General features: G+C 39.7%; 1 protein-coding gene across 1 annotated transcript; it reads left to right on the forward strand.

The window, feature by feature from the left end:
- Positions 1-24,877: 24,877 nt before the first annotated feature.
- On the forward strand, positions 24,878-36,743 carry LOC121952323 (ADP-ribosylation factor-like protein 8B). Its single transcript, XM_042498917.2, has 7 exons — positions 24,878-25,150; positions 29,683-29,763; positions 29,989-30,062; positions 32,338-32,431; positions 32,947-33,014; positions 33,969-34,039; positions 34,864-36,743. The coding sequence occupies exons 1-7, from the start codon at positions 25,028-25,030 to the stop codon at positions 34,911-34,913; spliced, it is 561 nt and encodes a 186-aa protein (XP_042354851.1). The 5' UTR covers positions 24,878-25,027; the 3' UTR covers positions 34,914-36,743.
- Positions 36,744-72,089: the final 35,346 nt, after the last annotated feature.

The raw sequence follows: 72,089 nt of genomic DNA on the forward strand, positions 1-72,089 counted from the left end.
AGTGGGTGATCGCCCTGGGTGGTTTCCGTCGCTGGAGACAGATCTGTTGGCACGAGGGACTCCATGCCACAATCGAGCCGGTGGACCAGTCAATATGAGGGTTGTGACGACGGAGCCAGGGGTATCCAAGGATCAAAGGCAGTTCAGGGGACCTCAGGATATGGAACTGGATGGTCTCGTGGTGTTCACCGGAACAGGAGCATGGAGACGGGGGTGGTCTGATGAGTCACAGTACCCAGGAGATGACCATCCAGAGCGTTGGCTGGGACGGGACGTGGTAATGGGACCTGCTTTATTCCCAGCTGACGAGCGAGTTCCTCGTCAATCAAATTCACGTCAGCCCCAGAGTCTATGAATGTGGCGAGAGTGTGAGATTTCTCACCCAACAGGAACTGCACATGGAACAGGGGACGAAGGCTGGGGACAGAGTTCTGGGAACGGCTCAGCAGGATGCCCCTCTCTACTGCTGAGCCTGCCCTTTTACTGGACAACAGGAGACGAAGTGTCCAGCCTGTCCACAGTAGAGACAGAGCCGTCCCCAACGCCGTCTCTCACGCTCCTCTGATGTCAGCCTGGTGCGTCCCAACTGCATGGGCTCCGTCCCTCCCTGGATCGGAGCCACTGGAAGTGCAGTGGTGGGTGGAGAACCCCGCTGATGACCAGGAAGCCGGTGAGGACCTCCCTCCAGGCGCTGCTCCCTCCTCCTCGCTTGAATCCGCCTGTCCAGTCTCGTGGTCAGTTCGATGAGACCGTCGAGAGAATGAGGGAGGTCAAAAGAAACCAGCTCATCTTTGATGTATGGTGCTAGCCCATTGAGAAAGGCGTCGCACTGGGCGGCCGAATTCCAGTCACTCTGTCGAGCGTGAGTTCTGAAATCAATAGCGAAGTCGGCGACCGTCCGACTTCCTTGTCGCTGATTCAGTAGCCCCCCGGAGGCGTCAGGACCCAAAGACACGGGACCAAACACCTTCCGTAGCTCATCAGCGAAGGCTTGAAACGAGACACAGGCTGGTGTACCTCTCTCCCACTCTGCTGTTCCCCATAGTCGTGCTCGGCCAGTGAGATGATTAATAGCGAAGGCCACTTTGGCTCCCTCTGTGGCGAATGTGTGCGGCTACAGAGCAAACAGGATGGAGCAGTTGGTTATGAACGGATTGCAGCCCTCTGGATCTCCAGCGTACTGTTCGGGTGCCCCAACCCGGGGTTCAGGAGCGGAAACGGGGGATAACGCCGGACTGGGAGCCGGCTGGACAGGACTCGAACCAGGAACGGCATGCTGGGTTTAGCATTAACCCTGCTGGTTCGCCAGCAGGGTTAATGCTCGCTCCAACGCCGAAGCAGAATGACGAGCCTCCGCTGCGTTGGAGGAGAGCTGAGCCTCGTGTTGCTGGAGCAATCCCTCAACACGGGCTAGACGAGACTGTAGAGTGTTGGAGTCTGCTGGGTCCATGTTTGGCCAGATTGTACTGAAACGGGCTGTGTTTGAACCCAGATGCAGTACGCCAAAACTCAAAGTTAGTTGGTAATGACTTTTATTGAAACCAACACAAACGAAGATCAGCTCACAGATATTCAGTTCGTTCTTCTGGCGGTTAGCCCAAACAATGTCTCTGGGAATCCCACAAAGCGAAGACACGAAGCTTGAACCTACTGTGGCTGGAGAACAGGAAACCCCGTAGCTCGACGAGCCGACAACACGTGTGGGAATGTTGTCGGGGATAATGCTGAATCGTGGTCGGGGACAGGCAGAGGATCCGTAGCCGGGAAAACAGTCCGAAAGAACAACGGTACCGTCGAGGAGCAGGCAGGAGGATCGTCGTGGTCGAGCGGTGAGGTCTTTGCCAGAGAAGCCGTCAGATTTCCGGAACGCCGGAGCGAAGCACGTGGTCGGGGACAGAAGGCAGGTAGGTACACGGGGAGTCAGGCACAGAGAGCTGGTTGGGAACAGGCTGGGTCGGCAATGGGAAATCTGGCAGGAAAACGCTGGAGAGTCGTGCATAATGCAGAGGAACAATCTGGCAGTGAGTGAACGTGTTGGAGTGTCTTAAATACTGGACTGATTGATGATGAGCTGCAGCTGAGGGAGAGCGGGCTGCAGCAGTGGGCGTGGCTGGCAGGTAGAGCAGGTCAGAGTGAGGTGAATGGAAAAACACTGGCAGTGAGGGGGAGGAGGAGAATGCAGGAACCATGACAACATCAACACAAACACAAAGTTCAAACCTTCTTAGAAAAATAAGTCCAGTATTATAGAATGAAACCAAAGATCAAAACCTGTTTTCAGGCCCAAACATTTGTTTGAGAAATAAAAATATAAACGTTTTCCTATAAATAGTTATGATGGCTTTTAGAACTAACAAATTTAATTTTAATGATCAACCTACGAGGTTGGACACATAAGAAATTATTAATAGCGACTCACGAGTATTTCACAGTTCCTCCGACCATGCCTAGTGATCGAAGATTTATGTAAATATTGCAAGCTGAACGCATTCTGCACTGTACAGGAGACACAGCACGGAGGAGATTGATTTACAATGGTCTACAGTCCCTTAGCCAATCAGGACGCAGAACACAATGCGCTGTAAAAAAAAAAAAAAGCATGCAAAATTGTACTTAAAAAAATCCGCAAAACTGCGAGGCCGCGAAAGGTGAACCGTGTTATAGCGAGGGACCACTGTATTTAAAAATACATCAGGTTAAAATGAGACAAATGCAACTGTTTCAACGTTCATTAAAAATATGTGAATTTTTCCATAAATCCTCAAAGCACCGGGCCTTACTGTTGACACCTTTTTGCTTTGGCATTGTTTGCTACCTAGCAGGAAATGTCTACTGTTACAACACGTCCTCATCCTGACTTGTCACATGTTGTGGCTTTGTTGGTGGACTTTCGCATCTACCTTTTAGGAGTTAGTTATCCTTCTGCATCTGTTGTGTACACTCAGAGATGCTGCTGCCATGATGTCAACAAATGTTCAACAACAGTACAGATGGTTAGGAGTAAGGCTGAGAGGCACATGCTAAGGTGTAGAAAAAAACATCACATTCAATTAGGAAGAGAACACAGGACTCCCGCATCAAAGTCTAAGTTTGTGGGACCCATAGACGCCCTCATGCTCCTTATATTATGTCATTACCAGCAGCGTTACAACCTGATACTGTCCTGACACATTTCCATGGTGGAAAACCCATACAGGAGCCAGGGTTAGGATGATTTGACCCTGGTATTATGTTGCTCCAAATGCACATACACAAACGAGACAGAAAAAGTACATCAGACTACTATGTAAAGGTATTTACTACGCTTGGGTTGTATATAATATTTCATACCTTTCTGAAATTTCAGATTCAGAAAACTATTGTACAGTGTAAAACAAACTCGGACAATAAACATACAGCATGTGTTCCCAAAAAAAATGAAAAAAAAAATAGAATAAATACCTAATACAATAATTTCCAGAATAAAAATCACAATATACTACTGTGTGCAAAGTGGCAAAGTAGCGTAGTGTTTATGTTGATGTATGGATCATTACTTTTTATTTAAGATGTTTATCGCAGTAGGAATGAAGGAGTTTTTATAAGTGCTTACACTGAATTTGACAGTATAAGTATGCAGCACTACACTTATACTGTCATAGCATTTTAGCACCCGTGATACCCTTGTCTCAAAGTCAATGGGTTTTTTGAATGTTTTTATGGGTAGAAGTCTGAAATAAGGTCTGTGGTTAACATAAGTTTAACATTTCACATTTTGTTTTGTTTTGTTTTGTTTTAACTAAATACCCTACCGAACTTTGAAACTTTTGTGTCTTAAAAAGGCAGGTGCTAACAAATGGCTACACAAGACTACCAAATGTCATTATATCAAGCTGCGCCGAACGCACCTCTACAGCCTCTTTGTGGTGGTGACGGTAAGTTGTGCATCAGTAGTGTAGTTCATTCATAGCCTAACATTAGCTTTTTGCTTCTAGCATTTGTGGAGATTTGTCTCGCTGGACACCATGTTTTTCTTTTTTTTTGCCACAGAGGTTATTTTCTGCCATAATCTAAAACCCAATGGAAAAATCTCATAGGCTTTTAGACAAGGGAATCAGGAGGACACTAACTTTTGTGTTAGCCTATAGAAAAATATTAGCCCTGTATACCACCTGTTATCAAAATCACCCACAGGATTTAAAAAAAATAAACCATGACACCAGACAGCATGTTTCAGATTGTACCTGCTACCAACTGTCAAAATTACATCCTAACATTTTGTGGCGGTGAAATATCAAACTACTTTGTATTAAGATGGACTTGAAAAAGATCCAATATTTTAATGGACATTGGGACTGCCCCAACTCTGATTTTCTGCAACAAAAGGATCCATATACTGTGGATGAAAGATGAGAATGAGAAAGAACCATTTCACAGAGACTTTGCCCTCCAGGTGAAACTTACAGTCCAGATTTACATCAGGCAATAATCACGCTGACCTCAGTGATAATTACAATTAGCAGAACTCCCATGACAGAGTTCTCTGCCTGTGCAAAAGGCCTGTGATCTAAAGCCTGCATAGCATTATGCAGATGTCCTTCACATCCGAGCAAAAATAGAGAACATAATTGGCTTTGAAGCAAGATGCTTCGATTTCCGACAATCTACTCGTGACCTGTGGGGATAGAACGCATTACAGGAGAATACTAATAGTCGAGAAAATCTGCAAATTCCCACTAATATAGACGTGTGATAGAATCTTCATCTCTTGCTGTTTTTTTTTAAAATCTTTTTTCCATCTTTTGGACACTTTTTGGCTATATAATCAATCGGTACGGTGTTTGATGACTTTTCTTCAAACGATTTTCCATTTGACAACATTAGCTCCATAAACAAAATGCCCTTACAGGCTGCATTTGTTTGCTCTCTTCTAAGAGACAACTGCAAAAACAAAGACTTTTCTTCTCTGCATTCCCTTTAACAACTGATATCGGTGCCTTTTTTAACAGCGCTTTTTGTCTTTGTATACCCCGGCGAAACCTCCATAAATAACAACCATACAGCACTCACACACACACACACACACACACACACACGCACAAAGACAAAATCACAATCTCTCCGAGGCAATACTACACAAGATTACAAGCCAAAGAGAAGTGAGCCTGCACTGAGCCTCTCATCCCGGTGTGGCACATAAAAAATGATGTCTGTCCCTAATGACGGCTTCACTGCCCTAATCAAGTGCCCATAAACGCTGCCTGAAACATTACCGCAGAGCTGTCAAACCACATTCTCTTCAATATTGCACATGCGCGGTCAAATCAAAAATGTTTGCATTGTCTTTCTTTATTAAGAGTCAGCTAATTGTGTTTGAGAGCGCAGCTTCTGTGATACTTCATGCCCGGCCTCATCTGTTAGGTTGTGATGTCACCGATCAGAAGAATGCATTCGCTGGAGTCTTTGGAGTGGAGTGTCACTGATGCTATTTTACCAGTACCGAAATCCATTGGTGTAATGTGAACTGGATTATCTGATGTTGTCCCAGTATAAAAGCACTGTGGAAGAATGGATTTATTGACGTAGGTATGTCCAATTCGTCATGGCATATGTGGCGATATGCCGTCTTTAAGCTAGTTGCTGGTTGTTGAACCTTGGCAAGCAGCAAACAGGTTGCATGTCAAATGGTGAAAACATGGATAACTTTTCAGCGCTGTACGTTTCGTATGTACTCTTCAATTTACTTGGTACTTCATCTTTTTTTGTTCTTTTACACTCTTCTTCTTCTTTTGTTTTTCCCATTTTTTCTACAAATGTTAGCTGTTTAACTTCCAAGCATGCTCAAAATGCCTTGGCCAGTTCCGGTTTAGGTTATACATAACAGAGTGAATTGACCCCTATTTGCATCTCTGGGTGTGTTAGTCCGACTTTGAGAAATTCCACCTAGTAAGATTTCAGTCAGACAAACATGTTTAAATGTATTTTGAAACTTCAGTTTTAGTTGGACTGGCACAATAACTCAGCTTTGTCTAAAATAATATTAGATGGTCCCTATAGTGACACTTAAAAATGTAATCAATGTCTAAAAATTTGACTTTAGTGGACAGCATTAGTGAAAAGCATATGTGATTACTTTCAGAGATTTATGAGTTAATATGAAACTGTGTGTGTGGGATAACTTTTCTTGCGAGTTTAATTTGAATTCATCCTTTCTCACACACAGCTCATGGAAACCATGTTAAGTGATAAAGATGTTGTTTGAAACTCATTGCAAATTCATAAACAGCTGCTTTGCGATATCACATCAAAATTATATTTAGTCAAACATCACATTTGTAAGATTAATTAAAATAAGGTAAACTACACATTCTCAACAAGGACCTGAGCCGAACAAATGAATATATTATTCAGCTGTAAGAATTTCATTAGACTGCATATGAAAGTGAGAAGCACTGAAGTGTAAAATGATTCAGCTTGCACCTTCCCATTAGAACACTCTGAATACAGTCGGCTCATGGCTGTACTCCACCGTTGGTGACGACTGAGCCTTTTGAAATACAGCATTCCTGAGACACAATGTGATCTGTACCATTGATAAAAGTGCTCATTTCACACTATTCACAGGAAAATCTCATTATATGCGAGTAATTAGATATTTTTTCTGAAATGATTCACACTCAAACTTTGCCTTTTTTTTTGCCCCGAAAGATATCAAAGTGCATGAAAGATCAGAAACCTTTCCTGTTGTGTGCTGTACAGCTAAAAAAAAATCTGATTGAAAAATCCAGGGAAATCTATTAAAGAACTTTCACAGAGGAGCTCATCGGGCTTCCATGTTATATTTCACTTTTGTTAGGCAGGATTAAAAAAGCAACTTTGAGTTGGATGGCATGGCTCTGAACTTTATCTCTTAACTTTATATGTTGAGTAATTTGAGGTCCATGTTAAATAAAGGTGGTTGTCAATGGGGGCGCTTGCAGTAGGGTGCTATTCCAAAGGGACACCCTAAAATTATGCCCAGAAAAAAAGACAAATCTAATTACATTTTCGTGTCCCCAGTTAAACATTATCAGCCACGCCGTTACATCTGGCATCTAATATCCACAGTGACCGCCTGTCTCCGGTGAAGCACATTAATACAACACTGCATCATCATTACATATCCCAGGTGTAAAAATGTAATTCATCACTTTCCAGGGGATTCCTAAAGGAAATCAATCTCAAGATGTGTTTCTGCATTTAATAAAAGCCTTTATTTGACAGATGTAATGTTTGTCATTTCTGCTTCTTATCCCTGCAGATTCGTGTCTCTGTTGCCTCCAAGGCTCCCACAAGAGATGCAATTCACAAAATGTCAGCACGTTGTCTGGGTAATGTAGGTCGAACGTTATGGAACGCCTGATGAACAAAAAAATGTCCTACTTCCATGCAAAGTCCAGGTTTATACTGTAGCACTCTGAACATGTGAGTTTAATGAAAGTGTTACAGCTTCAACACATGTTCATCCTACTATTTAAAACATTAGATCAGTGAAATAATGTATAACTCCTGACTAACTTAACATTCTGGAAATGGCTCTCCGGAAGTATAAACTAAGAACCAAGTGCCATCAGAAATCAAAAGTGAGAGTTCCTTCTGTTTCACTGACTCCAGCTCTTCGGCTGAAATGTATTGACCCCACTCAGCTCTGCCATGTAAGGAGAAGGAAAAAAAACCCACAGCAGTCTCAAACCAACCACTCAATTCTTCGAAGTATTTCAAGGGAACTTCACATTTTTAACCTCATTTCAATTCGGTGACCTTTTTGCTGGAGCGGTCACAGATTGGATCCACTCCTGGAAGAGATTGCTTCCTGAATCGAAATGGGCGACCATGTCAGAGCAAAGGCTTTGTTCCCCCTCTGTGTTCTCATGAAAGAAGGTCAGTTTGCTTTCATTGTATGTTCTTGCTCCTCAGCACTTAACTTTATCACCGTCATATTCATATTGCCTATTTTGCATTGGAAAAAAAATGCAAATGCAGGACCTCACACTTGGGCGGCCCTGTGAGGCAAACAAGACTTCACTACTGATCCCAGATTATCTAGCCCATTGCCATTCTGAACTAATTAAAAGCTTTATAGTAAAATAGTAAAATAAATTCAATAAGTCACAGTTGATTTATATACAGGTTTTAATGACAACATAAACTGGATTAGAGAAGTTCTTGGCACAGCATGATTATGGACGAAGACCAACCTGGTCTCACTCCGAACTCGTCAAATAGTGCCATTCTGTCAGTCCTGTTGACGCACAATCGTGATGCCACAAGCGACCATCCGCATTCAACTGAAACGCGGCCGGATGATGTCAGGTGTGGACTGAACCGGTATTGTTATGATATGTCGGTGCATGGCTGGATGGTACCAAGTGCATCAATATGATGATAGCACGTGCATGAAATCCGGAAGGACAGAATCAAGCAATAATGCTGCCAGTAATGACATAATATAAGAAGAATGTGAGTTTTATGCAGGAGTCCAGTGTTCGCTTCCCGTGTGAATGTGGGGTTTTTTTTCCAAACCTTACCATGTGCCTCTTTTGCCTAAACCTAACCATTGTGACAGTGAATACCATGTGCTAATGTTGTTTAAATATAACGTCACCCCACCCTTTGTATTTGTTGACATCATGGTAACGGCACCTCTGAGCATGAACAGCTGAAGTAGAAAGATACCTAAAACGTCATAAGTAGATGCAGAGGTCACTAACAAAATGGCACAATGTGACAAATTGGCATGAGAATGTGACGAATAATCACATAAGACAGCTTTAAAGCAATCAAATCTGTGATCTCCACAACTCGGGACGAAGCACCGAACCTGGATTAACAGAGCCTTCTCTATAGCTGCTACCTCCCTCTGGAACGTTCTTTTCCACAACACATGCGTGACTGCACCGACCTCAAAACATCCATCAAAATGCACCTGTTCAAAACTGCTTTTAATGTTTTAATAACCTAAAATAAACTTTAATGTTGAGTGTATTTTGATTGTAAGTTTTGGTGTATTCTATTGTAAAGTGTCTTTGAGTACATTGAAAAATGCTCTTACAGATAGATAGATAGATAGATAGATAGAAACTTTATTAATCCCAAAAGGGAAATTCAGTTTTCCAACAACAGCTCAGTACCTTTTTGTTCAGACATTAAAAAACAGAAGAGAAAAGGAGACACAACAAACGATAAAAGAAGTATAAAAATGTAAGAGGCGTTTAATATATATATATATATATATATATATATATATATATATATATATGTGTATATATATATATATATATACACACATATACACACATAAAAACCCAAAATAAATAAATAAATGAATAAAATGTATTCTAATAGTAATTATTATTATTATTATTATAAAATTCCAGACAGAGAGGCAGCTCTCTCTGCTGTTGTCAAAGACGTTTTAAGCACCTCCTTCCCAGCCAGATGAAGTGTACCTCATTAGGTGCCGCACTTCACCCGGCAGATAAGGGAAAAGGGACAGCAGCACAGAACACATGGAGCTTTAATACCCCACCCTTAAAACAATAAATAAATAGTCTGTCACAAATAAGTACTACAGTGATTAAAACTTTGCAGGGTACTACTGTAACCCACCAGAGGTCACTGTGACAAATTACCACTATATTATTTATTAGTTGAATTAAAGTGCACTTGGATCTTAAATGAGAAAATGAGAGGTATTCATACCAAGGTTGTGTGTTAAAAGACCACTCATTACACAAATCAGATGCATTCATAGTGGACTAAAGCCTATGGCAGACTGTGAGATTTTTGCAATATTATTAATGCAAGCTACACTGTGCAACATGGATCTTAATAAACTTGGGTACAAGATCAGATTTGATGTATGCAGACTGTATGATCACAACGGCTATTAAACAGCAGGTTACGATGTACGTACATTGACGTATGCAAACAGCAAAGCGTTGTCAGTGTGCGTTACCCATCCACACTCCTGTAGTGGTAAGAGAAAAATGAAAACAAACATGGAGCAACTGGAGCAACTTTCGAAGCTGTTGTTGCCGAAACCCAACCAGGCGTCATGTCATTCCGCTATGTGCATTCATTGGCATCACAGTAATAATAATAATAATAATAATAATAATAATAATAATAATAATAATAGTCTTTATTTGTATAGCACCTTTCGTACAAGAAATGCAGCCCTATGTGCTTTACAAGAAAGAAATTACATACATCAAGTGCTTCACATCAAAACACATAGAAGACAAAAAGGTATAATAAAGCCTGCATGTAAATAGTATAAATTCTTAAAAAATAATGATAAAATAAAAATAATAATAAATTGATAAAACCCACTTGATAATGCTAGTGAGATAAAAATAAGGAGAAAAATTTAATCCACAGAATGCATAACATAATATGGAAATAAAATAAATAAAATAAAACCCACTGACATTATTAACTTTTAGAAAAAAAAATATAGAGTATATAAAATGCATAAAATTAAAGGAAAATACAATATCTTAAAGATGTGCAGCAGTATGCCAGTGCAAAGCAGAATGCAAAGCAGCTAAGTTAGGGCAAGAAGAAGGTTAAATTGAAAAGATACATTTTTAGTTTGTCAGTAGCAGTCAATAGTGGCACCTTGGAGCGTAAACAACAGATGCAGAAGGATACCTAACTTGTAAAATGTATGTGGAAGTTCACTGACAAGGCTGCAACATGAAAAAAACATCAAATCTGTGGGATTTATTAGCAAAATCATGCAATCCAGACAATACAAATCCCAGGCAGAGAGGTAGCAAGAATAGCAGTCCCAACAAGAGAAATCTCTCCTCCGCTGTTGGAACAGGAATTTTAAGCCAGCTGCACCTCGCCAAACAATGCGCCTCATTAGGTGATGCAGCACACCTGTGTAGATCTCCAGAGGGGACATGGACAACAGCATAGAACACATACAGCTGTAACAGAGGGCATCGTAATGCTTTCCAAATGACATTTTCCCCTTACTATTTATAATAAGTCATAATGTTGAAAAAATCACACAAGCATAACCTCAGCTGTGCCACCAGCCTCACTACATGCAGGCTGGTTTAGAGAATCTGAGAGCAAACAGATTTTCTGTAGGTCGATGTGGAGGTTGGCCTCACCCAGATTCCCTCATCAAAAGGCCTATGGGATTTTTCCATTTTGGATTAATGTAGAAAATAAACTCTGTGGCAAACACAAGTTTATGATACATATATTTTTTGTTAAATAAGATAATCTTCACAAATGAACAAATTTCATAATATAAGTCCAAGTGTAAGCGCTAGCAGTAAAAAGCTAATGTTAGGCTATAAATGAACTAGACAACGGTCACATGATTTGACATCGATACCCCATTGAGGTTGTAAAGCTGTGTTTGGCGTGATGACATTCTGTTGTCTCACTTGCCACTTGTTAGTAACTGCCTTTTTAAAGACGCGTAAAAAGTATCATCACCTGAGAACTGAGATGAATGGGGGAGAAGGGGTTAGACACACCTATATACGTCACAGCAGGTGACTGAATTAATGAGGAACATGTGGTTAACTTAATTTGGTGCAGGTGATTTCATTTAAAACTGAACCTTATTAATGATAACTACATAATTGATTTTTTTTGACAACCTTATTTGTGTGTTTGGTGTCACTAAACAGAGCACTTACACAGACTGATCCCGTCTTCCCTGTGTGCAGTGTGGAGTGTGTAACAGACTCTGCTGCAGCTGTGGAATTCATGTGGTCTATACACAGTACTTACTGTCGGCATACAGCAGCTGTATATACACATTCGTGAGTATACAGATTTAGTTAGGAAAAAATTTGCCTTGATTTCGTCTTCATTCCATTTCCCATGCAGTCAGAATCCCTGCATTCCAAATTCTGAAGTATTCCCACTTCTGTATCACCATCATGACACCCAGGATGTCAAGGGAGACTGAAGTGAGTTTCCTTCATTCACCTGTCAGCTTTTGATATCCAACAGACTGCGAGATTTTTGCAATCTTATACGTTTAGTGCAAGCTACAGCATGTGGCGTTGATCTAACAAACTTGGGTGCGATATAATGTTTGATGCATGTTTACTGTATGATGACAACTTCTACTGAATTGCATGCAATAATGTACCACATCAACATCAATACACAAGAACAGAACAACACTGTTATGGTGGGAGAAAAATGTAAACAAATGCGAATTGTGTGTCAAAAGAAGTCTGAAGAAGAGGCCAACTTGGCATGCCAATATTGCAATGAAGACTCCAGTAAAGTTTTAATTTTCTACTTTTCTACTTCTTTTCTACTAGTCTTTATCTATTTTCTTTTATTCATTAATTATTGTCATTAATTCTTTATTATTTATTTTTTGTTTTGGTACTTTATTTAATCTATTTTATCTATTATACAATTGAATTTTTTTATGATGAAATATTGTTATACAAACTCTACTTTGAACATACTGAATATATATATGTATTGAATGTGTCGATAAAGTTTGAAGAATTGAAAAAAAAAAACTCTTATTTAGCACTGGTGTTGCGCTCGTCATTCCATGCTGCATTTCTATTGGTTGGTCAGAGGACATAGGTGGTGACATGAGTCACACAGTGGGACGATGATCCCAAAATTCTGTCACTGTCAGAATTTTATGCCAGCCTGCCGACCATCACCATCCTTCTCTCATTGTGCAACATAGAACCACCATTTTAGAGCCACGCGCAAAGATATTGCTACGTTTCTTTTGTGATCATCTTTCCTCAGGGACAGTCTATAATCGTGCAGTGTATACCGGGCTTTACTACACCACAGCATCTAGACTTTGGGGAATCCCATCCTATCCTTCAGCTTCATGTGGGCCTGCTCCTAATGTTCAATCACAAAAGTCTCTCTGCACATGCACACATCTCACGTGCTGTAATCTGAAAAACGAATAGGTAGACGTTAGATATTCAGTAAGTGTAAAAGCAACCACTATAAACTTTCCTACTTTTCTATAAAACTACTCAGAAAGAAAGCAGGTCAATCCTTACTCATGCATTTCATAGGCAAGAAGCCACTGTTGCACTTCGTTTTATGGATTATGTATAATTGTTTTATGACTTTCTCCTCATTTCTACAACGTCTATGTATTTATGTCTTTCTCACAGCATGTGCAATACTTATATATCTTCTGCTCTTATTTTCATCGAATGTAATTTTTTGTGTCCATGGTGTTCCACTGTACTATCAGGTTGACTGTTTTGTTTTAAGTTGATTGCAGCTGGATGTTGTGCTATTGCCCAAGCTAAATTTGGTTTTGGGGACAATAAAGTCTATCTTATCTAATCCTTATACTTAGAAATCATGAAAAAAAATGTTTTAAAAGCTTATTTTAAAACAACAACCCATCCACCTGACAGGTTTGGCATATCAAGATGCTGATGAACAGCAGCATTATTATACACAGGTGTGCCTTAGGATAGTCACAATACAAGGCCACTCTAAAATGTGCTGTTTTATTTTGAAGACATTTATTGGGATTTCACATTTTGCTTTTTTTGGGATCACAGGTTAATTGGTTAATTTAAACTGGTGAAACAAGAGAGCAAAAACAAAAGTGTTGCGCTTATATTTTTCTTCAGTGTATTTCCACACAATGTAGTGCAAACCTCCATTTTATTTTCAGTCGGTTGAAACATGTTTCGAGAAAAAAGGATCCACTGTTATATTCTTCAATTAACAAACAGGTGGAGGCAAAAAAACAAAAGACAAAATTATTCATGGCGGAACATAAATCTGCATCCCATCTAGTCTCTCTCTCTCTCTCACACACACACACACACACACAAATGCACAGGCACAAATACAATGGTATGATGAGCATTCTGCAGTCTCATTGGCCGAGCCTTTAACTGCTATGAAGGAAAACAAAGACAAACATCCAAACAATAAGCGTGTACTTTTCAGCGTGTCATATATCTGACCATCATGAACCCCAAAGAATGAACAAGCACCCAGCAATCCCTGCCTGCTGTCTTCACTTTGAGCCTGATAAACACGTTAAGCTGCCATCCGTCAGCGAGGGGCCAGCATGAGGGCCTCCTGCTGGCTCTCAGTGTGCCTGTGTGACATGGAGCAACACTGTCCCCTTGTGGAGAAAGATAATAAAAACACAAAAGGCAGAAATCACCACTACTTATGATTATTGTATGTCATAAGCTCATCAGACTTTTGTTGTTGACATATATATGCAATAGCATGGTAAAAACTGAGACCATGAGCATTTATATATTACTAAATGTAATTACCAAGTGTTAACTGTATATACTATGTATTTGCAACATGAAGTAGGTCACCCAGATCATGTCTTCATTTTACATTGTGTCTACAACTCTGGTTTGTCAAAATATGATTAAAGTTTTAAGGTTATATAGAGGCAATTCACAGATCTTGATTAGAGTAAATGGAAATATAATCCTTTTGGTAAAATGAAAATGGTTAAGGCAATAAGTTCACTTTATCGATATTTAACCAAAACAATGATCCTTCCATTATCTTTCCATATTCTTGCTATTTGAATATAATTTATTTAATATTCATTTAAAAGGGACATAGCATATTAATGAACACCAGTATAAAATACAGATGTAAATAGGCCACAGTTAGCAGGACTGCTAATTTACATCCATAGTCCTTTTGCAGGTAACAGATAATACAAATAAATAAATAAAAGAAAACAACAATTCATACAGAGGACAAAAGTGCATTAGCAGTAGCAATGCAAACCGTATGGCATAAAGTGCATGGTATAAAGTGCATGATGCAAAGTGCTTTATCTATGTGCAGAATGTAAAATTCAACATGTGTTTGATGTGCACATGCATAATGGATCACTGGATAAAAAAAAAGGAGCTATACTGGAGATACATTATATAAGAAGAATCAAGAAGTACTGATCCAATCCACATACACGATTTCGTACACTTGCTCTGCAGTGTCAAAGATCTGCATGCTCAATGTTAAACCACCCTGACATTATGATTGATACTGAAAAAAAAATAAATACATTCTGTCAGTAAACATAATCTACATTGCAATTTTGTTTCCTTTCATAAACCTTATGATACTCAAGCATGTTTCCCTTCCTAAACCTAACCAAATTAACTTTTACTGCCTAAACTTAACTGAACCTCTGTAACTGTACCTTCATTATGTAACAGTGTTGGGGGGGGGGGGTATCAAATGATATCATACAAACTGTTGAATTTTTGCAGGATACCATACAACCCATTCTATTGAAAGACGTTGGTATACTGGTCGGATGGGGAGCCGTCCATGCGGGAAGATGCATCAGCAGCCAGTAACTGAAGTTGGAAGTCATAAAATACGGCGCCTTCTGCAGTGCAGCCAGACAGCACCTGCTGCAGCAGTATGGTACACAAACAGGTTGAAATGTTGCCAGTAACCGTGTAATGTAAGAAGCACAGAGGTCCGTATAGGGTGGTGGGTGGATCCAACAAACCCCAGATTTTCATGCGGCAGTCCAGTGTTCGCTTCCCATCTGAATGTGATGGGGTTTTTTCTACACCTCACCAAGTGCCCTTGTTGGCCAGTCCTAACCATCTGTGTCAGCATGTACTTTTGTTGACGTCTCAGCACTGGTTGTCATTTGCTTTTGTTGCCTAAACATAACCACATGCCCCATGTGCTTGTGTTGACAACACAGAAGCGGCATCCCATAGACTTGGATCCACTGAAATTTGCAACAACTTGGGATGAGAACCTGATGGTTTTGCAGGCTATTTATCTACCTCTTCTGCATGTCCTACCAGAGCTGAGGAGCCACCATGTGCTGTGAGAACAGACAGTACAGTGAGAGTAGCATATACAAACAGGCAAGGGCCAAGGCTCCCTTCATTTTTGCAGTTTGGCTTGAACAAGATGGAAGTGGGCACATCCACCAATCAAGTCCCTGAGGGCAAGGCACACCCTGGATCTGTTGACCCTTGCAGTAGATCAGGGACCATTCCCTGGAGAATGGATGTTGCATATACAGATTGTAAGCAGGATCTGGGACCACTTTGGTAGAGTTGTAGCCAATATCTTTACCTCCAGGGAGACTCCACTGTCCATTCTTTTTCTCCATAGGGAGAGACGATCCTCCCTTGGGCACAGATGCAATGGCACATCAGTGGCCACGAGGCCTCTGTTTGTTTTGTTTTCCCTTTGGAATAACCCACAACTAAAGTACACCTGTTTGTGTCCTCCCACTCAGTTGAATTCCACGTGGAAACAAGGTTCTATGGAAGCAGACTGGTAGAGCTGATGCTGCAAGCTGCCACGCTTCCACCAGCCTGTGTTGTAAAGAAAATGCAGTGATCCAGAGAGGGGCCCATTGACCAGCTGTCCTATTCACTCGATAAGCAGACGATGCTGTGAAAAGATGCATGCTAAATATGTGAAACTCAAATGCCAAGATACACACACGTCTGACTTGAAAGTAAAAATCAAGGAATCGCGTTGCTAATTGGTATATGGCCACCACAGGTGATAAAAATTATCCACGTCGGAAAAGGAGAAGTAAGACACAATTTGCACACAAATGGTTCATTGTCTAACTTAGAAAGGAAATTAATTTGAACGTTTCAATAACTTCATTTTCATCCAAGCAGGGTTTTGAATGATAAAGGACTTTCCTTCCCTGTCTAAACACCTGTTCGTACTTCTCTCCTGGAGTCCTGCAGTTACCTGGCTAACTGTCCTGATTAGTGTCACCCGTCCTTCATTATCCTTCACTTATAGTACTGAGACTGTGTTTTATCTTCTGTCAGTGCCACTTTGTCTTACTTCTCTTGTCTGTCAAGTCTTCTAGCCCGTTTTTTGTGATGCATTGTCCTCCTGATTATTTTGGATCTCTGCTTTTACCTGTTGTTGACACAAGGCATTTTATTGTGAAACATTTTCAGGACCATGTTGCTAACAATCCCGGAGCTTACACGCCTTGACAAATAAGTGAAACATGTACCTCTTACGGTGCGTACCCACCAAACGCGATTAAAAATGATCGCGCCTCAAGATTACATACAAAGTCAATGCAAAGACGTGATTTGACGCCTCATTTTGCCGGGCGACGCGATGGACGCGATTACGCGCGTTGAGCGTTGACGCGAAATTCGCGGCGCGTTGGACGCGAAATTCGCGTCGCGTCCAACGCCTCGCGTCCAACGCTCGAGTTGAAATAATTGAACTTTTGCGGCGTCGTCGCGTGAAGACGCACCGCGACAGCCTATCAGCGTTGAGATCGTCATCGACGTGCTGACGTATGGACGTCCTGGTGTTCCCTCGCAAAATCTAATCAAACCGCCAGAAACAATGGAGGAGCAGCTTATCGTCGCTGTCACCGCTCACCCAGAGCTGTACGACAGTTCCTGTCCCTTGTTGCAGGAGACGGTGGAACTCGCCGAGCTCACGCCGCCTCCGTAGGGTAGCATGCACCCAGAACCGACGTCGGCGCCTAGCCCGCAGACGACGCTGGGAACTTCTCCAGAGCAGATGCGGTGCAGCGATCGTCAACGAGAGAATGAAATGGCGGAAGAAATGTTGTTGTTTGGGCGGGCTCAACGCGCGGCGCGATTTCGTCGCGCGTCGAGTCCCATTTTGGGGTTTTTGTACGAGCGTCAAAACTGGAGCGTCTGGCGCGACGCGATTTCATTTGAGGCGCGATGAAATAATTTTTATCGCGTTTGGTGGGTACGCACGGTTAATGTGAAGATACAGAGCTAATAGCAGCAGGCAGCCGTGCAGAAGCGTCACAGCAACAACACTGCTAATGTGGACACTGCCAGCATGCAACACACTGCAGACTGGCCAGGTTGACATCACACACTGCTTACGCAGGCAGTGTGTTCCATACTCTCACACTTTGCCAGTCATTGCCACTACATCTGGACTGTTAGGACCCTACACAAAGAGAAACGATAAATTGTTGGCAGACCCACATTACACACAGTAATTTTGCAATAAAAAAATATTTTAATAAAAATCCAGTACCTCGGGGTGCGTTTGCACCCCTACTTCACCACAACAATACAATTTCTACTTAAATTGCAAAGTCTGATCACTTTAAACAAATAGTCTGTTTGACTCACCAGGGAAGTATGTGCACAGGAGTGCTCACAGATCAGGGATGAGGCTGATACACCTGTGCCCCATGAACCTTTTAACAGTTCAGGTGCTGTCACCCTGGCTGGCTAAATTGTGCCTGAGTGCTAGTGTCCACCTGCCACAGCCACTCTCTGAAAACTGCTTTCTGAGCTGTCTCTCTAATTTTCCGGAGCCTTGATGAGGTTGCTTCCATATTTGGAGACCCATGGCAGGGATGCCACATTCCCATCAAGACCCCCTTGGCCTGGAGGCCAGGACTACCTGAACAGGAGGCTTTTCCCTTCCATTCAGCTGTATGGAACAGCTGAGCAGTATGTGATGAGAAGGGGAATGTCGCATTTGTGGGATATCTTGGTTCTGTCTATGATACCAGAATCCTGAAAAACAACATGACTTTCAAGGAGGCTCTGTATCCCTCTCCAAGTTACTCTATTGTCAGGGATGGTGGCGATCGTCAACATGTTGCCATCATCACTCCATATTGGGAGCCACTGCAGGGGAGGGTACAGATTTGCATCACCTGCCACCATGCCAATGCTCGCACTATGACTGAGCAGGCCTTTTGAATGATGATGCGCTGGAGGTGCCTGCTCTTCAAGGATCTGGAGATGGACCATACTTTTGCACCCACAATCATCACCACGTGTGCTGTTCTTTAGAGCATCTGTCTGACAGCCGGAGACATCCTCGAACCAGTCCAAGTTGTTGCTGATGTTGCACTCCATCCAGTGAACAGGGAACACAAAAAGTGTTTCAAAAGTGTTTCCATTGCAGTTTTGCAAAATATGTTTTTTTCGAATTGCCTGAAATACCACCTCATGCAAGCATAAAAACTTTTTTGCAATAAATGTTTGGGTTTTTTAATAGTTTCTATAAGGCATATTTTATATTTACAATTTCGATTTGAACAATTTGAGGGTTAATGGAAACTTGCCTTCTGAAGCTGTGGATGGAGCACTTTCACATGGGCTGCACTTGTCTATCCTTGCCTCCCTTTCCTCTGAAAGTCTTGACTCCTCCAAGTGCATTCAAGGAACTGGGACCTCCTTCAAGATGGTGGGTCTAGATCGATTTCTAGGTCGAGTGATGAAGGATGACAGAGTCAACCACACACAAAGAAAAAAAACATAATTCCTGGTGCACTCTATTTGTATCGAAGTATGAAACAAAATATGAACTGATTCGAAAGTGACAATATGTGAAAGGAAACATGGGTTAAGCCCAGAATAAAACATTGCTTGTTGGCATGTTCATAATGGTGTGTCCCATTCCATATGTGTAATAGCTTGTTTAAACATTATGGATACAAGTATTCATCTTCTTTCCATGCAAAGACATCGACATCCAGACGCTGCTTATCCTCCAGACAGTCAGCAATGGAGAGCAGAAATCTTCAAGTCTGGTCCGGTACAAAATCAAGCAAGAGTACTACGCAAACACACACACACACACACACACACACACACACACACACACACACACACACACATAACGACAAGTCCTGACAGATTCCTTCTCCCCTATCAACACTTCCCATCTTAATAACCCAACACTTCCTATTTTCCCAGTGACACCGGTGGCCGTTATTCTTCAGCAAGTGTGTTTGTATAGTGCAGCGCGGCTCTGGGATGAATGCTATCTGATGAAACCAATCTGCAGCTATCTCTCTCTCTGATGTTGCTATCAGCAGTAAATAATATGAAGCTATAAATAATGGCATGACACCCCACAAAGGGATTATTCCTCAATTTATTTCCACTTCTCTAATCTCCAGTTTACCTTTTAACAGAAACACACTGTAATTGTTTTTGCAGTTCATTACTCTGCCGATATGATTTGCTCACTGCATCACCACTGCCACAGAAGCAGATATTGCATTAAACTGTCTCTTTCTAGCTAATGCATTTCAGCTTCAGTGTGCCCTGCTCGCCGTCAAGAAGAAATTGGTATAATTTGTCCACAGTGCACGGGGAAGTTGTTAACGGAGTGCCAGCAAAGTAATGGAGGACAACAGTGCTGTAACAGACAGACAGGAAGGAGACACACCAAGGGCCAGTGACCAAATTGTACTCTCGTGTCAGTTTACCAAATATCAGAGATCACTGCTGCTGGTTATTCTTTGGCTACGAGGAGAGAAGGAGTGAGACGAGGTACTGGATGATAAAGGAAGGGTGGCCAACTCCTGCATTACATGAGAGTACATGAGAGATATGGCTGATAACATCACGGTTGTGCTCCGTCAGAGGCAGACATGGAATCATGATACTAATAAACCACTTCCCAGCTTTCAGGGAATGTTCCCACAACCCTGGCTAACTTTACCTACATGTTGTTATAATGTTTTAAAGAACACATTTTAATCTTATGTTCAAAGAACCTTTTAAGGATGTTTATCATTTCGAATAGTTTCCCTATAATGTTACAAGTATAACATTATAAAGCGTTCCCACAAGAACAAAGGAAGAACATTTTCAAAGCAGCATTCAGAACATGCTGTTGAGGCCTGAGATTACAGAACATTAAGGGTCGAGAGATTATCGGCCTGGCCGATTATTGGGGCTGATATTTGGCATTTTTTGGAATTATCTGTATCAGTGATTTATTTTAATAATCGCCAATGAAATTAATGAATTAAAAAGTTCAAAAAAAAGTGTCAGCATGGTAGGAACATTTACTTTGTTAAACCTCAGCGAGCTAAACTTATGTATTCATTGTTTATTTAAATTTTCACTTGACATTCACTTGTTGCTGAGAACTTTTTGTATATGATGTTTAATGTTTTAGTTTTGATTAGACATTTGCTAAAGGCATTTAAAGTTTTGTGTTGGAGTTTGTTATAATTCAAATTCTAAATATTGACAGAAAGATTTTCATTTATATTTTAAATGCATATTGCATTATTGTTGTTATCAGTCTCATTAACTACTAATAATTGGTATCGGCCCTGAAAAATCAATATTGGTTGACCCCTGCACAACATTTTTAATTAAATGTTTCTTTAATCTGATAAGTGAACAAAAAAACCATTAACATTTTGTTGATTTCCTTCAGAGAATTTTTTGAACCAAAACTTGCTAGCTGGGGTTTTTCTTCCACCGTGTCGAGCCAACTCGTTGTCATGCGGAACTCGTCACATGGTGCCACTCTGTCAGGATCTTCCGCGTCAACCCATGACATGACCCATGACTGTTCACACTCCGGGATACCATTACAGTGATGTCAACAAATGCACGTGTGGTGGGATGAAGCAGCACAGTCCCCATGTTAACACAACAGCGACTGTCACGGTGCTTAGGATTTGGAACAAAGTCACAGATGGTAAGGTTCAGGCAAAAAGGGCACATGGTAAAGTGTAGAAAAAAAAACTCACATCCACATGAGATGTGAACTCCAGGCTCCCGCATGAAAGTCAGTTGTTTGTAGGACTCATCCACCTCCCCACCTGCCAGCCCTATGAGCACACTTACACTCCTTACTTTGCGAGCTTTATTACCCAACGCTGTCCTTCAGCATTTCAGGCACACACAACCAGTTATGTCTGGCCGTGTTGTCAAGCGGCCATGTCCATGTAGGTAGTGCACATAGAATTCATGACAACATGGGTCAGAAATATACAAGCAAAACTGCCAGACAAGAAGTGCCAATATGGCATTTGGGTATGGGCACAGCTTGAGACTAAACTTGCATGTCTTTCACAAACAGCCTAGGAGACAGACTGATGTCAGCCGTAACCTCACTGACACACCAGAAGAAACAAAGGTGAAGGAGACCAACAAAGGAAAGTCGTGGATGTGAACTTGTCCCAGAGCTCGTGCTGGACGAGGCCAAAAAAGCTGTGATTCAGATTGGAGGAGATTCGACTTCAGGAGACACACGCTGGGTTTTTTTTTTTTTTAGGTTTTTTTTGTGTTTTGTGGGCAAACATTCAGGTGGGTGGCTGAAAATGCCCTGAGGTATGCTGTTTATCTGGTGGCAGCTATGAAGAGTGATCCCACAGGAGGCTGCAAAGACTCCTAAGAGCATGCCTACAACAGATTGGCTTTTAGGGAGTATTTAAAGCTTTTCTCTCTGGCACAATTGCCACTGCCATGAAGAAAGAGCAGTATCCTGGGAAAAATCCCCAACCCACTGCTGCCATCCTGCCCTCTCCCCCCACCCAGCAGGCTGCCTCCAGTCAGCTGTGTCCTCTCACCCAACATGCTGCCACCTTCTAGCACCCAGGGTTTTAATCTGTTTTTTTCTCCTGCATGTTTGTTTTCTGCTCTGACCCAGGCACACACAGGGCTGTTACCCACTCTCACCAACCCGACTCTGTCCACTGAGGCGTGTCTTGTGGATGGACTTGCAAGAAGAAACGAGGTATGGGCTGTGGCAGCAACAACTGACGATCAACAGTCACATTCCTACAATCACATTCTCCGTCACGCTGTCAGTACTCTTGCAGAGGAGGTTCTGGGCAACAAGATCATCCCTTGTGTCAGGCAAGAAAATACACTGGTAAATGTTTATATTTGTTGCTTTTTAAGACTATTTCATTTGATCACAATTAAAATTTTACCACTGAGGTACTACACAATGTCCTGTTGTATTATCTAATTCTTTCTCAATGCTTTTTTACATTTTAAAGGTGAGCTTATTGGAGTGGAGTACCTTTACCAGCATATTGGTTTGCTGTTTTGGATTTTCAAATGTTTTTTTTAATTGCACGGTTTCTGAAGCTGCAGCAGGTTTCTCCCATTGGAAAAACTGGGCCGTTGTGTAATGTTTGCCCATGTCAGCCTCCGTAGGATTTCGCAGGGAGTCCTTATGAACTACATTTTAACTCTAAAGCATCATGCAGTTTTTCCTTTTACCACCAAAGGGCGCCACATCATCATCAATGACATGGCATGCTCTGCATTTAAAGGGGGATGTTTGTTACAATACTTCTTTTGTACTACGCTAACGACACAAAGCTGATATTACTTGTGTACTTTTATCATAAAAGCTATGCTGAATGATCTGTAGCTCCTGTTTGCAGTGTACCCACAGACATACACACAACTATCGCTGGATTACTTTGATACTGAAGAAAACCTATAAATATGATGATTCTCAGGCAAGTTCTGCAATTGTCAAGAAGATCCTTTTAACCACAAGAGGAGAGTGATGTAAAAATTAATGAAATCATTTTAACTGTCTTTGATAATGATAGAATAATAAACAGTATCTGAGTTCATTATCTCTGATGTCCATCCAAAATAAATGTCCACTGAGATATCATAGAAAAAAGACATTACAGAACTATTCAATGCTTATAGAATACTGAAAGTCATATTGTATTGTTTTTTTATACTATTATATTTGATATTCTTTTCCACTCTATGAGTAAATTTCTCCTCATCGCTTTTTTACTGGTTCCTCTCCCGGTTTTCTATATCCATAGGCCTATAGGTAAATAACCATCACTTCAGCCACGTCTTTGATTGTGATCAGTTCCCAGAAGTTGAGTCAACACCATGTCACAAAAATTCACCTTGAGAAAGAAGTTGTGCAAACTGTTGCAAGGTTATTAGAATAGAACTAACAAGAGTGCTATATATAAATAATTTTTATTTATTTATTTACATTGTTATTGGGGTTAATATCACAATCCCTTACCTCTGTCTAGTTTCTTAACTCCATTGAACCACTGATGTACTTGTTTTGTAACAAATTTAATTTATTGTTTCTTTGTCCAGGCTCCCATGAGCAAAACCTTTTTTTTTTTTTTTTTTACATTTGAATGGATCAAATCTAATGTCAATTCTGATCAATGTTGTTGGATAAACATGCATCCCTGAGTCATAAAAGCATACTGGTATGTCCAAAATTTCTATATATAACCAATATTTACTACATAAGATGAAGCATTTTGGTATGAAAACCTAATTTAACCAATTATTCTGTATTATAAATATACATATATGCCATTTGTAACAAATTAAACAGCTTGACAATTGGTTGAAAATTCAATTAGTTATGATGATATTCTTCATTCGTAGACGTCTGCCTCCACTGGCAAATCCAGTAAGTAGGAGCGGCTGCCACCGACACAAGATGGCAGCCGCATTGACACATCCTTGAACAGCAGCGGCGAATTTGGCATCTACATGTATGTATCTAAGATCTTATCCCACTTTGCCACTTTTTTTTTTAATTCTTCAAACTTTATTGACATGTTCAATACATAAACTTTCAATGTTTTCAAAGTAAAGGTTGTTTAACAATGTTTCACAATAAAAATAATAATTTAATTGCATAATAAAAACAATGTAGTGGACATGAGGAAACAATACAAAGAAAAAAACCTTTAGGATGGAAAGATGGAATTAAACTGAAATGTGTGGGGGTGTTTTTGTTTTTAATAAGTGTATTTTAAAATCAGTGTCTAAAATATTTATAAACTGAGGTAGTTTTTCCAACCAAATAATTTCATGTACATAACATTTTGCTAAAAAAAGAATTATTTTTCAAAAATGTGCTCCACTCCGTTTTGCTTTTTTTTCCCCTTGGAAGCTTGCTGTCCTCGAGCTAAGAGGCACGTGGTTCAGTCGCATTCAATAGGAAGCCCGTTTTAGCGAACAGTGGAGGTTGTGACTGCCCAAAAACATAAACGTGTCCACACTGAGGTGAAGCCATTGTGGGTGTATCGTGTCAGTGAGGTTCCGCTTTCACTGTGCGCGCTCTCGTGTGGCTCGTGCACTTCTCGGCAGGCACGCGGGGACAGCAACACTTGTCAGTGGATCACATGACATGACAAAGCAGCTAGCTACTTCCTCTGTAGACTGGTCGCCAAATTCACATCCAGACGGCCGCAGAGACTGCGACTACCGTGTCATCCAAGATGCTGGCCCTCATAAACAGGCTTTTGGACTGGTTCAGGTCCCTGTTTTGGAAAGAAGAGATGGAGCTGACGCTGGTGGGACTTCAGTACTCCGGAAAAACCACATTCGTCAATGTGATTGCAGTAAGTAGCTAGCAGACAAGCAGTGTCAGTGCGGGCCCAGGCTAATACCTGGGAGAGGCTGTGGACGAAGCGTAAATACAAATTAAGTCTAATGACCACAACGTTTATCTGTTGTTGTTCCAAAATACTTAAAGTGTGGGTCCATTTTCAAAACTAATATCGTTGCGGTACTAACACTGTATTTGACTCAGTTGTTGTTTGGCTAACTTAGCTAGAGTGACGAAGTTCTTGGTATGACTGTGCGCTTACTTGTGAAAGCGGTCATGTGAACGGTGTTGTCACGGCTCTGTAATAGCTGCCGGTGTGTCAACATGTACGATGTGTAGAGGACACGGACCACTAGTTAACTTTGTAAACAGTCTGTGTGGTCGACGTCATCTAGCAAGAGAATATAGGCGGAAGAGGCCTGGAGCCATCGCAGCCGCAGGCTGCCAGCTACCTGTGTTATTACAATCAGCGGTGGATATGAAGGACCTGAAATACATACTTGAGTAAAATTACAGATATCGTACCAGGAAATGACTTCGATTGAAATTAAAGTCACCAATTAGAATATTACTTGGGTAGAAGTCTTAAGTATCCGATGTTTACTGTATTTATGTATCAATACTAAATTTATCAAAGTAAATGTACATAAGTACAAGTAACCTACGTTTAAGAAAAATGGCAATAAAGTCACCTTGTACCTTGTAAATGCTGGTAATAAAAAAGCAAGAAGTCAGAATTTTTAGGACTATAAATGACTTATTGTTTGTAACATGTAAACCACCTAAAAATTAGAGAATGCATTACATTTAAAGTAGGGCTGGGCAGTATGGCCTTGAGATAATATCACAATATTTTTGGGCCATATCACAGTACACGGTATACTGTATATCATAACCTTTTAAATCTCCTCAAAAGCTTCATAAATGTATAAATAAACCGGGCAACTAAACCAAATGGCACAATATGACGGAATATGTAGATATTGATACTGTGACAATATTTTATGGATGATAATTTGTATTTGGACAAAATATTAACACAGTGAGATTTTTGATTATCATCAGTAATGTGGATTAAATGACTTGAAAGAAAAAGAAAATGACATCGCTTTACTGCAGCCTTTAAAATCAGGAAAAGACAACACTTGTTTCATATCACAATATGACGATATCCAAAATCCCAGATGGTATGTGGTCTCATATCAGGGTAACGATATGTATCGTGTATATTGTGGAGCCCTAATTTAAAGATAAACAAGGTGTTTCTTACAACTAACAGGATTTAAAGAACAAAATCCAGATTTCATTTCCTCCCATCGTCTCATTCGTACGTCCATCCCTTCCTTCGCTATTTTGTAGTAAGTAATATGCTAAGTAGGGGTTGACTGATATTGTTTTTTCAGGGACTATAGGATAGGATTATTAGTAGTTAATGAGACCGATACCTGATATTTGAAATCAATTTGCATTTACAAAAAAAATGAAAATCTTTCCGTCAATATTTAGAATATAATAAGCTCCAACAAAAAACTTTGTTTAAATACCTTTGGCAAATGTTTAAATCAAAACTGAAATGTTCAACATGTACAGCAAGTTCCCAGCAACTTTTTTTTGTAAAGTCAAGTAAAAATTTAACAAAAAAATGAATAAATGAAAAAAAGCTCCCCAAGCTTTTATAAAGTAAAAGTTCAACCTATGCTGACACTTTGTTTGCACTTTTTAATTTTATTGGCGATCATTAGATTAAAATACCTATACAGGAATACCAAATATCTGTCCCAATAATCATCCAGGCCGATAGTCTGTTGACCGTTAATTCTCAGGGGAAATGTAGTGGGGTAAAAGTATACATTTTATTTAGGACATGTAGTGGAATAAAAATGAAAGACGACAGAAATATAAAAACACAACTAAAGTACAGATACACCTAAAGTACTGTAACAAAGTATTAATACTTTTTTACATTACACTACTGATTAGAATAATAGATGTATGGCTAGATCTGCTTGTAATATTATATGTCAAGCCTGCATAACTGAATTAATTATTTGAGTTACTGTTTATACCTCTTCCTATTAGAAATATGAAACTGCTGTTTTGTGGTCTATATTTATGGCACATTGTTATATAGTGTTAAAACTTTATATGATACCTTCTTTATTTGTTTGACCTCAATGAAAAATCTGATCGTACTTAAAATAACCTTAAAATCGCCTTGAAAAGGGGAAGTAAATATAGCTATTGATCTCAATGTATGTTTACTTCATATCTAATTTTTGGGTTTACTTAAATTTCGCTGTATTTACTTAATTTAACATTTAGTTAATGAAGTTGTTGCAACTGATTAATGACAAGTGGAACTACTTTGTCCTTTTGTAAGTCTTAGCAACTTCAGTGAACTAAGTTAGTCTGACTTAAACTGGTCACCACAAAGAGGATTTTGCCAATAATGAAGTTACGAGATATGCAAGTTCTGTTTTGTAACCATATCTAAGAATATACAAATATGACTGGTTAGTTTGCAATCAGCACAACACCACTTTATAGCACAGGAAACTTGGTTTACCAAAGTTGCTAAAAGAAAGATTGTCAGATTTGTGACACTTGTCAGATTTTACGGTTTGATGTTTGATGTTTTGATGTTTATCTTGCTCAGTCTGCTTCAGCCTTGGATGGGTGTGGGGTTATATTCTGTGCTCCAGTGTTGTTTATGTCTGTGTTACTAGTTTACAGATCACATTGCAGTTTTAACAAGTCAAGTCAGGCCACAGTTTTCCTTCTTTCCTGGAGTAATCTCAAGTATAAATAATTTTTCCGGGTCTGTTGAGGTCGTGTCAGCTGATTTGTGATTAGTGAACAAAGCTACCCTCGCTTTCCAAGACTCTTGGACTGGGCCCAGGCCGTGCATGAGCCATTGAAAGGAAGGCTATTAAAGTTGTCTGGCATATTTGAATTTACTCCAAATCTTTTCCATCAAAGCAGGTTGCACTTGTTTTCGAGTGCAGCCGTACCGCTTTTAGGTTAAATGCATCGTGCGGCATTTTTAATCCTGTGAAGTGGTTGGTTACAAAGCAGTGGTTGGTTGCAAGGAAAAAGAGGGAACAGTCATGATTAATGTGCATGTCAGTTTTCCCGCCTCATTAGTTTATGTATTATGATGTAATGCTATCTTATACCAAACGAGCAGCTGCTGGACAGAGCCGCGATCTGTTTGGACACCAATAAAAGGAAAACTAAAGCGTATATTTAGATAAAGAACGCAAGAAGGGTCATATTCCGTGTGTTTTTGATCCGGTGGAAGGATTTATTTAGTCAAAGTTGCAACAAAGTAATAATATGTTATAGTGTGATTTGCTTGCCTCATGACTCAAATACAACTGACACCAAAGTTTTGCTCCAATGCAGAATTCAAATGCTGTCACTGACTCATGAGCTTCCCTTCTTTTAGAGGTTCCTGGGTTTGATGCAGGAACCTTGATTGGAAGCTATGTTGATGCAAAGATGCCATCATCTTAATGTGATTCATGGAGTTAAAAGACAAGTGTTCCAATTTTGGCTAAAAATGACCTCAAATGACCTGTAATCAAATAATTTCTGTTTACTCTGACCTCATGCACAGAAATGATTCACATCTGCAAGGTTTTCCATGTGCCTTCTCCACAGGATGAAACAGGATGGACTTTGCATGTAGAGTAGTTTTGATTTGGTGATGTAAAGACACTGTGCACAAATATTTGATTTTAACAATTTAAGATTAGTTTATAAAATATGTTATGTTATAAATAAAAGTACCAACATTTTACACAAGCTAACAAGATTAGCAAATAAATCAATCCTTTTAAATCCCCTTTTGAATACAATGAAATAATTTACTTTACTAATTTACTTTACTTAAATACTTAAATGAAGTAATGGCATAATATAATAGTATTGTAACATTTTGTAATAATAAGGTATTGTTATATAATTAAATAAATCAAAGTGGAACCACTGATGCTTTTATTTTGAAGGACCCACTTCATCTTAGGCAGGAAGTGTTGATGTTTGTGCTGTGAACTTGAAGTTTTAGATGTTAGCAGTTAGCAGAAAGTTAACCCTTTAAATCCTGAGCAAACTGTCTCTGTTTCTTCCAAAAAAATTGAAAAAAGGCAATGAGCAGCTTAAGAAGAAATGACCCAAAAATAAGAACGGAATAGGTAAAAAAAAGTATGAAAAAGATTACCTGAAAAAGAAAGAAAGGAAAAAAGAAAGCTAAAATAAGGTAACCTGGGGAAAAAGTGCTTAAAAATGATTTTTGAACATAATTTTCAATTTAAAAAATTACAACTATAAATAAAGCTGTGACGCTTTCTCTAGCTTATTTTTTATGTATTTCTAAATCAACTTATTTCATGCAATCTCTGGGGCATTTCTGGTTTAGTTGCTCATTGCCATTTATTCCCATGTTTTTGAAAGAAATCAAACAATCACCAACTTCATATTTTATTTTCCCTCTGCAGTACTCATTAACATGCCTCTGTCTGTCTTCCATTCGTCCCCCTGCAGTCAGGCCAGTTCAGTGAAGACATGATCCCCACAGTCGGCTTCAACATGCGGAAGGTCACTAAAGGCAATGTGACAATAAAGGTAGGCTAACGAACAAACATGCCTACTGAGTGCTTTCACTGTTGAACTGAATGCCATGCTACTCTGGAGCAGTGCCAGCCCTCAGCCCTCGGCCTTCAGCCTTCAGCAGTCTGCACTGGGGAGCAGTAATGGTGCAATGAGGGCTTTAGAAAGGGAAGGAAATGGTGCGGAGGCCTCTGTCTTGCTTAAGAGTGTATTTTTTTATTCTGCACTTTCTCGCCTCAGATATGGGACATAGGTGGACAGCCTCGCTTCAGAAGCATGTGGGAGCGCTACTGCAGAGGAGTCAATGCTATTGTGTAAGTTTGTGGACATTACAAAGTACAGCACGTGGCCTCTGTGGACACAGATGTACTGTTTGGCTTCCAGAGGTCGCTGGAATCATGGGAGCCTGAACAGAAAGTATAGACCCTTTTAGGGCCAATGTGACGGTATTAGCTGGAGGCAAAACAAAGGAAACTGTACGGAAACACAGGTCTCTTAATCTCCTAATAGACCCTGTTAGGGAAACACTGGTGTCTTAATACACAGATGGCCAGCACAGGGTTGTAGGCTACACTGGAGTCTAAAAATGTCATCTTGTTGTGTTGTTGGGTGCCAGAATAGAAGGAATCATGGCTCAAAACTGACATTTTCTCACATATCAGCCACCACAGCCCGCTCACAAAAACGAAGATACAACTGTTATTAAATGGGATAAATGGAAAGGACTGACAGAGGCGATCATCAAAACCGTAGACTGTACATAAAGACTTTTGTTTCGGCTTCACATTTGGGGAGCTGTCATGCCGTCCATCTTTATATACTTTCTACGATCAGAACAGATACACGTGTATCACTTAAACGGTTTCCTCTGTTTTGTTTTGCTAAAAAAGCTAATGTTTGTCCAATTCACTAAAACGTTCGGGAAGTTTATCCCTCTTAATACCTCATCAATTTCTCATTAGGTGGGCATGATAACCTTTAATACCCATAATATTATTCATCCCGACCAGGGGTCGACCGATACCGGTTTTTCAGGGCTGATACTGATACTGATTATTAGTAGTTGAGACGACTACTGATATTATAAGTTTTCTTCCCAGAATGTTTTTCTCTATAAACATCATCAAAATGTTAAAAGGTTATTTTTTTATTTAGAATTTGGAATATAACAAACTCAAAACTTTGTTTAAATGCTTTTAGCAAATGTTTAATCATATCTGAAACATTACAAAAAGTTCCCTGCAACTTTTTTTTAGAAAATAAAGTCAGATGAAAATTTTAATAAAAAATGAATACATAAAAATAGCTCCCTGAGGGTTTATAAAGTAAGAACCTCTCCCGTGCTGATGCTTTGTTTGCACTTCATAATTCATTGATTTTATCGACAATACGTAAAGTAAAACGGCAATACATATAATCAGCAAAATGCCAAATATCTGTCACAATAATCAGCCAGGCCAATAATCTGTCGCCCCCTATAATCCCTACAAAAGCATGTATTTTTACCTTAATGTGAAGTGTGCGCTGCATTGTCTGCTGTCCTGTCCGCAGGACTCAAAACTCAGTTACATCGTGCTTTTCAAGCCCTGAACGTGACCGTTTAACACACAGTTACAGGCATCCAAGCACTTATCAGTCAGTTTGTCTTGACTGCACAAACCTGTTTTTTTTTAACAGCGAAGTGTAAATGTGCGGCTTCAACCTTCAACAGTCCAGTCAAATCACCCGTCCTCTGAGCGAAAACATACGAGTCGGCCAGTCTGGTCCTGTTGATCACTGTTAACTTAATCAAGTAACGTGCGGCCCCAGACAGTCACTGACCCTTGCTATTCTTTCTCATGTATATATTGTTACTGTGGCTTTGCACACAGATGTATGCTCTTTATTTTTAACGTACTTACTGGATGGTACATTGTAGCATATGCACAGTTATATAGTTTTATTCACGCACTTTACACAGCCAGCACATTACCCTTATTTTAATTTAAATTTGCACAGATCAGAGCTGAGTGTACTTCACATTCACGTTTACACGCTTAGATACTGAGCATATTTATTTATATACCTTTTTAAAGATCTTAATATTTACATACTGTACCAATGTTTGCTCTTACTGTATTTCTATTTTCTATTCGTAATTCTTATTTACTGGTACTGGTGCTTATTCCTACTGCTGTAATTCTCTCTGCAGGCATCAAAACGATTGTAACAAACCTTAATTTCCCCCGGGGATCAATAAAGTATTTCTGATTCTGATTGTGATTCTTACCTGACATATTCAGAGACAGTCGTATATATATATGTTTTTTTTTTTTGGTCATTTTCAAAAACAAACCAAGAAAGCTTACTAGCTAACATCTGTAGATAATTTTTTTTGCCTCCAGCTAAGCCCAGCCCACCAAAAAGCATTATAGCGTTGACTAACAGTAAAAGGGTCTTAATGCAGTACAGTGTGTTTACATTTTGTTTCTCCATGTAATTGTGTTACTGCATGTCATAATAAGAGCAGAAATACCTGGTTTTCACTTTTGACTTTTGATGCATGTATTTTAACGCTACCAATCTGTTGTGTTTTTTTCCTCCTTACAGTTACATGGTGGATGCAGCAGACCGAGAGAAGATAGAAGCTTCCAGAAATGAACTGCACAACCTTTTAGACAAACCACAACTACAAGGAATTCCTGTAAGAGGACACTTGTGGTCTCTGGCCCCAAACTTCCTGATGTTGCAGCCTCACCTTGCTCAGCTCATCACATTGATTTCTAAAGGGTCTTGTGACTCTGATCATAAGCAGGAATCAAACTCATAATTAGTCATCGCTGCAACTAAAAGCTCGCGGTGACTCAGGCTGGATCAAACACAGAGTGGTCATTTGAGGCCAAGCCAGCTTTTTTTTTTTTTTAATGAGATTTTAACATCCAAGCAGGCAGGATAATTGACTTGACAGGGCTTGATTTGATATATTGATAGGCTTCCAGCTGCTGTGACTCGACACCACACACACACACACACACACACACACACACACACACACACACAGAGTGTATTTTTCCCTTACAGTAAGGATTCTGTGATGGACAAAGCACATTGCTGAGAGAAATGGTTTAAACTGTCTGACCACACTGTGGGATAATGCTGATACATTGCTGTTCGGGATATTGATCAACTCTTTCTCTCTTTTTTTTGGTAATCTTTCAGGTGCTAGTACTGGGCAACAAGCGAGACCTGCCCAACGCACTCGATGAGAAGCAGCTCATTGAAAAAATGTGAGTCTCTTTGTTGATAATCCTGCACAAACTCCAGAACTTACTCAAAGTTTAAGTATTATATCCAGTCATAAATACTGCGTGATAAACCAGTGTCAAGAGGAGTATTAGTCAGCTGCAATACATTAAATCATACACTGTAAGATCAAAAATATGTGCACATGGGTATCCACATTCCTGTGTTTAAACTAAAATACTTCAATAATTTATAACTATTCCCAGAGGAATAGATGCTGCTGGCAGCAACATATTTATGCAATAGTTTTCAAATGACCCATCACAGACTTCCAGCAACACAGTGGATGAATCATTGACTCGGTCAGGAAAACGGTTTTAATTTAGCGATATCTGAAGGTAAAGGTGAAGTGTGTAACACAAGGACACTCAACTTTGTTTGGAGGGCACTTTTCAAAATAAAAGGAGGCCAGGGGCCATTTGCAGGAGCTCCATACATGCTTTTAGGATTTAAGGACGTTTCTAGGATTTTGAGGACAGTTCTATATTTTTGGGTTGTTTCTAGGACTTAAGAACATTTCTAGGGCTGTAGGATTTTAATAGGATTTTAGTACAGTTTTTAATATTTCTGGGATTTCAGGATGTGTCTAGGGTTTTTGGACATTTCTGGGGTTTTTGGACATTTCTGGGGTTTTTGGACATTTCTAGGATTTTAAAAATACGCATCAGTAACCGTTTAACCCTTTGAAACCTGGATCAGCATCAGTTTTCTTGTGCTGTGTTTAGTTGCATTTCACAAGCATTTAAACATCTAAAAGCAGAGAAAATGGGTTTCTTAAAAAAAAAGGTATATAAAGGCAACTGACAGCTAACCCCAAGAAATTTCCCACAAAATGGAAAAAAAGAAGTAAGATGTAACAAGTAAATTTTTTTTAAATCCACGTAAACACACGACTAATTGTAATTTGTACTCAAAGGTTTCATGTTTCCTTTTTTCAGGAATCTATCTGCCATTCAGGACCGAGAGATCTGCTGCTATTCTGTCTCCTGCAAAGAGAAAGATAATATAGGTAAGAACACTTGAGAGTTTCAATTATTCCACATGCAACAGGTGCAATTTATTTAACCCTTAGAGACCGCATGGCACATTTTATGTGCGTTTCATTCCTCTTTTTTTAAATAATTTTGGCTGTGTTCAGGAATATGACATACACTTTGGCAAGATTGTGTGTTTTTGTTTAATCTTGGGATTTCCAGCTCAGCTCCTACAATAAGCCTAAAATACACCGTGGAAACTAAATTGTTACATTAATACTGTTAAGTGGAAAAAAATGCTCCCTGAAACCCATTCAAACTGACATTTTTGACACTACATCCATCAAAGCATAAAAACAGGCACTGTCTTATTCTGGGCTTTAATTTATGTAATTTATTCACTTTTATTATTTACATATTTGTCATATGGAGAAAATCCATGCTTTTTCCACTGGGTGCACTGTCACAATCAATGTTGCTGCAGATCAGTGACATATTGCAGACTGTGATTTAAAAAAATAAATAAATAAATAATGTATCTATGATTAGGACTAATGGTTAAAAACATAAACTCAGTGAAAGCAGAAAATCATATTAATGTATAATACTTTTTATAGCCTGATTTGAAAGTGCATTCTGTGTGCAGAGCAATATGTGTGTGAGTATTTGACACTGCACAAAAAAATAATATTTTTATTTTTTTATATTTTTTAAAGCTTGATTTTGAAAAGCGCATTTTGTACGCCAAGCAATACAAGTGTGTGTGTAATATTAAAGCGGGCATATTAACCCTAAGGGTTAATATGTAGGCCTGCTGAAGTTATTAAAATGTTTTAATACCCCCCCCCCCCCGTTTCAGATATCACGCTGCAGTGGCTCATCCAGCATTCAAAGTCACGGAGAAGCTGAAAACGAAGCCCCGCCTCCCCGCGCCTCGGCCGCAGCTCTGGCCTAAGCCCCGCCCCTCCCTCCCTAATGGTCACGGGACCTCGACAGCCATCCTTCTCCACTGCCTCTGTGAAGTAATCCAGCTATCTGCTCACTACCGTCACCACCTGCATCACTCAGTACACTACCATAGATGTGCAGCCCCTGTACAGCACCACCGCCCTCCCAACTATCCGGAGTCTTGAAAACTTGTCAGTACTGTGCTAGAAGGTGGATTGTCCATACCCATCATGCCTTATCGACGCTCATTATGGACATGCTTTGTGTCTTTAATTTATTTTATTTTATTTTTTTTTTGCTTGTGTTCCCTTCGACAAGCATCTAAAGACGTTATAGTGTGCTTTTTTTCCCCCGGCGACACTAAAACAAACCTCCTTTAATCACACATTTAAACATTTCTGTTGCTTGTCCACACCCGGTGTTTACGTGACGAGGTCGTGATTGTAGTTTTTAAGGTATTTGCCAAATGATGACGGTAGCTCGTGCTCAATACTTTGAATTCCTGATCACAGCGTAGCCTGCATTTGATTTGCCGGCGTATATCTATTTTATTACTCAAGTCAAAGTTTACACATGATGTAATGACGCATCCAAGGTGAGACTGTGAGCGGTTGTGGTGTCTGAGGCAAAATCCGAAGAGTTTTTTTTTTTAAAGTGCCTTTGGCTCAGCGAGTGTTCCAATCAGACAGTTGTTGCCCAACGCGACTCCTAACCCACTATTATAAATTGGTACAGACACAGCAGAAATCCCTTGATTACACTTAACCCCCCTGACAATCCCGTTTTATGTTCCGTAATCTCATAAACACATCATGATGTCTGAGAAAAGACGATGAAAAACGAGGAGTGATGCAAGGTCAATGAGAAAATGTTACATTTGGGTAATCTGAATGCTGTCTCACCTGTAGCCGGTGACACTTTTATGTAGCTTGAAACTTTTTTCTTGCAGTTTCTCAGGTTGTTAAAGGATTTTTTGTTTCTTAAAATTGTCTGATCGCGGTATGGGTGTGCCCGTGAATCTGTTCCACAATCCCTGTTTAGTTGCGGGTTGGATAACAGAAAGCCAGTGTTAGTCACGATGACGGAGCTTATACGGAGAACAGAAGACTCCTTTAGTTCAAAGCGTTGGGTGCTTGATGTCAACCATGCCTTTGCCCACGCCCGTGTCTGGGTCCTAATGTCTTTTCGTGGAAGCCTTAGCAGCCTAAAGACAGCGCTGTGTTCTCTGTATTGAATGATTTCCTTTCAGCGACAAGACAATTATTTCTCCCGGGTTTGATCTCTGTATATTAATCTGCTCCTTGCTTGGCCAGTGCATCTTGATCTTTTTTTTTGTCTGTGTGTGTGTGTGTGTGTGAGTGTTGCTGGATCAGGGCGAGTTATCCCCTCTGCTACGGCGCTGTATGTTCACAGCTTCTGCATCTCACCGTCACGTTTTCTACAAATCCACCGCGCGTTCTGTCACCTCACATGTTGTTCTGTGTCTGTTGGTGATCGTCGTAAACCTCCTCCCCAAAAAGTGTCGATTGTTGGGACCACAGCAGCAGTGAGGGGCTGTAAAAAAAGATTTAAAAAAATTTGGGTGACTGTGTGGGTAATTTGGGGAAAGCTTTGTTACCTGTGTAATAATATAGTCTATTTGCAATTTGTATGTGCATGTGCTGAACTTATTCACATTCAATTGCAGACTTTGTAAATAAGATTAGCATTTTTATTCCAACAATGAGCTCCTGTAGATGTCATGCATTCTTTCCCTGTGATTGCTAATAAATTTGTTTTTATTTTTAAGGATTTTTCAAGTGTTGGGGTCCAAATTTCTTTCGAAAAGAGTCATTTTAGTTTGTCACCACTAGGTGGAAGCAGGGGACTGTGGGAAGATGATGGGAAAGGATGCGAGCTTCAGAGTCTTTACACTCTGTAAACCTGGGATACTCTTTTTGTTTTGCTTGATGGCCACTTTTACGAAAATAACAGGAGGCAGCAGCCACATACACGTTTCTGGGATTTTAGGACATTTGTAGGACTTCAAGATATATGTAGGGTTTAGGACCTTTTATAGGGCTTTAGGACTTTTCCAGGATTTAAGGGTGTTTCCAGGTTTTTAGGGTGTCTCAGGATGTTTCTTAGATTTCAAGACATTTCTATGATTTTGGGAAGTTTATAGGATTCTAGGACATTTCTAGATTTTTAGGATGTTTTGAGGGTTTTTTTTGCATGTCTTAGGACATTTGTCAAATTTCAGGATATTTTTTAGGATTCTGGGACATTCCTTGGATTTCAGGAAATTTTAGGATTTTAGGACCTTTCTTGGATATGGGGAAATCAGGATTTTTGTGCTTTTCTAGGTTTTTAGAATGTTCCACGGATTTCAGGACATTTTTAGAAATTTAGGATTTTCCTAAGACTTTGGGGACGTTTCTAGGATTTCAGTAGCCTGGCAAGACCATCCTGATCATGTGAACTCAAAATTCTGTTTGTCTTTCTATCTCAGTCTGGACTTTCTGCAAACCCAAACAAATTTCAGTGGGCGGAAGTTACTTGCTTTGACAGACAGACTCCTTCAGCCAATCCTGATGTTAGCATTAACGTCGCCTCCTACACAAATATGTTGTCGGTCAGACAGTAACAATACATATTCAGTTTGTTTAAATTTACCCTGTGAGTGTGAATAGCCAAAAGACTATGAACATTGTATCTGTCTGGGGGATCATCTTCATCACCAACAGAGCCAGTTGATAAATCAAGTTTTTGCCATATCCAGTCAGAAAAACGACAAAAAAGTCCTCTGAGAAACTGTGAGTAATTCCTCTTGTTGTTGTTTAATTGTTGATATCGACTCTATTGATGAATCAACTTCACTTATCGCTATGTTTACTCTACTAATGCTAAAGTTAGCACTTGTTGCTGCTGGAGCCCCCAAAACAGTGGCCTGCATGCTACGTCATCAACTGTAACGCAGTCCCTGATTGGCTGCGGACATTTTCAGCTACAGAGCAGATCCCTGATTGGCCTGGTTTGACTGTAGTGGATTGAAATTTATATCTATGAGTCCAAGTAATGAGTCACTTGTTGCAGTCCAAGTCAAGTTGGAAGTCTTTTTTTTTTTGTCTTAAGTCATCAAAATTGTGAGTCATTTGTGAACTTGAGACTGATTCCAGCCTTTTTTTTTAGCAGTTGTAACACTAGTCATAACTTGAAACTTCACAGCACCTTCATCCACAAATCATTTCTTAAGGAGGAGCTCATCAGGCGTCTGCACCCACAGTTCCCTGGATCATTCCCATATGCAGGCTGCCTTTGTGGATAGATAAGAGCTCTGTGTTTCACATTATGTTTCGTACAGATCCCACAATAGATGATTAACACCTCCTCAGCGTTTCTTGGCAGAGTAACGGCTATTATGCAGAGAAATGTAACACGTTGCCTCGCAGGATGTTAAGAGAAGCGCAGGGAGTGTGTCACAAACTGGGGGGCAATAAAGCGAGCCGTGCTCTCACAGCTGGAGCTGCACGGAGCCGCCGCAGAGAGGAGGCCTGTGCTGCTAGAGCAAGAACACCTTAATTAATCTCATTTCTTTAAAGCACCTTTTATTGAGCAGCTGCTGCCATTTATTGTATGCAGGGCTGCAGTTAGAACGTGTGGACAGATCGAGGTGTTATCTGATGAACTGCATGGATCAGCGGAGACCGTAACGTGTGTGTCCGCATGGGAACTTCATATGCATGCGTGTGGTTTACACAACCGCGAGGGATTAAATAGTGGCTCCAAACCTGCCATGGGGATTTATGTGAGGAGGTCACGGAGAAGACCCCAAGGTGTGACAGACTATTAATGTCGTTACACTCCATTACCAATGAGCTTATTAGGTAATACAACATGTTTTTGCACCTACCACTTGTCACAACGGAGCTATTTGCATTTCTTACGTGTCCGACCGCGTTGGTCGGCCCCATGAATGACCATTCATCACCGTAATTACAAGCTATAAATTGAATGGAGTATTTGTCAGGATATGATTCACTCCCTCATAGATGTAACTCTGATTTATTTCAAAACCCTGGGCGGAAGGCAATGGAAGAAGAAATAACCCAAAAATTACTTAAAATACAAGAAAGTTACCTGGAAATTTTTCAAATAAATAGATTAGTAAAATAAAACATACATTAAAAAATAAAACATGGAAATAACCTGGGGAAAAAAATTTAAATATTTTTTAAAAAACCAACAAAATTTTAAATATGTCATTATGATAATCATAACTGTACCATGGCTTTCTTCTTTTTTTTAAAGAATTTTTTCAGGATCTACTAATTTGTGAAACATTTCTTACCAAGTTGCTCATTGCCTTTTTTCCCCATGTTTTTGAAAGAAATCGCACCAATTTGCGCCGGGTTCAAAGGTTTAAAAACTGGTGTCTGAAAGCAGCACAAGGAAAGTGATGTCGATCCAGGGGTTAAATTATGAAAACCAGATCGAGATAAGCACACCCATTCTGGAAACTAACTGACACTAAACAGAACTGAAAACAAAACTTTTAAACAAAGACAAAACAGAAAAAGTAACAAAAATTAGTGTTTTTCATCACAACTATCTATTCAGCTTCCTGTCTATGGGATGCCTGCTTGTCTAATGCACGTTGTTTAATGATGAAACTTCCTTTGCTGACATAGACTGCTTCCACTCCTCTCCTCTCTCCTGCAAACAGCCCTGGACAGTCTCACCCAATGCTCAGTTTAAGAAGGCTGCATTTTCCTTTTGTTAAATATTCCAAAAGAGCTGTAACAAGCCAACACATTACACCCAGTTCATGAATAATCATTTCTTTTACACATCCTGTGAATAATTTTTTTTTACATTTTTTTACAGGGAGAAAATGTTTATTGTCTGTCAAACCAAAGACTTGGACTTTTTTTTTCTAATAGCGTATGGTTGTGTGTGTGTGTGTGTGTGTGTGTGTGTGTGTGTGTGTGTGTGTGTGTGTGTGTGTGTGTGTGTGTGTGCGCGCGCACGCACATGTGTGCACATCTGGGCTTTATTGCGCATTCCCATTTGCCGTCTCCTCTCTCTAATTTCCCTCATAAGCCTACAGGGTTACTACACATTTTCTGTATTAAAATTATATTATTTATCATACTTTTCCAAACTGAAATTACTAGACTTTTTCCAGAATTTTTAAACCATATTTTACATCTGAGCATTAAATAGCAGGATGTTTATTATGTAGATGAATAGTTTTAAAATCCAACTGATAACATGTATGCTGTGGCAGTTGGTCGGCGCCCCACGTACAAAAGCTGTGTCCTCACTGCAGCAGCCGCAGGTTCGACTCCAACATGTGGCCCTTTGCTTGCTTGTCTTCCTCTCTCTCTCCCTCTTTCATGCTACACCTGTCCGATCTGGACGCCCCGTGTGCAAAGGCAATGTCCTTGCTGCAGCAGCAGCCTGTTCACTTCCTTTGCTGCATGTCACCCCCCCATTTACATTCTGTCCTGTCAAATAAAGGCAAAAATTGTAAAAAAAAAAAAAAAAAAAAAAATTTAAAAAAAAATGGAGACAACAATAAACCCATAATAATAATAATCATAATATGTATGTATGTTATATTCTAACTATATATGCTATTATGTTGCCAAATAACTAAGGATGAGTGAGCGCACCATTATCTGTATCTGTATCTGTTCAGTCAGCTAAATTATCTGTATCCGTATCTGTGCTCCGAATGGGCGAAGTTTACATTGCAAATGGGTGGCACCAAACTCCGAAGTGTCTGTATCTACTATTTATTAGAAAACTATTCACTGAACAATCTCAGAATTGAGCCTTAGATCATTTTTGATTACAAGACGCTGAACATAGTTACCAAAATAAGGATTCCCTGTCATCACAGGTATGGGTATTGACACGTTTTATTCAGATGAAACTAAATAAACAAAATTTTAAAAAATAAATAAATAAACTGATACCTGATACCCTGATACTTATCCAAACCTTGAAATGACTAAAATCAAATTCCATGCTTTTCCATCCTGCATTAGAAATAAACTGTTGAAATTTTCCAGACAGGCCTGTATAAATATTCAGTCCACTTGCAGCATTTAAACTTTAAGATCACGATGTTTATGATGTACGGCATTTACAGTTCACCCACAGAGCATCTCACGAAATCCCCAAGCTGCAAACATGTGGCTCTCAAGGTGAAGGTCTTTTCATGTCTGATTTACAGCATCTGCATCAGTACGAGTTTCAAACAGCAAGATATTAAATCTAAAATTCAGCAGAGGATTACAAAGCAGAGGCCGCTTGACTTGGATAAATCTGAACTTTCTACAAAGTGTTCTGCTCACTTTTTATTCTCCAATATGTGAATTCATATTTGAGACATGATTTCATATGAGCCCTTGTGTTTATTTACCGCTGTTTGCCATTAAGTCCTCTTTGTTCATGTGACGGTAATGACATCAGAGCACCACTGTCTTAGCTAAGCTCACTGTGGGGTCATTTGTCCCGGGATCTTAAAGCATCTGTTTCACGACACATAAATAAGTTGTTCCAAAGCTGTTAAACTATAGTTTGGGGATTAGAGGCTTGAAGTCCCAGCATCAACAGGCATCTGCAAACACTTCATTCAGGTCCCCGTGTGGACCATAATTTGGCACTAATCACTGCGTGTGGAATGTCACATGATTCATACAAGGGTGCATGGCACATATCACATCCCTGACTGCTCTACACCCTGGAAACTGCAGATGCTGACATGCACACACACCCCTGCAACAGTCCCACTTAAGGCTCCATAGAGACGATACATTCCTCCACTTAGCTGCTTTACCATTCATCTTTTTAGGTGCAGATTTGAAACGTATTTCTTAACATGCATGATTTGTTTTTAACCCTTTGAAACCTGGAGCAACATCACTTTTCTTTTCTTTCTTGTGTTCTCTTGTCTTGAGGTAGCCTATTTAAACCTATAAAAACAGAAAATTAGTTGAGTTAGGAAATTAATTTTAAGGAGCAGGGGGAAAATGTCTGGGTGAAAGAAAGCTATAGAAAAACCATATTTATATATATTTATTATTTGCATGTTTAAAATTATTATATTACAAAATAATTGTACTTTTTAAGCACTTTTTTCCAGGTCATTTCGTCTTTCATTTTTTTACTAATTCAAATTTCTGGCTTTTTTTTTTTTTCAATTATGCCCACCCAAATATAAGGGCAAAAACGCATGAGACCCCTTATTTATTTTTCTTTTTATTGTTATTATTATTATTATACATTTACAATGTATTCTTTCGTTCCTTTTAGTGTTATTTTTAAAATTTTCACCACCACATAATCCAAGCCCTTTTACCTGTGTCTCCGGCCCCTTACGCCCCTCTTAACCAATTAACATAATGCTTTCTTATTTCTACCCACCTTTAACTCCCTATTTATACTTCTTAAGGACAAAAAGGAGATTTTAACAAGTAAATAACTTTTAAACGCCCGTGTCCATGCCCTTGGAGCATCCTTTTAGAATGCTGTGTTTTTATCTTTACCTAACCCTAACCAATCCCAACCAGCAAAGGCAAGGAATGCTAGCCAGTCACTCACGCCACCTTACACTGTAAAATTCAACATGTTGATTTTACTTTTAAAAAAAGTCCACAAAGCAGATTGCCTTGAAAAATGTAAGTAAATACAGCTGTTAGTTTTATTATGTTTACTTTATTTCTACCATTATGGTCATAGATCCACAGAGATCCAAAATCCAGGTCCCAGGTTTCTTTGCTAATCAGGAGCTATTGTGTGCAGCTGTGATGTTCTCCTCAGCTGCTGCAGTCCGCTGCTGGGAGGTTATACAGGGAGGTTGGCTTTTCTCTGCTCAGTTGGTTGTGTGTCTTCAGAGAGTCAACACCTGCAGTTGGCTTTCTGTGTTTTTTGTTTTGTGTGGAAATCTGAGTTGAGTGTGTGTTGGAAGTGTGATTCTTTATTTGTGTGTCAGTTTTGTTTCCCCCCTGTTCACTGACTCCCATTTTACTCTGGTTGTGGGACCTGTTTTTTTAATTTGTCTCTCATTTTGATAGAATCGGTGGATATCTGCGGGGAGTGTCATTCCCACACCACCTTTTAGAAACCAAAGAAAAACATGTGCAATGTTAAAGATCAGGATGACATGAAAAATCTTATCTTGTTGGAACACTTCAAGCGTTGTGTTATTGGTATTTTTGATCAGTCAAGTCAAATGTGCTAAAAGTGTTCAGATCTATTTAAACATCATATTTCAACTTGTAACTCTTGAGGTTTTCAAAAGGCGTTGCTTTAGTCTGAGTGGCTACGAGCCTTAACAGAAAATTACTGTTTGAGTGTCAAATGAGAAAGTTATTTTTTATTTGACGTAAACCATGACTTTCTCTTCTTTTTTGTGTGATTGTGGGAGTGCAAAAGCTGCTGAGGCCTCCAAATGCAATAAATCCATTTCCACTCAGTGCGAGTAATCTTTCAGGTCCATTCTGTTATCCGGCGTCCTCTCAGATAGCCAGCTCTCCTGTGAACGCTTTCACACTCTCACCTCCCTGCCTCGGCTCTGACACTCTCCCCTCCCCAGATTCCATTAAAAATCATAACTTCAGCTCCTGGGGCTCTGATCAAATAGGGCAGCTAATGCATTTTTCCTGCATTTTGATTTTTTTTTTCGCAATGTAACTCATATTTACATATAGATTGAGTATTTATCATTCTGCATTTTAAGGCAGATTCACTGTAGTCCACTTTATTAAACCATGTTGGATTTATGTATATTTAATGAAAAGTTGATGTAGGGAGTGTAATTCTTTGAACAAGGGAGTATACTTGGTATGTGGGCTGAATAATAATGAAAGGGCTGTGAACAACTGAACTTGTAAGTCTTCAAATGTTGGTGCGCTTTGGTTAGTTTTTTTATGATATATTATCCTTTGCATGTCTAGCTGTATTGTTCCACCACATCATACGATTAACCATACGAATCTCCGTCTCTTCATCCTGCTGTAAAAGCAAATGGAAGTGACATGGGTCATTAGCCACAACACGCAGTCATACAAGCTAGAGCAGGTTAATATGGTCCATATAGAGAACCCCACTAATAACTCCTAAACCCCAGAAATCTGTTTTAGCACCTCCGGTTCCCTTGTCTAAGAGTAAATGGTTTTTTTTTTTTTTGAATGGGTTGTTGATAAGGAGCCTGAAATAAGTTCTGAGACAAACTTAAGAGACTTTCACGTTTTGTTCTACGACATAAAATATGCCAGAAAATACCCAACATGCAAACTGTGAGGCTTTTATGTGTCTTAAAAAAGGCGGTTGCTAACAAGTGGCTAAATGAGACTACAGAACGTGATCACATGGAGCTGCTCCAAACACGGCTTTACAGCCTTGTAGCGGTGACGACACCACCACAGTGTAGTTCGTTTTAACCTAGTATAAGTTTGTTACTTCTGGCGATTGCATTTAGGCTTCAAAAATCCTAAAAGTTGTGTTCATTTGCGAAGATTATCTTGCTAAACAAAACATGTAAGTATCACAAACGTTGGAGCGCTGGTTTTCTGCAATTATCCAAAAATCCAATGGAAAAATCCCAAAGGCTTTTTGATGAAGGAACCAGGGAAATATTCGCTTGCAGGTTGGCCTACAGAAAAACCTTATTCATGGGGCACTCTGTTCCCTGAGGTCCCCTGTTTCCACTGGGATGCTAACCACTCAGCTTATGTCAAGAGAAATGGTTATTACCATGAGCAAAATTAAAGAAATATACAGACATTTTGGGAAAAAAAGCTTATTCCCTTTTAGATGACAGGATCTATTCCTCTTTCTTATCTGTCTGTTATGTGTAAAAGAGTTAGCTCAGTTAGTTTAGCATAAAGCTTTGTAATATGGGGAGACAGCACAAGTAATGGGTCCTAAAACCCGGATCTGAATAAGAATTTCAGCAACTCTAGTTTCCTTGTCTCAAATTCAGTGGCTCATATTGGGAAAAATATCTTGTATTTCGTGAAAAAAAAAGTCATAATAGAATGAGAAGAGAATGAAGTTTCAATTTTGACGGGAAAAAGGTAAAAGGTAAGTATTACAAAAATGAAGTTGGAATTTTGAGAAAAATGTTGAGTAAATTTAGTAAAGGTACCCATTTTTGTTTCTCAAAATCAGTTTGGTTTTTTTTTCGTGTAACATTATTACTTTATTCCCAAAATCTAGGATTGTTTTTTCTAATATGGCTCTAATCCTTCTTTGTTCAAACTGGATGTAATTAGACTGGCTTATTCATTAACACACAGGACCTTAGGAGGTCTTTAAACTACATAAGAAAATTGAGAAATGAGGAAAAAATACAAGTCACCAAAATGTGTCTTTTCTGATAAATGTTGTCTAAATCCTTACAAAGGAAGTCCTCACTGTGAGCATGCAGTCTTCCTGACTGGAAGCTCTGGGAATCTGCTGCTCTTTGTTTGCGTGCAGCATCAGGTATGAGTGTGTTAAAAGGACTTTGCAGGGGGCTTTATACTCCACTCACTGTGGAATCAGGGTGACAATGGCTGAAATCCCTGTAGGTGGTGAATACCAGGACAAATGGTGAACTGCTGGCTGGAATGTTGGGGGGGGGATTAACAAGAGTGGCAAAATAAAGTTGCACAAACAGTATAGAAACCTAAAGGATTGGTTTTTAAGTCTTTGGTTCCCAAACTCATGTGGTGTACTTTTGTTTCACACTAGAGGAAATGTTACTTCTATGAGTGTGACTGCCAGAACAAGTTAAGCAGCATCTCCACCACCCCAACTCCTCTAAATAAGACCTTAATGAGACTTTGGACGCAGTTCAGTGAGAGGGACAGATGTTCCCTCAGGCCAGATGAACTGGAAGCCCGGTGACAGCTGGATTCAGACCAGGTAACCTGCCTTTGATATTAGCCTTTCCTCTGCAGGTAGCCGGCCTTGGCAGACAACGTGAAGCCAATCAGATGGAAGAGCAGCCTTTACCTCTGTCTGATCCGCTGCCAGCGCACCTTGTGTGACTTTCCCAGGGTCGGAGCAGACGCAGGATGATCATACATTCATTCTTGCTTGTCACGTTGCTTGTGCAGCAATGATGGACTCAGCGCCGGATGAACAGTGATTTGTGTGGAGGCCTACACTTTCTGATGTCGTTTGGAGAGACAGGCCGTGATCTGTTGCTCTTCTTCTGGCTTAATCCTCTCCACTACATTTGTTTGAATTTTTTTCTCATTTATTTTTTTTTATTACATGACAGAAAATTTCCCTCGGGCAAAATGATTTACACTTGCTCAGACAGTAGAAGCAACAGTCTTTCCCTGCGGGGTTGCGCTCCATTATAAACTGCAAGAAGGCCAAAGTTTTTCTGATGAGAAACAGCTGTTGCCGAAGCTTCCTCAGTCCCAGGCAGTGGTGGAACAAGTTTTCAAATCCTTAATTAAGTAAAAGTCAATACCACACTGTGAAAATTTTGTTACAAGTAAAAGTCTTGCATTAAAAATGTTACTTAAGTAACAGTATTATCAGGAAAATGTACAGTAAAACAACAACAACAACAACATTATTAAGAAAATATAAACAAAACCCCAAAACTCAAAATTAAAAAAAATTATTGAAAAAGAATGGGGAAAAAAACAACAAAAACACCCAAAAAAGTCAAAATTAGGAGAAAAAAAAAAACACCACAGAAAGTCAAAATTAGGGGGTAAAAAGCACCCAAAAAATTCAAAATTATTAAAAATGAAACAGAAGGAAATACCACACCCCTGAAAATCAACATTTTTTAAAAATTGCAAAAAAAAGAACCCAAAATTAAAAATTATTGGGAAAAAATGAAGAAAACAATATTTTATAAAATCAAAAAAACAAATGGGGAAAATACATCCAAAACTCAAAATTAAAAACAAAAAAAAAAAACAAGATGGTTGGAAATCTATTTTCTGTCAGCCAATTGATTAATTAACTAATCATTGAAGCGTTCTTGTGGTTTGGCCATTTAATTTATAAAGTTACTACATTAAGTAACTAAAACTGTTAAACAAATGTAGTGAAGTAAAGAGTATTTCCTTTTATTATGTAGTGCAATAAAAGTATAAAGTAGCATGAAAAGAAAATACTAAGTAGTAAAGTATTGGTACCTCAAATTCATACTTCAGTACAGTACTGGAGTAAATGTACTTAGTCAGAGGAAAAGAGAAAAATAGCACTTTGGCAACTTTGTAACCACCTGCCTGAACATGCTCTGTGGAGCTCCAGCAGCCTGCAGAGTAACTGAAGAGAGCACTAAGTGACAGCAAAGTCCCACTAATACACACTAGATACTGCGTTTCACGATGACATCCATTTTCCTTCCTACAACATGTTCATGTTTTCCACACTCTCTTCTGTGTGTGTGACTTTAATGGATTGTCCATTTTAATTTCATTGACTTGCCGGCTGTGGTTTCCAAGTGGCAGTTTTGCTTCAGTGTGTTGTCGTTGAGACATTTCCAAAGCAAACTTTCCAGTCATTAATTCCGTTGCCATGTTTTGTGCGAGGGGTTGCCAGTCCAACCACCTCTACGTGTTAGGCTGTCATTAAAGAAGCGTTTGAGCCCGTTCTGATGAAGAAAAGTGTTTGGATACCCAGGAGAGGAGATGAGGCATGGCAATCACAGCCGGGGAGAGAATTCTTTGACGTGGCATGTCCTTCACACGCGCTGCTGCCAAGTTAAAAGCATTTCTGAGAGCCTGATTAAAGGTTGCTTATAGAACAACACTTGACATCAGAGTCCTTCTGTAAAGACGCATGATGAAGCAAGACTGGAATGCTATTGTTATACAGGAATGTTTTCTACTCGCTGTTGCTGTTTGACTCTGAAATGAGGACAAGTTGCTATTTCTGGTGGCGTAGGACTTCACGTCTTTGTGCCAGGCGACAATGAGCACAATCCCTTCTGAAAGTGACACATCACAGAGGTCGGTGGCCAACAATAACCTGGTATTCTGCAATATGCAAGGCTGGAACTGAATAGAAAGTGTTGTTGCCAGTTTGAATTGAAACTTTACCTCTCAAAAAATAGCTTTTAAACAGTGTTGATGTAAATGGTCAAAGAATTGTTTGACATTTTTGGAAATACGCAATATTCTAACTGTCAGATCTGAAGCTACAACCTAAAGCCAGTTAGCTTAGCTTATCAAAGCATAAAGACAAAAAAGCAGGCCCCCACACTCTTGGAAATAAAGGTGCTAACTAGAACCATATAGGGTTCTTCTGCTTGTTCCTGTAGGAGAAACCTTTTTTGTTTCTCATAGAACTTTATATTAAGGTTCCAACTGTATCCCTTTAAAAGGGATCTACTAAGAACCAAAACATAAAGGGTAATACCTAGAACTATCTGTGAAAGGTTCGGCCCAGACCCCCTATGTGAAGTTCTACATTGCACCCTTCGATGGTGTAATGGTTCCACCCAGAACCTTTTTAAGAGGTTTGATCCAGAACCTTTCTGTCTTTTAAGGGTGCTAACATGAACCTACCCAGGAGGTTCTACCAAGAGCCCATTTATATTCCAAGAAACCCACCCATGGGATTCTACCTACAACCTATTTGTAGTCGAAGGGTTTCATCTAGAATCCACCCAGGAGATTCTATTGTGAACCCTTTTATAGTCTGCAAGTTCCATTCACAACCCACTCAGGGGATTCTACCAAGAACCCTTTTTTTTATTAAGGTTTCATCTTAAACCCTCCCAGGGGGTTCTATAGAGAACCATTATTGTAGCAAGTTCACCAGAAATAAGTAGAAATGCATTAAAACAATTACCAACAAATATCAAACAGAAAACTATAAAGAGGGAAAAGTTTAATAAATAAAGAGGAGATTAAATCTAGTTCACAGGTTGAATTACCTGTGAAAGGCATCAAAAAGCAGCACAACAAAGTGATGTCAACCTAGGTTTCATAGTGTTACACAGTCACACACTACTAGTGATTCTATTAAAGAGGAACTTTGCCCATTTGTAAAATTCATGCATTATTCCTATGGTCAAACACATCTTCCTAAAACTAAGATTTATGATGTCATCATGTTTGAAGCTGTCCCACAGACAGGTGTTCCCCTGTAAGCAACCACTGTAAACACTAATGAGCTCACTTCCTCTCTGGCTCTACAAAAAAAAAAAAGAAACACACTTTTCTTTTTTGAATATGCACATGTCATGCATGCAAATGAATTTAACGCTTGGAAAATAATACCTTCCAACAGAAGCACATTTAGCTCACTCCCTAACCAGCGCAGGCCTCCTGCCTCACTCCTGTCATGAGCAACTCCAAGAGGCTGATTCCGAGTAAACAGGAGAGGGAAATGATTGTTTGTTCCCGTGAAATTGGTTATATTTTCCTTGGAGCGATACACAGACAAGTTCCTGGCTCAAGACCACGGCACAAAGCCGCGTGGGTGCAGACGGAGCAGAAAGCGAGGAGAGGTTGTCCATACAGAGGAGGGAAGTGAAGTGGCTTTTCCAGGTGAACATGTTTGCACTGAATAATTAAATTTACAGCACTGTTTATTCACAAGATCCCTGGTCATTTTACATTTCAAAGTGTTTGTTTGCATCCAATGCTATCTGAAATTTAGATCTCCTTCTCTGTTTGAAAATACGTAGCATGTTGTATCCACACATGCTTTCCATGGATGGTATTTTCTTTTTATTTCCTTGTGACGCCAGGCTTTGTCCGCCTTTGCGCAGGCTTGACGTGTGGAATGTATTGTGTGACATTTGCACTTTTCCATGGCTTATTGCTTTCTCATTATGGTATGAAGGCTCTCTAGTGGCGGCCTGCCGTCTGCAGCCGTGGTGGTCCTCTCAGCCAGAGACGTGCCGCGTCCTCGCCATTGTCAATCCCCACCCTTCCACCCAAAACCCGGCACCTCTACCTCTTAACGCACTACACGTCACACACTCCCACTAATCTCTATGCATGATTCCTCCCTGAGAGGGTTCACAGCCATCTTTGTTCCTCCTGACGCTGCCTCTCGAGAGCAAGAGGCTCCACGCATTCCAGCGGCGGCTGGTCATTGAGTCTTTTCCATTGAGGCGGGAGAGCATGGGTCCAGCTCTGTCTCCACACTGATGGATGGCCTGTCTGACTTTATCTGAGCAGGACGGACGCTGCGCTGGCTGGGGCCCAGAGATTGTCACTCCTGACTGCTTTATCAGAGACTGACTTATAGAGCTGTCATCCTGTTGAAGCAAGGTTCCCAGGCACCAGTCGTCCCCCTCCAGCCGTCCCCCTCTTCTGGCCCTCAGGCTACCATCCAGGGACCTTACTGCTTGACTGACCAGACGCCTGCCTCCCACCCAGCCAGGGACAGATACATTAACAAACTTGTCTTGATTCATCAGCTCCACCCTTTGGGTGTTAGGCAGCCTGTTGTAAGAGCCTCTGTTTTGCCAAGTGGTATTAACTCCAGATGAGGCGTGGATGTTCTTATTTTAGATAGAGATAGGCCTTAACTCTTTGAAACCCGTGCAAATTGGCTCATTTTTTATCAAAAGAAGAAATAACCCCCAAAATAGCAAGAAATCAGTAAAAAAAAAAAAAAAAAAAACCAAAAAAATGAAACAAAACAATGAAATTATGTCATAAAAGTTCTTAGAAATATTATTTTAAATAACTAAATAAATAATTAAATTAAATAATTTGTAATTGTTTCCCTGGCCTTTTTAAAATAATTTTCTAAATGTACTAATCAAAATTCGTGGAACAATTTTCTTACCAAGTTGCTCATTGCTTTTTACCCCATGTGTAAGGGAAGCGTCTTAATAGCAGCACAAGAAAAGTTATGTTGCTCTAGGTTTCATAGGGTTAAATGACATTTCTTCACCAGACATCAACTCAAAGTTATAATAATTAAATTATTTAATTAAAGATAGTCCTTAACCCTCTGAAACCTGAGCCAATGGGCTTGATTTTTCTTAAAACATGAGGAGGCAATGTGTAAATATTAGCGAAAAATTAGTTAAAAGAAATGTTAAAAAACCAAGGATATGACGTTACAAAAATGCTTAGAGAATTATAATAATTTTCTATAATAATTTAAAATGTTATTATAATAATTATGAGCATAGTTTTTTTTTTTTACCTATCTTTCTCCCCTAGACATGTTTCCCTAGCTTTTTAAAAAATAATTTTCTAAATCTACTAATTTCTCAATATTTGTGGATCATTTCTCACCAAGTCATTCACTGCCTTTCTTCACATGTTTTTGAAAGAAATTGTAACCATTTCAGGATTCAAAGGTTTAAATTCATGTGAAAGACATCTGAAAGCAGCACAAGAAAAGAGATGTTGCGCCAGGTCTTAAAGGGTTAATTGATGTTTCTTGTGCAGTTTCACAAAAAATCCACTCAACTCGTCTTGCAGACTCAAAAGACATGATTTTCAAACTCTGAGCACTGATATGTGTCTTTATCTAATGCTCACACTTCAAACCCTGAATGAAAAAAAGGGGAAAAAATGGCAATTTTTCAAACATGGTCTCAAAGGCTGAGTCCATGTTTGAGCTTGCCATAAAACCACAGAGGAGTTCCTTCCTTATTCTCACTTTGATGAGCCATTGGAGAGGTTGGGGGGAAGCCAAGTGCAGTCTGGGGCCTCTTGCACATTCTGATGTTTTGTTTCAAACAGAGTGGCTTTTGTTCAACTGTCAGAAAAAGGAACGCTTCGAAGTGTGTCAAACTGTCTTTAGTAACCACAAACACACTGCATGTGTTCATTTATTTGATTTTTACAGAGGTTATATAGACACAGTTAGACATGTGTTTCATACTGTTTCCATGGCTCTCATCAATCAAGACATTATGTGTCAGTCTGTGTCTAATAAGTACCATCAAACTGAAAGGGTTAGCCTCAGCGTGGCTTTTAGGACGTGCCAGAGGTGGAAAGATCAGACAGATTATCATCTCCAGATCTCACCTCTGACTCCTTTCTCAGTCAACAAAACACTCCACCCTGGGGGGTTACACTTTACAGACGGTTCCATGAACAAGCTATGAAATAAATTCACCTCTTCTTAGTATTGTGTGTCTCCAAGACCTAGACCAGGCTTAATTAGATTAAATGTAGTTTTACTGCATGTGTTTTTTTTTGTTGTTTTTTTTTAATTATGTTAGCAGCAGGATTCAAAGGACTGCAAAGTTGGTCAATTGGTCAGTCCACCATTTCAATCCTGAAGCGGCAACCTCCACGTCTGAAAAATGAAGCCAGTAGTAATACCCAGCCAATTCTCATTCCAAAGTCATTAATTACCGCCACTTGTCAGTGATTCTGGCGTAAGATACTGACGCCAAAAGTGCGCGGCTGGATGGCACCTTTTACAGTGTTATGATACACCACTGGCCACCTGGATAGCACCTTGCATGGCTGTATATTACGCAGATGATGGCTTTAGTTGATAACGCAACCCATACACAACATGTCATGGTTGTATGATACACAGACAGGTGGCATCAGTTGATAATGTGGACAAAAGGAACCTGTTGCAGTTGCATGATATGCACACGGGCAGCATCAGCTGACAATGCAGCCGGAAGGAACCTGTCGTGGCTATATGATGTGCCGTTGGATGGCGTCAGGTTAAAACACTGCCAGTGGCGGCATACTATAAGGATTGCAAGTGTGCCTATGCGGTGGATGGATGGATCCAACAAACCCTGGACTGCCACATAGGAGCCCAGTGGTTCCTTCACATATGAATGTACAGCCAAACCATGATGTTTTTTCTTAAACCTAACCACATGTTTTTGTTGCCTAATCCCTTACCATGTTCTTTTGTTGATGTCCTGGTGATAGTTGCAGCATCCTGGTATATCAATAGCAGATGCAGGTGGATACCTAAAGCGTAATATGAAGAGGCGAAAGTCCACTGACAAAGCAGCGGCAGGTGACGACTTGGAGTGAGAACATATTGAAAAACTGCAGTTCCTTGAATGGGCACTTGAGGCTGGTTTGAAAAACAGAGCCTATGGTTCCCCATGTGAAAATGCTCAACTTTACAGCAGAAATAAACATTTTTATGGCCTGGTCTTTATGGCTAATTTCACTGCTCGTGACACAAGGGGTGAATTTTTATGTAACTCACTCATTCAAATGTTATTAAGACTTTAAAATAAGCACTTAGCTTAAAAAACTAAGCACAGCCTCACAATGTTGCTGAACACTTAGGCAACTCTGCCGTTTTACTTTACTGTCCTTTTTCTGAGTGTGAAATTAACCTACTCAGCGCACCATAATAAACAAATAAACAGTCACATTAAACACTGTGTCCCATTTCAAAGATGGAATAATGAGAGTTGCACGACACTTCACCTGTCAGCAGTGGAGCAAAATGATTATTGTTAAGTGTTGGAAAATCTCTCATCATGATATAATTACTATGATTTTGGAAACAGCACCAATCTCATTTTTATTTTGACGTATGGAGACACAATAAACCAGTTTTCTTTTCCTGGGAGACAGCAGCTCAGTGATCATCAGTACTTTGCATTAATGCTGATTGTGACCATCAAAACTGAGACAACTGGGACTCGTTAAGGCCACTCAGCACTTTTCCATCCAGATGTCAGCCATGAGAGTATGTTCAGAATAATTTCCACAAGAGGCTTCATGTTGAGAGTGCCCTTAACTGCATGTTGTATGACAGTGTTTGTGCCTGGTGAAGTGTCATCACAAAGACATTTTACTGCTACAGATTGTGTCAGACAGGTACTGTAATTTAAGCTTACTCTCCCCTCAATATTCAGTGTTTGACACATTGGATGGTCACTGAACTCCTCCTGCTTAATGCTGATGAACATGTCAACCAGCCATAAGTACAACATCTGTGTGCATGGCATGCAAACGCCTGGAAATTTTTTTGGACGTTCTGTATCCTCTGCGCACCCTACACAGTTTATCACCCACATGTCTGCTACATAGACCTAAAATAATGGATGTAGCCACTGTGACATCATTTACTTAGAAAATATAGGTAACTGATTGCCTTAAAAAAATGTAAGTAAATATAACTATTAGTCTTAGATTGTTATATATAATTGTTAAGTGTAGTTCTATTTACCAAATTTTGCGAAGTTGTTGCAACTTCAAAATGACAAGTTTAATTAAATCAATCATTCTTAGTTTTAGCAACTTAAGTAAACTGAGTTTTCTGTGCTGTTTATCTATACTCTGCTGGTTGCAAACCAGTCAATTTGTATATTTTTAAACACCTTAACAAAACAGAACTTGCAGATCTCCTAACTTCATCATTGCCAAAATGTTTTTTGTGATGATCAAGTTAAGTCAGACTAACTACTGAAATTGCTAACACTCAGAAAGAACAAGGTTATTCCATCATTTTTAAGTTGCAACAACTTCACATTTTAAGTAAATACAACTAAACCTTGAGTAAACTTGACAATTAAATATATGGTAAACATAAATGAATAGTTATCTTGACACATATACTATTTGAAATATTTTTTAAAAACTTTCTCCACCCTCATGTCCTCCACTGTGAGCATCACTCTTCTGGTGGCACATGCATGATGTTGAAGCCACAGCAGAATGACACCATATAGAATAACAATAAATTTTAAAAAAGAACGTCAATTTGACTTGTTATTCGTGTTTGTGTCTTTATTTATTTGATTTTTCCTTTCAAGCAGATGATGAGAAAACAAAAGTATTTTTTTCAGTATCTGGTTAATACTGAAAAAAATAAAAGACACATTCTCACTTGTATATATATATATGTACAGTATATGTATGTATGTATGCATTTAAGTTTGCTAGATGGAATTTAATCATAGCATGAATGGCTGATTCGCGGGCCGCAGTACCTACCCTGTCTCCCTTGTAAATCACATTTGTAAACCAATATTTCATGAAATAAATTTTAATCATAATATTTCTGTTTCTTCTGATTTCTATCTTTCTTTTGTGCATTAGTTCAAAAGTTTAGACATTACAATGAGAAATGTAGCAGATATGCATCATCTAGTCCGAAAATAATGAAGAGAAATGCAGTGCTTTTAATCCCCACTTACTCTGAATGCAACAAAAAACCCATTTGCGCATGCGCACTTCGATCCGGTGTTCTGCAACATTAACGCCAAAAAAACAGACCTCTTTATGCGTAAGGTAAATATGCCAAAAATGCCTCTCGTTACGTATCATGCTTTAAAAAAATGAGATTCCACACTGAAAGCTGGATTTGAACGTCACTAGTCTGAGCTCATTGTAGCTAACATACATCAACATCAGTGTTATCATGGCGGTGACTGCGACAGCTAAGGACCAAAAGATTTCGCAAAACTGTACTTTAAAAGCAAAAAGGAAATTACAGCACAGAGAGGACGACCGCAGTGTCACCAAGCTATATCAATTCCCGGGAAAGAAACGTGTTGTGAAACGGACAGGTACAAACTTTTGGCTAACGTTTTATGTAGCATATGTGGCTAAGCTAACAGTTAACGATCGTACAGCTATCCCACCATAAGGAGCAACTTGACAACACTGTAACAGATTTTTTTTCAAAGATGGACTCATGGGTGTTATCTAAAAGAAGATCTACAGACAGGTGAGTCAGTGAACATGTTTGGCTTCATACTGAATTGAGGTGTGTGTTTTGTTGCTGACAAAAACAGCTGTCTATGCCATGATTAAGGGTATGGCTGTTTTCTGATACTGAACAGAGGTCACTGGTGCTTAGGAGTTACATTTTAGAAGCACTTATTTTACAGCCACTCCTGTATGGTATGTTAATCTTGTGTCACTGCTGATAAGACCCATGGATCTATTATAAATCTGTATACAGCCGTGGGGGCGGGGCCTCGGTCATTTCTATGAGAGCTGCTCAGTGCATGGCTCGACAGCCGAACGTGGCCGAGTGCGACCGAGTGTACCCGAGCATTGACTCCGACTCGCTCACACAAGTTACCCGAGTCGAGTGCTCGAAGCGAACAGCGCTCGTGCACGAGCATTCCTCTTGTAGTAGCTTAGCTTATTAGCAACAGCAGCTAATCGCTGGTATAACAACAGCGGTGCTGTCTGTAATTTTTACTTGATAATCAGATAATGGTATATTTATCTCTCTTGCTACATACATACCTAATGCGCGTTCATTTTATGTCTGGAGAGATACCAAATTGCAAATCTTGATTGGAAAATAGCGCATTTACCTCTTTAGGACTTAATATTTTTAATAATGGCTATAAATAAATGCCTTCTGAAAAGTCAACATGTCTCAAAAAAAATTATCCTGTGATTTAAGGAGGTCTCTTTCCCAATGTTAACAAATGGGGAAAAGTCTTTCTGGGCCAGTGTGCATCACGTGACGCTGTAGTTCCACTTTCGGCCACTATGTAAATTTTGCTTCAGAGGGTGACGCACTTCCTGGGGGCCTGATGAGACCTTGCTTGACATTGCCAGGTGTGTGCGTGCCTGCGCATGCGCGTATGTGCACAAAGTGATAAATGAAATACTGTATGAGGAGTAATTAGGCAATGTTACAGGAGAGGGTGTGCTATAACGTCGTTTGAGCACGATAGTGATGGTCAGCAAGCATCACTTAGCTGTTAAAGTTGACAAGTTTATGCTGGTCGTGTTTGTTTTATTTTACATCATTAGTGAGTTGGGTGGCACTTTTCATTTGGTCAGCTGTATTTTCTCACGTGAAGTCTTCACTCTTTGAGGTAGTGAAATTGATGTTCATCGATACTGTTCTAAACTGCCCCTTGACCCCTGCTTGAAATTGTACAATAATCATATGATATCTTAAAGAGCGGTGATTAAGAATTGGCTAAATAATAGTAGAGCACATTCCAAATGTCTTGTGAACGGACCAGATTGTCATTGTCTTGATTAACACTGTCAGAGTGTATTAAAAAAACAGTGCCAGTGGAGGATGACCCCCCTCGACAGGTGCCAGCTAAGCCCCCACTGTACTAGAATCCTACAAGTATCCTAAAATTCTGGAAATGTTTTGAAATCCTCAAACTGTCCTTAAATTCTAGAACCATTCTAAAATGTAGAAACATCCCAAAATCCGAGAAATGTCCTGAAATCCTAGAAAGGTTGTAGAATCTGAAAAATGTCCTAAAATCCGGGAAATTTCCTAAAATCTGAGAAATGTGCTGAAATTGTTGAACTCTCCTAAATACTGAAAATGTCCTGGAAACATACCTTAATCCTAGAAACATCCTTGAATCCTAGAAATGTCCTGAAATCCCAGAATTGGCCTAAAATCCTAGACATTCACTAACATCCTAGAAATGTCCTAAAATCCTAGAAACCTGTATGGGGCTGCTGCGACTGCCCCCTGGCCTCTTGTCATTTTGCAAAAGTGGCCCCCAAGCACAGCAAGTTGAATATCCCTGCTTTAGGATTTAGGGGTATATATTATAAGTATACCTGCCAGTATTATATATATTTCATTAGCCGGGGGCCCTTCTGTGCGGAGTTTGCATGTTCTCCCCGTGTCTGCGTGGGTTCTCTTCGGGGTCTCCGGCTTCCTCCCACAGTCCAAAGACATGCAGCTCAGGTTGATTGGTGACTCTAAATTGCCCTTAGGTGTGACTGTGAGCGTGTATGGTTGTCTGTCTATATGTGTCGGCCCTGCGATAGTCTGGGGACCTGTCCAGGGTGTACCCCGCCTCTCGCCCAATGACAGCTGGGATTTGCTCCAGCCCCCCCCCACCCGACCCTTGCGAGGACAAGCGGTTACGGAAAATGAATGAATGAATGAATGAATGAATGAATGCTTTCATTAGTGTATAATCACTTAAAAAAACATTAAAAAAACACACATCAATAACAGAATCTGCCTTATGTTGCTACAGTAACTCTGAACACAGACAAACACTTGCTCTAAATAGGACCATTTCCACTTTCTCATCAACCACTGTAGTTCTACACATGCTTGCCATGCGAAAGAAGAGTCAGTTGGTTGCAATCTTCAACCTCGCCGCTAGATGCCACTAAAATCCTACACAGTTTACATTTAATTTATAGATGTGTATTATTGAGGTTGTGGTTGGCAGTAGTGTGTTGAACTTGACTATTGAGAAGTGATCTTAATATTTTGTCCTGCCCAGGCATACATGACAGGGGCAGAATAGTGTGCTGAACCCACAACGTGTAACTACTTTATCAACTGGAACTATCTACCTTGATGTGTGGACATCTAAGAGCATTCATACAAAAATTATGTCTCATGTCCAGCCCTGTTTGACGATGTGGGTCACTGTACCATTACATTATCATTGTAGATACACTATGACCCTTCCCTTAAATTTGATATACAACACTAGATTGGATTTTGAACATCAGCAATCAAATATATCGGCAGGACTCTGGTAATAAACTGAGTGGGGCCCAGAACGGGGCCAGTGTGTCAGCCAGAGTCATTCCAGGCAAGCTGGAGTCCTTCCTGTAGCCCCCCTCCACAGCTCTGCTTTCCATCTAACCTGGATCATATGCCTTTAATAGTGTGTAATCTCTTAAGGGGGGGAGATTTATGTCCTCCCCTCCTGGAGTCGGGGCCAGGGATATTTGGGAAGAGTGAGCAAAGGCTCCTTTGGGAAGGAATGATCAACCTTGTGTAAATTTGTGTGAGAAACACTCCAAACAAGGCACTTAAAGTCCTGCATGACTGCTATATAAAAATACTGTATTAAGGACACTTATCGTCATTGCTTTCCTATTTGTTGTACTTCCCAAGACCTTCAGATCATAAATATCGCTGTGCAGGTAACAGAAAACGGTATGTGGACAGCTTGGTCATGAGCCTGCAGCTTATATAACACTTCTCAATAGCTGTATTGTAGCAGTTTGTTCCCTGTAATTGTTGCTGTGCTGACTCTGTGAAACTCAATATTGTGTTAGATGATGGAATTTGTTTGGAGACAATACACATTTGTTGAACGCATGAAAGAGAAATACACTGCACTGATGTATGACATCTCTCTTCTGCCGGAGGATATTGCTCATAATTTTGATCGACTGGCTATTTTCTCAATATGCTGCTGTGTCACTGCTGCCCCGGGGCGCACAGGACATGTTGGCTCTAGGAAAACAGAACCAAATGTAAGCTGAGTGAAGAGTAAAGAAAATCCTTTAATATCTTATGTATTGATATGGGACATGTGGAATCAATTTACCTTCACAAACTGCACTTACATTTAAGTTATAGTCAAACTAGTTTTTGAAAAATGGAACTTGCGTAAGACGTGGACTTAAAGTGGAAAGCCTTGCTTGCTGTACTGTGAGGCTTGACGTTCTGGGTAGAACAAATGAAGCACTTAACAAACTAATCCAAACCAGCCTGTCGAGCCAGGAGAATGTTACTTGTAATGTCCCTCGACAGCCCAAATACATCACTGCAGGCAAATTTCTCAACCTGCAACATTAACTAGGATGTTCTAAGCATCAACCTGTCCTCAATTTTGTTTCCTTGTGAAATCAGAGCCTTTCTTTATTATAGCTGATACATAAATCAAAGATAGCTCTATCTTGTGAAAGCAGCTCGGTCCTGACGAGCTAAAAGGTTATAGGATTAATGGTATAGGCAACGGTATTTATCAGGCCATAATGCCTTTGATGTCTCACCTAATGCAAGCCTCATGATGGAGGACACATTTGTCACCTTGAGGTGATGAGTTTATTTGGCTGAAATACAGGAGCCACATGATGAAAGTATCTGCATGCAATTTATTCACCTTACCTCATTTTTTCAAGTTTTTTTTTTTTCAATTAAATCTTTAATACCACAAATATTTGTGTGTCAGTAACGACTAGGGATGGGGAGCAATAATTTTTATTGATAGTGATACCATTATTGAGACAATAACAATCTAACAATCTAAGTCTGTGTTGATACCACTGTCGATACTTATCTATAATTTGGTGGAAATATGAGGCGACTCTACAGAACTGGATTTACTGTCACTTTCAGTTTTTAGTCTTTAGGAAATAAATTATTGTAATTTAATTTAAATTTACTTTTAGCTCATGATAGGACGTTAAACAGGTTGTAACTCCATCGCTATTGTCCATTTCATATTGGTGGGAAAACACATTTCTCACCTAAACAAATGTATTATTTAACTGTCTCACCAAAAACTCAATTGTCTTTTTCTTGATGTTGCATTTGAACTCATCATTACTAATTTTTATTTATCTTTTAATTTTACTAAGCTGGCTTTAACACATCACAGTTAAACCTTATGGAACCTCGTTTATGTAGTTAACTAGCTCTTATCCTGCCGATTTTAACTCGGTTTTCAACAGTGGACTGCTATTTGTAACTGATGGGACTTGCGACAAAGTTTGGGCCTGCTTACCACTGCTGCTTTGAGTGGATGATAGGGGTGTTGAAATCAATTGTTTCTAAGATGCATCGCGATGGTGACATGGACAATTGTGCATCAATGCAGTGACAGCACATAATTGATGATAGCCACGTCACGCAGTGTTTTCCAAACAATTTTACAGACCTCCTTAATCACATTATGGTTATTGAATGACAGTCAGTTGAAATGTGTGTCTTTTTAACGGCACTGTTACTGGTACTGGTGTCATAATCTATAAAACAATACCCATCCCTGCTCACACTGGGGAATAAACCCGGTACCATTACAGTTGATTGCCTGCATCCCCATTAAAGTATACCTGCCAGTATTTCATTGTATTCCTCAGTAATACTTTTACTGTGTTTGGGTCGTTGTAATTTTGTCACCTGTCATTCAGAAGCTTTCTGCTGGGCAGTTTTCAGAATGTTTTCATTGGTCAGAAACACTTTGTAATTCACTGAAATCTTTTCTTTATCAAGCTGGAAGGGGGTCAAAGTGTGCCTGGACACCTTTTTATGTTATGGCTGTTGGCTCTCTGCTTTCACTCAACCTGCAAAGACACAATATTGATCTCAACAAGAGTCAGTTCATCTATTAACATGGTTTGGATGTCTGTTACAAAGTTAAAGTGTTTAAAGACGCCAAACACAGTATATATTAATCATTAATTGCAACTTCATAATTTTCCATTCAAACAGTGTTTATAGAAGCTTTACAAAACCATTTACTAACCACAAATAATTATTTAATATAGAAAACAAATAGTTATAATGTGTTAATGTGTGCAACAATAAACTCAAAATTTTCCATAATCAATGGTATGACTAATAATTAGTAGTCATTATTATCATTTCATTGTTGATGAACAAAATAATAATTATTCACTAATGTCTGAGTAACTGTAAAGATACCATTCATTAATGATGGTTATAATAAAGTGTTACCTTCATTGCTTTTAATGTGTGTTATGCACGTTTTTAAAAAAATTAAGGTTTTTTACTAAAATTGTGGAATGTTTTTTTTTTTTTTTCGCAACAAGGAGCCAACCTCTTTACATATCTGTTGTGTAAAACTGAATAATGTTGTCATTTTGACACTGGGAAATCTGTACAATGATAATGCGGTTCTTAGTGTAAAGACAGCTAAGGACAGCTGTTGGTATGCAGCATCTTCATGCTGATCTGTCCACAGGTCTGACCCGTGTGACCTGGCGGAGCGCCCACGCAGACAGTGCCGCCCTCTGCCAAGGTGACCTGTCACCACAGGCTTTTACACAGGCCTGCCATGGGGGTTTACGTCGCTCAGGGGAGCTGTAAAAGTGTTAACACCATGCTTAGTCTGCGCGCTGGCATTAGAGAAAGGCCTGGTTACAGGAATAGCCACCTGTTCCCTTCTGGTCTGGGATGAGTGCCCCGGCTGTCCCTAAGGACCCACCCTCCTCTGACCACAGCCACCACAGTTAGGAATGGCAAAACAAAACAAACACACCACTGTGGTCCACAGTACACCTCAATCTGTAGATTGTCAGTCAGGCTTCAAAAAGAAAAACATTTGCATAAAGTACACACAACGAGACCTACACTCTAAAAGCTGCTGGGTTAAAAACAACCCATTCTGAGTTTTCAGCTACATGCTGGGTTAATCTAACCCGGCAAGATGGGTTAAAAATTTAATCCAAATGCTGAGTCATATTCATTTTCATGCTGGGTTTATTCTACGACATAAATAAGCAAAATATTTCTATCTTAATGATGAGTCATTTTAACTGGAATATTAATCTTACCTCATAAAGAGGTTCGTATTTTTTCTGTTTATTCTGTTAAAAAATACCACAAAACACTTAATTACATTGATCGACTGGCCTATTACGAAATATATCCAATCACACATATATTCAATAACACACTTAATTTGGAAGTATAGAAAAAAAATATTTATTTTTGAGGTGACGTCATTCTGTATCTAGCCATCCTGCTGTCTTACTAGATTATTCTAACATGCCCAAAAACCAAAAGACTCGTCATTAAAACAATAAAGACACAAATAAACTGCTGTCAACTTTTAACTTGGCATTATTAAATGCCTATAACCATAAGCATTTACAGCTTGCTGAAATTACCTTTCTGCAATTTGCTGCAAAAGTTGTGTTATCTGAATGGCCGTCTCCTCCTCCTCCTCCTTCTCCTCTTCCTCTTTCTCGTCCTCCTTCACACACACACATAAACACACAAACGCGCTCATCATGTTTCACGTGGACAGCTGCGACAACATACAGATGTTGGCCTAACCTCCGGCCAACGAAGCCCCTAAAGTTAATTGTTTCCATTTACTTTTCAAAATAAAGATGGCGAACCGTGTTTATTTTATGCATGATGGCTGATTGTAACGTCGCTGGCGAGTAATGTATATTTGCTGACTGACTGGAGACTAAAGCAGGATTTCCTGAGCGTTCTTGTTATTTATTTTCTCAGTCTCTTAAGTGTGTCATTACGCTGTTAGTCAAATTCAATTAGGGGTGTATTATTGGCTAATTGTTCCAGCTGTTCTTCCAGTTCAAAGTCATTTCCAAGCCGATTAAGTAATTAATCTGTGTTTCATTTTTCTGTCATCTCTGCTGTTTTCCATCTATGGATCTTTCTGGAAAGTTTTACTAAGGAGAAAACAAATGTTCTGAGCCACCTTCTTTCTTTCTTTTCAGCTTTTGACATTGCATCTAAACTTTGTAATCACAAGTGCTACACTGGACGGATCTAAACTACACCTGAAAGACTGATGGCTAATGATATCTTTTATGAAGAAATCCTTTAAAGACAGCTTTCATAATCTCAATTCTGACATTGGCTACGGCTGCATGCACACCAGTATTCCCATGTTTTTCCAAATATGACAATATTCTAAATTTGATGTGGGTCATATAACAGCATATTCATTTAATTAATTTGAATTAGGCCATTTTTTGAATTTAGTATATTCCACTTATGCTGATATTATTTGGGTTTTTGCTGCCTTATTTGGGCATGTACCGCCAATTTGGAGTATGCGTCTAACGCAGGGTTTTTTACTGCAGTTTGCGGCACATGGCCTCTGTTTATATGTTGTACACAAACCAACTCACCAACAATTTGCAAGACTGGTGCACGCAGAAAAGACTTCATGTATTGGAGAAACACACAGTCTTTTAACACCTTGAAACCTAAGCAAATTGGCTTGATTTATTTTAAAAAATTGCAAGAAATTAGTAACAAGTTCAAGAGAATTACCTGAAAATTAGCAAACAAAAAAATCCTGAAAAGGAAAAAGAAATAAACAAGGACGTGGTCTGAAAAAGCTATATTGGTACAAAGAAGCAAAATGAAAAAAAGCTCCAGCTATTCCATTTTTATCATATTCTGACATGATAAACGACATGTTAGAGCATGATTATCGGAATATACGGCTGCATGTAAATGAGGGTGTTAGTGGAATATTCTTTTTCATTAGCCATGTAAAGTAGGAATATTGTCTTTTTTGGAATAAGGGCAAAAACTGAAGTATTTTGTGCAAACATACTGAATGTTGTGGCTTCAGAGTGGCATGTTCTCATTCTGTTCTGTGGTTTCAGTGTAAATTAAGTGGATTTCAGGGCCTTGTGTGAGGAAAAGAGTGCAGTCCATTTGAGATCCTATGGTCGGGGGCCAATGTCATCCTCACTGCAGCTGTTGGTGGAGGCCTTCCGTTATAGCCTATTACCTCACCATAACCGGGTTATGAAAATATCATCACTCTTAATGCATGAGCGTAAGGATAGAGGGTGGCGCTTGACTCGGTGCTAAATCGAGAGTAGTGATGGATCGTAATGGTCACCACCAGCTCAGTGTGTCTTCTCATAGAGTCTGAAAGCTCACAAAGAAACAGTCATGCACAGCAGTGATTATCTCTCCTGTGTAATGCATTTTTCTCCTTTTTTTAACTTTGCAAAGTCAAACAGTTCAAATATTTGCATGTTTATTTTATCTTTATTGTGCAAGTCCATCATGCATGAAAAAAAATCCCAGGCTGATTGCCATTTCACAGGACATCTATTTCTTTTTTGTTAAGGGGATAGTTCACTCCCAAATCAAATGTTAAGTTTTTTTTCTTGGCAAACATGATATACACTGAACATTTGAGCATGTTGACTGACTTGAATTTTGGTCAGCATAGCTCTTTGCCGTGCAGTGTAAAGAAAGACGTGAAGATCTATCATAGCCCGATCAGCTGCTCCTGACCAGCCGTCGGACATTAGAATGAATATGTGACTTGTTAGAAATTTTGGTCGGCCGTGTTCAGGCTCTCGCACAGTAAAGTGGAGCCACAAGTTGACTCACCGGGGTCAATGTTTTTTTTTTTCACTCAAGCCAGTGTCTGGCTACTTTGTTGGTGCTGCTAACTCATCCTTATCTTTGACATCACTCATTGAAAAGTTGTTGTCACTTTCTTTTAACACTCTCATTTTCCCTCCTCAGTGTTGCAACTCAGTGCCAAAATCTTGTGCACAGCACTTTCAGAAACAGCTTGTTTACTTGTGCTGAAAGTGTAGGAGGAGAGCCTTAAAGAGGGTCTGACTCGCTCTCTGTTTAGAGGTAATTATGTCAAAACAGAGATTTTTTCCCCCCCCGAAATTATCTTCCAAGTTTTCAACAGCTGTCGAGGGCAATTATTGCTCTGAAAAAGACAGAATGAGACAGAGAAGTAGGGAAGGCAAAGTGCCAGGAGTCCGATTGAAAACAGAGATACGTATGACAGTTATGATATGTGTGCCATGAAGAACTAGCATCCATTAGTTACAGTGCAGTGTGAGTGTGCCACACTGCTTTTCTCCAAACCTGTTCTCCCCGGAACGAGCCTTTGAAATCTTTTAAAATTCTGCAGATCCTCGCCTTCTTTACTAATAAATGTCAGTAACATTGCTTTGATTTGCCGAGCACAACACAACCTGAAACTCAAAATTACAGCCTCCGCTTTCTGTCCTGGAAGACTTTCAAAACATTTTTTTTCTAAAGGGAATTTGTTTAGCAACATGCAGGACCTCAGGGTTCAGTAACACTTAGAGTTCAGTGTCAAACCTCTAATGCGCCGTCGGCAGACTCCACGTAAACAACAGGAACAGGCACGTGGCCTCGCAGCACAGTTGAGCATAAATAAGACAGAGGTTGTGATCTGGGGCCCTGACACATGTCAGCCGTGGGAGTGACTGTGTGCTGGTGGAGAGGTGAGTAATAGGTTGTCCAGAGATGGAGAGAAAGACGGGGGCAGAGCATGTTGTGGCTGTGTGAATGCAGAAGTTGTGTGTGTGTGTGTGTGTGTGTGTGTGTGTGTGAGGTCAGCCTTCTCTCATGTCTCAGGAGCACAGAGGTTTGTAACTTCAGTGTTTCCCTGTTTATGCTGATGATTAACATACAGTACATGATACTTTAAAATCACTCGTACAACAGTTTTCCAGTTTAAAAAGTTTTCCAGTTTTTTTATTACTCGATTAATATAACAATGAATTTACCAAAAATAACATTTTAAAACTTGTCATACACTGCAGGGCATTATTCCCTAACAAAAAACAGCCCAGTCTTAACTGGTAATCTGTGTTTTACAGTCTGATATAAAGTCTCTCCCAAATAAAATGAATGCAAGAGCTTGTTCCATTCAAGTAAAAGGAGTGTAGTGCAATCTACATTTAGCAATCCAACAGCAAAATACATAAAATAATGTAAAATTCAAGTCACTTTTAGGAGGAGTAACAAAACAGTTACTCTGTTACAGTAACAAACCTCAAATCTAGCAGTCCAACAAAACATCTTACAATGGAATTAGTGCAATTTGAATAACACTAAGTTTTCTCTAACAGAAATAATTATAACTAGTTCATTCTCTCTGCATCAGAATAGTCCAGCCTTAACTGGGCCTTAAGGCATACTGCTGTCTGCTGATATGAGTGCTGTGTTTTCATAAAAACACACATTCTGCTCATTTATGAAGTAATACAAGCTCCTGCACAGCTGACAACCCCGCCCTGTAAATGTTTCAAAATAAAATGCAGTATAACAGCAACTGAAGGCATTCTGTTCAGACACACAGTCAGAGGGCTTTTATTTTGAAAGGGAAGCAAGGAAGTTGAGGTAAAACAAACATCTTTGTATTTCCTCATCTCTGTGACAGAGAGAGACTTTAAACTGCAGTATAAAGTGGTAGAGAGTCAACAAACGCGAGCGTCGCGTAAAAACGGCGAGCCACCGTTTCTCCAGATGTGCTGCAGCTGACACGCAGCTCAGACGCACCTGACAGTGTGCACGCTCTAACTTGCTACACGAGCGCCGAATCAAAAAACAACAGGCTCAGCACTGCTCAAGCTCTCATGATGCGCGCGGTGTGAAACGACATATTCATGTAATCGATTATGTCGATTACGTTGACGCGTCGCCCCAGCCCTAGTAATTTGTCCAGTTTCTATCCAAACGAAGTGTGAATTTTAACTGAATATCCAGACACTGAACAGCTAATTAGAGTGATTTCATTCACTGACAGGCTCCACAGCCACCACTGCCAATTCAACTAATTGAATAGGCTGAAAAAAAGCCGACGAGGGTCGCCAAAGGCCAACGGCACGGGACACACCGTGGTGATGGGGGCAGAGGGCGTTCACCGTCGGCCCAGCGTGGGCCAATGGCCGACCATTGGCTTGGCGTGTCACAGCCTTTACAGAGGCACTCTGGCAGAAAGCCCAGGAGGTTAACTTCTCCCATGTGCTGTTTTAATGTGTGTTATTAGGGGTTGCACCGGGTTGCTCTCCTGTCATACGGGACAAAATGGGAATGTCAGCTCTAATGTCAGCTGCTTTTTACCGGCTGTTTGGCTGACGTGGTCTTGTGCATCTCGGAGTGAGACGCATTTCTCCCACTCGGCTGGATGCCTCTGTTTGAGATGTTGAAATAAATCGGTCCTGCTGCTGCCTTTAGTTGCAACAGCCTTCAAATAAACTTTGCAGTGGACTGCAGTGTGTTCAAGATCTGACGCCACAAAACCGAACCAGTTCCAAACAACTGATGAGACTGTGGCTTTTCTGGGGATGCACTCTTCATTGTCATTAATGCTTGCTGTCATGTTGTCGTGTGTGTGCATCTCTAGGAGGTACGTGTGGGGGCAGCCCTATATGAACTAGGGAAGCCCAAAGAGAGTGGTGGAGGAAGTTCAAGAGAAAAGCTAGATATCTGTAAATATTGTATCACTGTCCAAAGAATAAATATAATCATACCGTTATGAAACTGGTGATTTACACCCCTAATTATCACATGCCTTTGTGAATCACCTGCATTCACCTAACTGTAACACAGCCTTATATCTTTGAACAGATCTTTCTGTATCAATTTTAAAGCTGATTCATTTTGTACAGCATCTTTCTATGTCACATGAGCCAGTAATCATAAGAGCTTTCACTTAGTTCAGCCGAGCATGTTGTTGACAGAAAGCAAGTGATGTAACCTCGGTTCACTAATTCCACCCTCACACTGTACTGGCATGTGACTGTTTACTGTACATCCATCAGCCACCATGGGATCATTGTTAATACTTGAGAGTTGCATTAAATGCTTCAGGTGCCTTGTTCTTTGTGACTGGCTTCACGCGGGGCCTTTTGTGCCACTTCTTAACTATCGTGTATAACTGTAGCATTCCTGTTACCTGTGGCCTTAACCCTTTGAAACCTGGTGCAACATCACTTTTCTTGTGCTGCTTTCAGACGCCTTTCACAAATATTTAAACCTTTGAGCCTGAGCATTTTGGTTTGATTTGTTTAAAAAACATGGGAAATAACAGCAATGAGCAACTTTGCAATAAGTGTTTCACAAATTGCAGGAAATTGCAGTAGATTTAGAAAATTTCTTTTTTTTAAAAAGCTAGTGAAAAATGTCTAGGGAAAAAAAAGCTATGGGAAGACTATATTTATAATGATCATAGTTGCATTTGAAATCAGGCTAAAAATCATTAGTTTTATTATTTGTAAAATTTTGATTTTTAGGTGCTTTTTTCAGGTCTTTTTTTCACAAATTGCAAAAAAATTGGTAGATTAAGAAAATTATTTTTAAAAAAGTTAGGGGAAAATGTCTCAGATTTTGATTGGTGATTTTAAAAAAGGAAAGGGAAAGACTAAATTATTTTCATGCATATTTAAATTTTTGCTACAAATGATTATTTTTAATATTTGTAAAATTTTATTTTTAAGCACTTTTTCTAGGTGTTTTTTTTTTTATTAATTTGAGGAAATTAGTACAAAAATTGGTACAAATGGTACATGGTACAAAAATTATTTAAAAAACAAAAGCTAGGGAAAATGTCAAATGACAAATTTCTTGATAATTTTGGGTCATTTCTTCTTTCCTTGCTCATTGCCCTTGTCCTGCGTTTTTCAAAGAAAGCTAAAATGCTAATATACAACAGGGAATTATGATGATGTGTTTGAGAAGACCACCCACTCAATATGAGAGGAGCTTTTGAACTTTTATAAGCAGTGTGTTTGTGTCTCTGTAATCAGATTGTGGTTCTAGCTTTGATTTCGATGTCCCTCCACAATGTGACATAGCAGGCACATTATGTCACTGACCACATGGAAGCCAACCATGACAGTGTACTGTAATGTCATCATGGTGGCATTCTCTTACTGCGTTATGAGAACACAAGCATAATAACGTCAAAATGTTTTTCAGTTCATGCCTAAATGACCTCTGTAGTGTAATATCTGATATGTCTGGGTGATTTTGAGTAGTTCATGTGCCTCTTGCTGCTTGTGCTGTTGTGAGAAACAGACTTCCAGTAAATTGGATCCAGCATCTCCTAGAGCCATCCATCTAAAATGAGCATTTGCCTGACGCATTCACTCAAAATGTTTGTTTCCCTCACCATAAGAAAAAAACAAAAAGATACATATCTTTTTCTCATGATCTCATCGCAGTCCAAACTGATTGAGCCTCTCTGCTTTGTTCACTTTCCCTGGAGACACAAAGGTCACATATTTTAAATCTTAGTGTGCATCTTGATTGCAAAGAGGGACAATTCTGTCTTTCATCTTCTAGGATGATATGAAGCAGACACAAATGTCTGTAAAATCAGCAGCATCTCTGAAGTGGAGTGACAGTTTCACCCTGTCTGATTGAGTGTGTTTGTGTTTGTTGTCTTAACCGTTATCTTTCTGTCTCCTATCGTTTTAGTTGAGTGTCTTACATGACAATGTCTAGTCCTCTGGATCTGAGACCCACCACAGCTGGTTGAATGTGTAACCACTTTAGAGAAGATACAGATAAACGTCACAAGAGGCAAATAAGAAGGACTGTGAAATGTGTAATGTCAGAAAGATGATCCCCGAATTGACATGCATACACACAGAGCTTCATTTGGCAGACAGCCTATTCTCATCCCCATATCATCAATTACTGATGTTTGGTATCAACGCCAAAGGCACACTTTAGTGTCTTTATGAGATGCATTGGGCTTTCACCTAATATCAGTGTAAACCCATTTGCTGCAAAACTTCACCAAAAGACTAAGTGATGTAGTATAAAGTAAATCTGCATAAATCTGCGTAAATCTGCAATCTCACCTCACGTCACCTCACGTCACGTCGTTGTGTAACAATCACAGTTATTTTGACTTAACGTTAAGTTAACTTAACCAAGTTTTTTTTGCCAAAACCTAACTGTGGCTGTTAAACAACATTAACTACACGTTAGACTGTGTGTTACACTGGGTTCACAGTGGATACAAAAGAGCATGTGCTCCAATTGGTATGTTTGCACTGGACTAGGGCTGCAGCTATCGAATATTTTAGTAATCGAGTATTCTACTGAAAATTCCATCGATTAATCGAGTAATCGGATAAAACATATTTTTTAGTTAAAGAGCAATTATAAATATACATGAGACAATAAGACATTTCACCTAACAATGAACCATTGGTTTCCTTTTTTAACTACCCAGTTAGCTTTATTATGTTTTTATTTTCCACCCTCATCACTCTGAAGCGCTGTGTTTTTACAGATTAAATAAAGCCTGTATGAAAGGCACGTTAGCCACGCATCGACAGTAGTCATAATTAATAGAAACCTAGCCCTCCGCAGGGCTAACGTTATGTTAGCAAGGTACAGTAACGTTAATCTCATTAATTAGTGCTACGTTAACTTAATTTTGCCTTGTCTCGGGTGACGGTCCTCCGCTCTCGGAGTGAACAGGGGGCCTTCGGTGGAGATGCTGCAGCATTGAAGACGTACTGTTGTGGTATACAGGCGCTGTCTTACAGTGAATACACACAGTGTTCGCCAAGGTGTCCAGCTTGAAATGCTCCCACACTTTTGACATTTTCTGCCTTTTCTTTGTGCCTTTCTCTTCGCTTTCGTCGCCTTCTTCGTCGTTACCTCTACATCCATGGTTAAAACCAAACATATCTGCCGCCTCTTTCTTCTTCCTTTACGTGCGTGACGTCAGCGCGTTGTGCCGCATTAAAAGTAGTCCGGGTGAAATACCATGCTTTGAGCTGGCAAAATTAAGCGATTCCTCGAGGCAGAGAAAATTCCTCGATCATTTTTTGTAATCGAGTTACTCGAATTATTCGAGGAATCGTTTCAGCCCTACACTGGACACACCACAGCCCCAAGCTTCATTGCCTGTTCACTATATGCAGCAATAGTTTTGGCCTCATCTGGCAAGAAAACACACTGATATTCTGTCATGAATGATAAAAACGAAATTTATTAATTAAATGATCTTATGATGATAAATTAAAAATGGCCATGTCGTGCGTCCACATATTTGTCAGTTGTGTCTAAAGAGAGAGTGAGCAGACACACACAAACAGACACATAAGCAGACAGACTGAGCTACCTTTGATTGAAAAAAGAGTGGAGGAGCCAAATCTCTTGCTGACTGACATCAGGTGAAAAATTCTGGTGTGAACGGCCAGCCCATTCTTAATCCGAAGTTGTCGAAACTGTTGCTTTTGAAGTGATTTCGGCATAAGATCCCAGCGCCAAAAGCCACCTTTTGCGGCCGTATGATATGCCACCTGGTGGTGTCAGCTGGATAACATGACTGGACAGAGCCAGTTCCGGTGTTATAATACGCTGCTGGATGGCTGGACGGCACCTGCCATGGCAGCATGATACACCACATCCTGTGCTAAGTTGGAGTAACTTAAATCAACTGAAGAATGGAAAAATAATAAACATAACCACTGTGATGTCACCTGTTGGTTTGTGGACTTTTTCAGAATTTCAGCCATCCCCATCTTGTTGTTTTGAAGCCAGAAGTGACCATAATTGAGTGATAAATCTGACTGTGAAGCCGAGGACACTATGGGCAGAAAGCCTGTCACTGACCCTTAATAAAGTAATAATTTGAACCTAAATATAATGTAAACGTATAAATTATATTAAAATTCACCCCCTGTACATTTGTCATTTAGGTGAAAATGCTAGTAATATGTTGGCTCTATATGGGTAATGGAGTGTAACGGTACATGTATTTGTATTGAACCGTTTCGGTACGGGGTGCTCGGTTCGGAACGGAGGCGTACCGAACGAGTTTCCACACGGACATATTAAGTAGAGGACCGCACGTTGTGGAGCAGAGCATGCTGCAGCCGCACATGCGCAGTTGCACACACCGAGACACAACAAACAGCAGTTGTAGTGGACGTCATGGCTAATGCTGATGCCGCTAGCATTGGCAATAAGCCAGAGCTTGAGGACCCTCCCGCGACATTAAGG

This window comes from Plectropomus leopardus, chromosome 2, assembly GCF_026936395.1.
Source record: "Plectropomus leopardus strain MGB_pleo_1.0 chromosome 2, ASM2693639v1, whole genome shotgun sequence".
Classification (NCBI taxonomy): domain Eukaryota; kingdom Metazoa; phylum Chordata; class Actinopteri; order Perciformes; family Serranidae; genus Plectropomus; species Plectropomus leopardus.

Bases quoted from the DNA above. Each gene is read 5' to 3' on its own strand.
- LOC121952323 (XM_042498917.2), top strand. From the start codon at position 25,028: ATGCTGGCCCTCATAAACAGGCTTTTGGACTGGTTCAGGTCCCTGTTT. The intron at 25,151-29,682 runs GTAAGTAGCTAG...GTCCCCCTGCAG, and splicing joins CATTCGTCAATGTGATTGCA to TCAGGCCAGTTCAGTGAAGA. The intron at 34,040-34,863 runs GTAAGAACACTT...CCCCCGTTTCAG, and splicing joins CAAAGAGAAAGATAATATAG to ATATCACGCTGCAGTGGCTC.